We start from the raw sequence: 72,089 nt of genomic DNA on the forward strand, positions 1-72,089 counted from the left end.
CACATCCCTAAGACTTGCAGCTGAGAGGCTGCACTCCAATTCAGTGCCACAGCGACACCTAGAGCCAGAGAGGGTCATTGGGGATGAGAGAGAGGCCACCTTCATACCAAGGGGATGCACTAGCGGCACCACCTAGGACACCAGGACTATTACATTACTTCACGTGAAAAGGCAAGACAATTAATGTAATTCACATCTTCAGTCTGTTTATTTTCACATACCTCATTGCCATAGTCTTACTCCCATACTAAAGCTTTGCATTAAACATGCCATTATCAGATTAGCTTCTGAAGGCCTTTGATTCTGAAACTGGTCCCATGTAAAACTGGCAGCAATGCAAGATTTCTTGCAAGCACTTCCATTTGTATATTGCCATCTACACCATGAGGAAAGTGCTCTGTGGTGGTATGATTTCAAAATGAAGGACCTGATTCTGCCTTAACAGTGGTGTTTACACCAACATAATGTTGTTGCACTACAGTTGCTTCCAACTTACACTGGTGCAAGTGAGAACCAAACCAGGCTCCAAGTCTACCATCAATATCTGGTTCATTCTCTGGAAGACGGAGATGGACTTAATGATCTACTAGTTCTTTATATCTAACTTCTATGACTCACTTAATATATGGTCACAGAGACAGTCAGTGACTCAGACAAGGTGTATCTCTGGCATATCGAGTATCTGAGAAGACTACTACAGCCATGGGAAGGCTGGATCCACCATGACAGCCAAGCCACTGTAACTGTTTCTCAATATCTTACTGACACAACTTTTTTCACATTTTCATAACAAGATTTCCTATAATCTATTAAAAAAAACATGTAATATATATATTGCTCCCCTGGATCAGATTCTGCTTTCAAATACACCAGTATAAATCCAGAGCAATTCCATTGATGTCATCAGAACTATTCCTGATTTAACTCAGGTCAGTTCTTGTCACAGGACATGTAGTAACTCCATTGACATCAGTGGTGTCACTCTGGATTTACATGTGTAAATGGGATCAGACTTTGGCCGTCTGATTCAGGGGCTTCTGATAAAGAATGGAAGATGTAGGATGCTAGAATAACCAGATCTAATTTCAAAAAGCAAGTTTAGGGGGTTTTATTGCATTGTACAAGAGACTCTGTTCCCTCTCCCTGTGTCTCTCTGACCCTCTGTTAATTCAGAACACAACATGTCTCTTGTGTATAGATCAAAAGCTTTGCACTATAAGTAAGATGAGATGTTGTTCCACTCACAGCTCTTGAAAGCCAGAAATCAGAAAATATTTTGTATCAACAGGTCTGCATGGAAACCATTCACAATCAATGTCTTACCTGATGAGTGAGCTCTTCCCCCTTGTCCATCTCCAGCACATTCTGGTTCAAGTCACCATGAGAAATGGTAACTGCCTTGTAATAAAATTGCACCCAATATTTATAGGTGCCGCTACAATAAAGGTTAGTTTGAACAGAGTTTCTATAAGGTTCTTTTCCCAGAAATCCATGGCAGATGATGAACAATAAAAAGCAAACCCTCACGTGTCATGGCATTTTGCTGGAATAGTGTTAAAGTAGTAAACTGACAAGTGCACATTTCTAGCTGACTGCCTGAAAACAAAAGAGAACTGAGCATAAAACTGTTTTGCTCAACTTTTTTTCACCACAAAAGGTTTTTGTTATGCAATGAACCATTTTTATTCTGGAATAGAATCTATTGTTAGACTCCTTAGAGATAAAATCTTTACTGGGCATTCTAACAACAATATGTTGTTGAGGCACATAGACAGAAATTTGAAAGGAAAAGCACATTGTAAGAACAGAGTGTAGCACCAGATTGTAATTCTGAGTGCTTGTGTCAGTCATTAATGTTGAAGCATTTGGTTATTTCTGCTTTCCCCCATAAAAAGACTTCCATGACCTGTCAGAATTCAGTGCTCACTCAGCTACCCATTTTCATGGTCTCTTATTCATAACATACACACAGTTCTTTCTTTTCCCCATGTGTACCTTTAATTGTCGGATTCCAACATTGCAGAAGATAGCACAGGATTGTCAGGAGGTGCCTTCCACTTAACTATCTCCACTAAACCCAGCTCAGGCTCCAAGTGTCCCCCTTACTTCCTGTTCCAACCAATAATATATCTTTCTCTGACTGAGCTAATTAACTCATTAGGTCCAGCCATTGCTCCCAAGTGTCAACAATTCCCACCATGACAAGTTAATTAATTCCAATGAAGCCTGTAATCTTCTCTTTTATGAAATTCCCTAAGTGACCAAGGTGCTACTAGTGCTCTGAGCTTGTCTCTCTCACCAACAGAAGTTGATCCAATGTCCACACTACCCTCCTCCTCCTCCTTCTCCTACTACTACTACTGCCCTCCTACTACTTCGGATCGGCGGGCAGCAATTGATCCAGCAGGGATCGATTTATCGTGTCTAGTCTAGATGCGATAAATCGACCCCCAAGCCCTCTCCTATCGACTCCTATACTCCAGCACCGTGAGAGGCTCAAGCAGAGTCGACGGGGGAGCAGCAGCAGTCAACTCACCATAGTGAAGACACCACAGTAAGTTGATCTATGTCGACTTCACCTACATTATTCACATAGCTGAAGTTGCGTCACTTAGATCGATCCCCACCCCACCCCCAGTATAGACCAGGGCTAAGATATTCCCTCACCCATCTTTATCACACTTTCACATAGATTTTTCTTCATTGTTTATTAGGGTGAAAAGGAATTCAAAGGATAATGTTTAATTGGAACTTATGCAAGATCCTCTAGCCGAAGAGGAGAATAGTGAGTGGACAGTACAATACAAAACTTTGCTGAGTACATGCCTGCTGACAGCCACTCAGTGACCTGGTTTCATAGTGCGTAACCATTATGCTTAATTCAAAGTTAAAATTCAGTGTAATTGATTTAACATATTGTTTTTATAAGTGTATTTGTAAAACTGAACCCAGAGATGACCCAGACCTGTGGAAAATGGGGGGTGGGGAGAGTAAGGGCAGCAGCTTCAGCAGATTTTACTTAGCTTCCTCAGTCCGTGTGAGCATGTACAAGCCAAGCAGCCTCTGACTGAACCCATAAAAATAGTAACTAAAGTCCTGATCCAGCAAAAAACTTAAGCACCTACCTAACTTTGAGCACATTGACTCCAACAGATTATTTATTTGCTTAAAGTTAGCATATGTTTTGATACATCTGTGTCTATCCAACGTCATTTAAACAACTTATTTAAGTAGCACTGCACAGTAAGATTTGCCCCCTCCCCCAATCTCTTATATGTGTCCCCAGTGTAGTGTGCACCCCACTGTGCCACTTCCCCAGTGTGTGTACTAGGGTAAGGGGAAGATGACTGCTGGGGTACAGGCAATGGGTCTGTAAGCCTCTGTTTGTGGGGCTTGGGGGCTTTGCCCTGTGTGCATTCATTTACACCTTAATTTCAAGTGCTACAGTAAAGTGTTTACCTGGCCCTGCTTAGCTTGTGAGATGTGGTGGGATCCACAGCTCAGGGCCTAATTCTTTTCTCAGGTAAACTGGTGAAACCCATATGCAGTCAAATGATAGAGCTGCTCTGGTATAACATAAAGCAAAATTTGCCCCAAATGGTTTGGCAGAAGGCTTAGCCACAGTCTTTATCTGTTCTTTCTGCATATCCCTATTGCTGCATGAATTCTATAGCCAAATAATTATTCATCAAGTCTCTTTTTCCATGCTTCCCTTAGGAGAAACATTCATTTTCTCATAGAATTGTTGTTGCTATGTAGGTATTACTTTCCAGATTGGATTTATGGAAAGTGCCCAGAGTGGAGTGGAAGAAATGCAGAAAACATTCTGATTCTCAGAGGTTGTCTCCTGCAGTGCATCTATTTTATTACCAGCTGATATAAATCTCTAGTTTATAGAATTACAGAATTCTTTCCCTTGACTGGTAAAGTAACATTTTACTGCACGACAGCGTTCCAACAGTCTTCTGAGTGCAGGCAGGAGAGAAGCAGCCTTGCCATACAATAGCATAGGAATTCCTTCCATTCCAGATCCACGCATTTAAACACTTATTTTAGTTCCTGACAGCACTTTTGTAGGTAGTGAGCAATTTTACCATATTTTTGATACACATGGATGACATGGAGTTGATACTTGCCTAACAGGAAAAGGAAATTATTGGTGGGTGGGTGGTTGGTTGGTTGGTCAGTTATTTAGGTGTTTACACTGTGCTAAAAACCGTAAAGGAACAGATGGAGTTGTGTCTGCCCCATTGAGTTTACTAAAGGCCCATTCCTGCAAACATGATCACTGCTTTCCATTGCAAGTAGTGCCACGATTTCAGTGGGATGTGAGGGGTCAACCATTCTCATATGTACATCAGCCTCTCCCACAAATACTATTTGTTTTCGTGTTCAGATGTCTGGGGAGGGGGAAAGAAGAGAAAGGTAAGATTCTTAGCTGATGTAAATTGATTTCAGTGGAACTATGCTGATCACACTAGCTGAGAATCTGGCTCAGAGATTGAAGCAAAGGCCTCTGACGTGTACCATGACAAATATCGCACACAATATTCATTAATTTCCTCACCTATGTTACTCACATCATTATGGATAATGAAAACTGAAAGAATTCCTAATATATTTTCCCTCTTTATGTTTGTTCACCATTTGTTCTTCTCCTCTCTCCCTCCCTCAAACTCCCTTTCCCCCAGCTCTGACAAAAAAAAAAAAAGTAGTCCATTTCTAGATCTGACAGTTGCTAATCAGGGGAATACAGTATTTGGTAAGTTTCTTTATAAATAAATGCTGGAATTTATATACTGACGCATGGAAATACTTCTGTGCATCTTAGGGTTTTGTCAAAACTTGCTTTCACATGAATTTAGGGTTAGTGTCCCTTTACAACTTTTTTAAACATTTGTTGGAATTATTAAAATTTGTCACTGTTTCAACAGAAATGCCAGTGGTTCTTATATGAAATTAACTAATTAGCTCTGTCGTAATGGTCTTTTCCATTTCCTTTCTGGTTCTGGGAAGCAGATGCTTGAATTGCTTCTCTCGAAACAAAATTAAGATATTGAATGCACTGAAGGAATTAAGTCTTATATAGAGAATCACGGCTATAAAGATCAGATACAGCTGTTCATTTGAGACCTGTAGAGAATTAATTTAAACAAAATGAAGGTTGAATAGCTCAAATGATGGATATTGCAAAGCTGTCAGCTGCATTAATTGTGGAATTTGGGTATTAGAGCAATGGACACACTAAATCCAAGTAATCATTACAAAATTGAAACTGATATCTAACAGTACTGGGGAAAAGACCTTAACTGGACTCCATTTCGAAACAAGCTGAAGTCCCCACAGAAAGGGTGAACTGAGAGAATTAATGAAGAAATGGACTTTGACTTATAGTGTTCTGATTTTCCTTCTAATACACTGTCCAATCCTTTAAAATAACACTTTCCATTGAACAGAGTTCTTAAATTTCATTTTGTAATATTGTATAATGCTTTAGTTTGTGTGCTCCAGCTGACAGCTGTCAAGAAAATAATAGCTTTAAATAAAATACAGTGAAATAGCTATTATTCAAGTATAATCATTTTAGGGGAATAGGCACTCTGAAGAGATGCTGCTTTTGCTATTTAACTTTCCCATCTTTAAAGTCATACACGTGCCTTGCAACAAAGCACTTTTACAAGGGCACCCATATAAATCAATGAAATGAAAAGATAGGGAAGAATCAAGCTCACTTGATCTTTCTGTTCTCACATATTACGTTGGGCACTATTAAAAATAAATGACACATTCAAAAAAGAACTAGATAAGTTCCTGGAGGATAGGTACATCAATGGCTACTAGCCAGAATGGACAGAGATGCAACACCATGCTCTGAGTGTCCCTAGCTTCTGTTTGCCAGAAGCTGGGCATGGATGACGCGGGATGGATCACTTGATTATTACCTGTTCTGTCCATTCTCTCTGGCATTGGCCACTGTTGGAAGACAGGAGGATACTGGGCTAGATGAACCCAGTATGACCAGTCTTATGTTCTTGTTTTCCCAGTATTTCCTATATTAAGAATGTATAGAGCAGCAAGATAGTTACATTGTACTGCAATGACAGCCAAATCCTGCCCAAGGCAAATATGCGGAAGTGCCAAGGAAAAGGAATTCACTCCCTTTTGCCATAAAGCAGCTTCACTGAAGCAAATGAAGTATCCCAGCACAATTTCACCATGGGTGGGAGCATGGGCGCCAGGTTTGTATAATTTTTGGTGGTGCCCAGAATGGGTCGCAGAGCCGTCCCGTCCATAGGCTGGACTGGGGCAACTCCACCAGGCCCTGCACTTTGAGGGACCCCGTGCTCAGAGGTGAAAGTAAGCTGGACCGCACCGACTTCTGTGGCGGGGATTAAAAGGGCTCTAGGCTCCCTGCAGTGGTGGGGAGCTCCGAGCCCTTTAAATCCCGCCCACAGCTCCGGCAGCTGGGCTGGGATTTAAAGGGCTCAGAGCACCCCGCAGCCGCGGGAGCCCCAAGCCCTTTAAATCCCAGCTGGAGCTGCGGTGGGGATTTAAAGGGCCCGGAGCTCTGCAGTGGCCAGAGCCCCAGACCCTTTAATTTGCCAGTGAGCCCCGGGGGCTCCCAGCCACCTCTGCAGCTGGGAGCCCTGTTGATTTAAAGGCCCTGGGGCTCCCAGCCACAGCTGGTGCCCCAGGGCCTTTAAATCTTGAGAGGCCCTGCCTCTTCCGGTTGAGGCCACGCCCCCCCAGGACTCCGGCAGTACCGGTAAATCCTGTAAATTACTTTCTCCGCTGCCCACACTTCAGGGGGACTCAGGGTCCAGGCAGAGCCATCCCATCCATAGGATGGACTGCGGCAACCACTCTGGGCCCCGTGCTTTGAGGAGCCCCGTGCTTCAGGGGGACACAGGGTCCAGAGCAACCTAGGGAATTAGTGGAGGGCCTGAAGCCGGCATCAGTGAGCAGCCTGGCCCCAGTCCACCCCTTCCCCCAAGTGCCCACCCTGCCTCTTTTGGCTTCCACCCCCTCCGGTGGAGCGGGGCAGGCTGAGGCCGGGTCGCTCGCTGATGCCAGCATCAGGCCCCCCGCTTACCCCCCAGGCCACTCTGGACCCTGCATTCACCTGAAGCACGGGGTCCCCCAAAGCACGGTAAGCACACCAGACCCATATAACTCGCCGCCTATGGGTGGGAGGATGAGAGGCTCTATTCAGAGGCAGGCTGTTTAGCCCTATGCTCAGCTTTCCCCTGAGTACACTGTCCTGCAGTGAGCCCCATGGAACAAGGTTCTGCACTGGCCCCATCCTGCCCCTGCCCTCAAATCCCTCTCCTTTTGAGCAGAGTTACCATCCCAGCTCTGCTGCCAGGGGAACTTCTGCAGCTGCAAAGGTGAGGGCTGGATTTCCACTTATGTGTTCACCTTTTTAACAATGCCCTATGTACATCCCATCTTCTTTCTTTCTTTGTTGGTAGGGACTGATTTTACTCCTTGGATTGTCAAGCAGTGGAATTGCTGGTGAAATTCAGGCCTGTACAATTATATAAAAGAGAACCTCTTGTTTCAGATATGGCATTTTTCTACAATGTATTTGATAAATCTTACTGTATTAAGTTTATGTATCATTGTGGGCCAGGAATTGTATGTAATTATGTGTGGGAGGATAACCACAGTTCCTCCAGGAATTAAGAACAGTGGGGGATGATTAGACAAATTCACTCAAGTTATAACACCTCCAGAGAGAAAGCACCACCTGGAGCGGCTTGCATATACTGGTCTCTGGAGAATCCAGTTTGAACCAACAAAGAAAGGACTTTGCGGGTAAATAGCCTGAACATAAACTGACTTGGGGCCTTCTTTCTGATCCAGCAAATGGACAGGACCTTCTATCCAAGGGGGGGCCATAATCCTTCCTCTGAAGGGTGGAAAGACTTTAGCCTAGTGGTCCCCATAAAACTGATGGATGATTTCTGGTAATCTTTTAGCATGCCTATAGAAAATTTTATTATTCTTTTTATGTTTTCTCTGTAATGCTTCATGCTTAGAAAGAACAGTGTGGTAACTCAAAACTGCTGGCAATTACATTGTTTATAGCCTTTCAAGAGAGAGGAAAGTGTAGATGCAGACCTGTTTAAGCAGTCTGACTTGCAGTACTCCTGGGGAATTCTGCACCATTGCGCAATGCAGAATTTTGCAGATATTAATGTTGTGCACGAAGAATTTCCTTTCCCCCACAGAAATGGGCTGCAGTGCTGCTGGCCGGCACCAGGGACTGCTGGATCCAGCAGAGCCCAGCTCACACATAGAAGACACTGCTGGGAGGAGGGGAAGAGAGCTAGAGAGTCCCCAGCAGCAGTAGTTCCCAGCATACCCACTCAAGCCTGGCACTGAGCATCAGGCTGTTTCTCCTCTGGATCCCTGGGCTCTGAGGGGTAGGGGAGCAGATGTGTAGTCTGAACGTGGCATGGCTGGACTCTGAGGAGGAGGAAGGAGGAGTGTCTGGGTTGGGGGAGGCTTGTGGCTGGGATCAGGGGGGTGCGGGTATCTGGGCTGGGGGGGGGCATGGCTGGGCTCTGGGGGGAAGGGGGTTCTGGTGTATTGGCTGGAGGGGCCTGCAGCTGGGCTCTGTGGGGGGAAGGGTTGTGGGTGTCTGCCTCACCCCCCGGCTGCGCTCTGGGTGGGGAGGGGACAGAGAGGTTGTCATAACTCTCTTTAATTCTTCGCTCCTGAGGGGATTTTTGTGTCTGTCTGTATTGTTACAGATATAATTGCTGACAGGTGTTTTGAAATAAATTGCCAAAATAATTGAAACTGGTATGATTATGTAGTATTATTTTGTCAAATAGAATTTGCAGAATTTTAAAATATTGTATGCAGAATTTTTAATGATTTGGTGCAGAATTCTCCCAGGAGTATTCCTGGGCATAGCAAAGTCTAGTCAGGGAACTGTGTAACCTGGAAAAATCTTGGACAAGAAGCAGAGAGATATAAGGTTCTCTGCCCAAGAGAGGTGATGCCTTTGAGGAGCCACAGAGGGAGAATGCAGGTGCAGTTGCCCTGAACTTGAGAGCCCGCACAAGCCTGTGAACTATTTAAGCCTTTTTGACAGACTCTGTGGCTTGTGGGCTTACATGGGATCTAAGTGGTGAATGTAGGCCTAATACAGGGCTGTCTGCACAGGGGTGAATATTTCATATGGAGTCCTCCAGATGGCCAAGGAGCAGCTTGGGTAGGATCTGAATGAAATCTTATCCAGTCTGCCTGAGATGGAAGAATGTATATGGAGATATACCTATCTCATAGAACTGGAAGGGATCCTGAAAGGTCATTGAGGCCAGCTCCCTGACTTCACTAGCAGGACCAAGTACTGATTTTGCCCCAGATCCCTAAGTGGCCCCCTCAGGGATTAATCTCACAACCCTGGGTTTAGTAGGCCAATGCTCATAGCCATGGTCTGGGTCCTGAGGGAGTGAGCCCTCTGGACTCCTACTGAGCTGCAGCGATTTCTCTTCACACAGAAGTAAGCATGAAATATTGCTGTGTTTTTAATAGTATCCCTGTTAAGTTTTGGGGAAATGAATGTGCTTTTATTATTAAAGTTTAAAATTGTATTTAAATATTTGTATTACCTGTATTGCAAGAACTGCGTGTTAAAATTAAAAAAATCTTTTCCTCTACAATTTTCTGCTCTACAAAATTCATTAAAATTTTAAAATGCTAAGATTCATGATCTAGCCTTTATTCATTAGCAATTTATAAGGTGGAATTGATATTCATAGAAACTTAATAGTTCTCCAGTAAAACCATAATCCTTTATTCTGTCATACACTGTGCTCGTTTAACTGTTCAATTGCTAGTTGAGTGATTTCTCTGTAAGAAAAGTGATCCTTCCCATGGAATTTGCTGGGGAGCCTTGTCAACGTTTTCTTCATCTCAGCATTTCCAGAGCTTGATTCAGAAGCCAAAAGTTACTGCACTATCCGCACTAGCCCCTGCACTAACTAATCACTACAAATCATAGGATCAAAGTTACCAACTGGCCTAACTCCAAAAGTTACCTACTTTTAATCTCCTGAGGTTACCCCAACTCAGTACCCAGTGACAGAGGGGCATGAAGTCAGAAAACAAGATGTCAGTTCTCTAACAAACTTTTATTAGGGCAAGGAAGCTCCATGTTAATACAGGAGATCATCAATAACAAATGTTTTACTATAATTATATTCCCAGAATCTTTAGTGAAAATCTATTTATAGCCCCACATGCAGCCCTGTTCACTAGTTTAACTGAGTGGTTCCTCTGCTGGATGGTTCCTATTTCTGACATCTGGGTAGCCCTACCCTCTTCTTAGCTTCAGTGATTATCAGGCTTCATGCCAGGCCTTTCATCATCCATGTAACAGCTTTGTTACCTCACTGTCTGCATGGGACTACCTGGAGTTCTTGCCATAAAAGAACCTTAATGGATCTTGATCTGGATAACCATGACCGGCTGACGTGATTTTAAAATTGACTTGCCCTGCTCTGCACTGACTACAAAGTCACATTTGACATTGCATTGGTTAACACAACTTCCCAAGATTGTGTTCTAACATGACCTAATATTTGAGTGAAGACATGCCCTTTGTGAAGTCTCTAGAAGGATAGCCACAACAAACCTGTGCAATGTGTCATTGTGTGATAGGAAAAGAGAGCTGATATAAAATAACTGCTTTCTCTTTGGGAGGTACTGCTTATATTGTAATTTTATATAATTCTTTAATGAGTATATTTAATTTTTTTCAATTTATTCTAGTTCATCAAACACTAATCTAAATCCCTAGACACTTCACAGAATAGATAAAGAAATGACCAGGTAGCATGAAAATGATCAAATATTACTTTCATTATAATATGTATATATACTTTCTATCACAGATAGGTAAAGATTGTGGTGGTGGTAGTGTTGTGACTGTTCATTATCCCATTAGTGCCTCTTCAGCAACTCCAAAAATGATACAGCCTCTCCAGTGGCAGCTGCTGCACAAAAAATGCCCCAGCTAGGAAATTTCCCTAGTGGGTGCCTGTATCTTTTTTCTATAAATTGCACCATCAAGTTGATCTGCAAACGGTATTAGTAGTCAGGCCCTGACTGCTGATTTCAGTTTCAGAGATGGTATTTTCTGGTCCTACACATCTAGTTGCTACAAAAGCAGTGAAAACACTCCATCTCCTCTTAAGTTCTTTGAGCTATATGGACACAAAATACTATACAAGATAGAAGTTTTATTATTATTTATTATTATTACTTGTACTGGTTTTACATGGGGGAAGCTGCATAAACATCAGTGGAGTTACTCCTAATTTAGACCCGTATAAATGAGAAGAATATCAGGTCCACACTTCTATCTGGGAAGTTTTTTCAGAGAAGGACACCACTGGGCAGGTTACTGCCATTTTTTTCTTAACTTAAATGGATCACCAGAGACACCTAAGCTCTGCTAAGAAGAAAAATGAGAGTGCTGACATCATATTTGAGGGAGGCTTCCTGTGATGCCTTTTTTCCCAATTTAGGGGATGAACAAGATCTAGCTCCTGCATTCTGCTTGGGAGTCTAAGTGAAAATGTTTATTCTCTTTTTCTTTTTTTTCCATTATTTTTAGGTTCATGTCAGATGAAGACTTACTTCAGGAAACCTAAGTCTCCACTTTACCATCTTGAATCTACAAAAACGTATGCTAATCCTTAAAGTCTAAGATTTCAAAGCCACCTAAGAGATTTGGTCATCCAATTCCCATAGGAAAATCCCACTCAAAAGATTCATTATTAAGTGCATATATTTTCATCTTTTTTCACATCTCCCTGCCTTGTTGTTTTATATACCATTCCTCTTTTTTCTGGCAGGAAGTGCCTTTTTCTTCTCCATATATTTTATAACTGACATTTATTCTCCACCAGAGATTTCAAAGGACTCCAACCAGGCAAGTCTCAAGACTTCCATGGGTATGTTGCTGCCTATCAAACTATAAAATCAGAAACATGAGCAGGGCATGGTACTTGCAGGTTTCTACATCTAGCTACTGCAGACATCCTTCTGCTAATCTTCCCTCTAGTGCTGTTGCCACTCTACCCCTACTAAAGCTTTTCAACAACAGTTGCTGTGCTTCCTCCACACTCTTCCCCGACTCTTGCTGTTGCTGTTTACACAAGAATCCATTCATTGGTGCTTCTATCCAGCCTCCATGCTTCCACTGCTCAGTGTCTATACCTTGAATTGCACCACAATCAGGTAATTAGGTATGTAAGTACACTCCATTTTTTGCAAGTGAACGAACTGCAGGCACAAATGGCACCCACAAACAAGAAGGCTAAGCCGATGAAAAACTGACCTCAAAGACAGTTAATGATGTAAAGCTATTGTTTTTAAAATGATGCCTTATGTTCCAATACTCATCAACAAATAAGTATAAGCAATTATTTTATGTTCATAAGAACTAAAGCTGTCATATGCATGTTATTGAAATCTCTAACATAATTTATCTTTGAAATGATTGCTCAGTGTGAGTTCCCTATAATTTAAACATTAAAACAAAATGCCAGATACAGTGATAAATTTCACACCCCTTAGTCATTCATCTGTACAGTGTGCAAACAATTTATAAACTCTTTATTAATGTTACTTATTGAATCGTATGTGATTTATTTTCTGTTCTTCAACCTACTAAATACTTTTCAAACTATGAAGAACTACTGATTAGGAGATAGGGAATATTCTGCCATTCCTGTGTTAAAGTTATATCATATATAAATATTCAAAATTTTGTGGGATTTTTATCATTCTTTATAGGAGAAAGTCAAGTAATTTTTTTGTTTGTTTTTGTTTTTATACTTTCCATTATTTCCAATATTCTATCAGGTGATTTTTTTTACCTTTTGTAATCTTTTGCTTTTTTCCCCTTTGCCAAACATTGAAGGGTTTGGTTTTTTTTACAAAGTTTTGAAGTTAGCATAGATATTAAACATATATGATGTAATTCCTTGTGCTCTAGCTTTTATTTACAAGACACACTACTGAATCACCAACTTCATTTCCTGTAGCAGCTTGCATATTCTTCATAGGTCTCTCATTCAAATATTGACTTGTCTTGACCTTGCTTAATTTGCAGGCACTTGCACAATCACAAGTTGAGGTGTTCTTGCTACATTTTTAGAGTAAACAACACATTATTCTGTATGTAAAGTATCTTTTCTGCTCTGGTATTAAATTTCAAAATCACAGTAATTAGAGATGGGCCTGAATCAATACTCCAGATTTTGAAGATGTTTTGAAGGTGATTTTGAAGAGACATTGATCCAGACTGACTCTACCGGCAGTAGATTGAATTCTTGAAGTCAGTGTGGATCCTCACTGGTGCTTCACATTAGTGATTTTTCCCTAGTGCTCTATTTCCTACTGTTGATCACCTCCACCCACCCAACAGCCTCTCAGGGGCCACTTCCTGTGGGAAGCAGCATGGGCTGAGGGATGTGCTGGCCGCCACTTCCTCCAGTCCCCATTGGCTTGAAACGGTGAACCGTGGCCAGGGCTGGTGCAAGGAAGTTTCGCGCCCTAGGCAAAACTTCCACCTTTTGCCACCCCTGGGTGTTGTGCGGGGGGAAAGGGGGACTGGAGCCCCATTCCCCGATCCCCAAGAGTGGCTGAAGCCCTGAGAGTAGCTGGAACCACAAACCACGTGCCCCGAGGGGGCCTGAAACCCCAAGCCCCGCACTCCAAGAGGGGCTGACGCTCTAAAGCCCAGAGCCCCCAGCCCTGACCTAATATTTGAAAATATAGAAAACCTCCAAAAATATCTAAATAAATGATATTATAATATTGTTTTACAGCGCTTTGTTTTAACAGAGATTTTTTTAATCTCATGATTAATAGCGATTAATATTTTTAATCGCCTGACAGCCTAGTGAGAATCTCCGCTTCCATTGTAAAAATAACAATAAAGTGTGGTTTTAGCCCACATAGTTGTGAGAAAAGCTTGAAAACATGAAGCAAGTACACCCTAAAGGCTTTGTAACCCAAAAGTTAAATATAAAGAACCCAACATTAATTATTATTTTTAAAAAATGTGATTTTTAATTCAGCCTCATGGTATTTTGGGACCTGACGTGATTTTTAAATGCATGTGGTTGGTACTACTTAAGTGTGCAACAAAGAATCTGCTTGCACTGCAGATTCTTCTATCTAAAGTAGTTTCTGAAAGCTGTCATGAGAGATGCCAGAATTCCACACTGTTCATTAGTGAGTAAAAATTGTTTACAACTATAACACAGATAAACTGTATGTGAAATTATTTTGCCATTTATTTTTACTGTTTAAAGTGAGCTTTGCTCCTATTGTTATTAATGGTGCTATGTTCTTGACTCTGATAAGACAGGATTGGCTTTGTGGTGGGTTAAAATGGAAGGTGGAGTAGCCATTCTTAAGAGTATGTTCAGCACCTTCACTTTCTATGATATCAAATTGTTGGCTTTAATAAGACAGATATGAGGGCACTCAGCACCTTGCTGGATTGAGGACCTCTTGGATGTTAGGCTGTATGAATAGAAAGATCTCAAGCCAGTAGAGTGTTCTGTCCCAATCTCCCCCTAATTGAGGACTCTGTCAGAAGGTCAACAGTAATAGGGCACATCCCATAACAAAGTGGGTGGTTAAATTCTCCACGGTTCTATAGTCTGATCCCATAATTGTCTCTTTTCCACCAAAGACTGCTGAATTAGGGCGTGATTTGTGTATTTTAAGCAATATATAAATCTCTAGTCAAGCTGGCTGGTTTTTTTTTTCAATAAAAATGCTAATACCTTTATGTGATCTAAAAGTATAGCTTCTGTGTACTCGCCATGCATATTAGCAGGGTCAGTGAATAATAAAATAAAAGGGTCATGGCTGTCTCAAAACCTCTTTTATCTAATATCTTATAGCTATAGCTGCTACTGCACCCCTTTTATCTGCCAGCTGCATAATGACTGGATTTTTTGGCTTCTGTAAATCCTATCCCCTAGTGGTCTGAATAATATTCCTATATATCCCTCTTCACATGTCTATAAAGGGGTTCTTGACCCAAGGAATATAAATCTTTTGGGCTTATACTAATGCAGCACATTAATTAATATAATTACATTCATATAATGTACTTTTTGATCATGTGAGACAATGTTTGTTCCTGGGACTGTTAAAAGTGCTCTTGTTCTTAGATATGGGGATAAACAGAAACCTTTACGTTTTCAAGGCTGGTTCAAGGAATTAGCCTTCAGTCTTTCCAGTGGCTTTATTGGAAGTTGTGTGATTAAAATCACATGCAACTCTATGAAACTCTATGGGGAAGCAAGAGTGAGAGAGATTCTGTGAAAGGATGATGCAGTTCACTGGCCACTTTAAATATTAAACTGTGGTCATTAGTTTTACCCCTTCTTCCTTCATATTTGCCCCCTCCACTCATCTGGGTTCTCAGATGGGATCTGGGATCAAAAGTTAATGAGAACAATTTTTCTCCTTCCTCCTTGTAACAACCTTTTACGTGCTTGAAAACTGTTATCATGTCCCCCTTCAGTCTTCTCCTCTCCAGACTAAACAAACACAATGTTTTCAATCTTTCTTCATAGGTCATGTTTTCTAGACCTTTAATCATTTTTGTTGCTCTTCTCTGGGTTTTCTCCAATGTGTCCACATCTTTCCTGAAACGTGGCACCAAGAACTGAACACAATATTCCAGTTGAGCCCTACTCAGCTCAGAGTAGAGCGGAAGAATTGTTTCTTGTATCTTGCTTACAATACTCCTGATAATACATCCCAGAATGATGGGATTGGTTTTTGTTTGTTTGTTTGTTTGTTTTTTGCAATAGTGTTATACTGTTGACTCATTTAGCTTGTGATCAACTATGACCCCCAGATACCTTTCCACAGTACTCCTTCCTTAGGCAGTCATTTCCCATTTTGTATGTGTCCAACTGATGGTTCCTTCCTAAGTGGAGTACTTTGCATTTGTCTTTAATGAATTTCATCCTATTTACTTCAGACCATTTCTCCAATTTGTCTAGATCATTTTGAATTTTAATCCTATCCTCCCAAGAACTTGCAACCACTCCCAGCTTGGTATTGTCCACAAACTTTGTAAGTGTACTCTCTACGCCATTATCTAAATCACTGATGAAGATATTGAAAAGAACCAGATCCAGGACTGATACTTGTGGGACCCCACTCGATATGCCCTTTTTCCCCATGTTTGTTCATTGTAAGCCTGAATTGACACTGTGCCTATGAAATGCTTCTGCCTCTTCTGCAGCTGTATTAACTGAAGTTCACAGGTGAATCCCATTGACGCCAGTGGGATTGCATATAAGTAATCCAGCAGAAATTTTGGCTCAAAGTGTTCACTATATTTTAAATCCCTTTTTCTACTGGAGTAGCACAGAATTTGAATATGAAAAGAGACTTCTATAGAATAGGTGCATTCAGAAAGGAAGGGACCCTTTCAATCAGCCTGCTGCTTTCCCTCGTGGAAGATGGCCTTTCAGATAATCAGGCAGATGGGAGGTCTGAAAGGACTCCCAAACACAGACGGTTTCCACTTCAAAACTTGATGCCTGGCATCTAAATGACAGCAACTGTATGGAAGATGTTGTCATGTTCCTTACTTACAGTAGGTGGCACCATCTGCACAGACTAATGCTTCAGATCAAGAAGAGGTATATAGGGATCATCCTGTAATGCAGTGTGAAATACAAGCACTCCAAAACCTACTTATTTTGTAATGAACAGTCACAAGTAAAAACTTGTAGACATGCAAAAGGATTTGCTTTCAGTTTAACAGAAATCTACATTAGTATAGGAATACTGCTGGGAATAACTAACAGAGGCCTACAGACTAGTTAAACCTACACTGTACCCCTGGTCCCGGAACATCTTTCTGTTCCCTGAAACTAAAGGCCGAAACTCAGTTAAAATTCAAATTATTTGTTGTACATCCTGATAACAACCTATCAAGCTTCTTGCAGTTTTAAGTTAACAATGGGAGCACTTCAGACTTGTACTGTCCCAGATTAGAACTGACCAGGATGACAATTCTATAGCGTGGCAACTTTCAAGTTTTTGAAATTTAGTTTTGTTCCACAGTGGAACAGATCACTCCCACCTCCCAAGTCAGTGCTCTACCCCCTCTCTCTCTTAACCTTCCCAACAAAAACTTTGTTGAAACTAGCATGTCTCCAAGCAACGTTTCAGCTTTGAAACAGCATATTTTAATGAAAATGGTCTGATCTTCCCTAGTCCTGACTATTCTTATTTCTTCAGCCTGCAAAACTAGGAGGAAAATATCCCTAGAAAGACTTTCTTGCCAGATTTCTGATACCCACTGCTTTTGGTCTCAGCTGGAAATGCCAGAAGAACAGCATTTTAGAACTTCCACATTCAGTTTTGGCCGGAATTCAAAAGTACAAATGCAAGTAAAATATGGGGGGAAGGTTCTCTAAATACTTCAGAATCTCAAAAAAGATGTGGTGAGAATTTAGATCTAACTAAAAGGTGAAGGTTCTTACAGCAGATAGGTGCTTATGTGGTTTGCCCATCCCTAATTTAATGTCCTGCCAGTTCACCAGACCAGAGCAGGTAGCATCCCTTTGATGAACCAGAGACTTGGGGCCATGTTTTTAAAGCTATTTATGTGCCTAAAGAGGCAGAGAGATGCCTAGTGGGATTTTCAAAAGTGTGTAGGTGCCTAATTCCCATTTATTTCACACAACCCCTACAGGCCTCCACACAATCCAGACTGCCCCACCTGTCCCACCTCATCTAGCGAGACAACCAGATGAGCTTTTGCCTCCTACACTTGGACCATGGAGGATGATCAGAACCTCATACCACCATGACCCAGACAAATCGGTAAGGCTCTGGTCAACCAAAAAAGTCCCTGGTGCAGGAAATAGCACAACTGAGAAGGCAATATGCACAAGAGCTCACAAATTTGCTGGGGCACACTGATAATTCACATATGTGAGCTGCACCAAGCTGTGTGGGTGAAAGAGGCCATTTCTATTTTGCATGAGAAACAGGACAGTCAGCCTGTAGCTCTGAATAAAGTAGCAGATGCATTGGCACTACTGATTATCCTACACCTGTCATAGAATCGTAGATTATTAGGATTGGAAGGGACCTCAAGAGATCATCTAGTCCAACCCCCTGCTCAAAGCAGGACCAATCCCCAAATGGCCCCCTCAAGGATTGAACTCACAACCCTGGGTTTAGCAGGCCAATGCTCAAACCACTGAGCTATCCCTCCCCGCAATGTGCAATTTTTCCTAGACATGCACATATATATGCATGGTCTCTGTACCAAGGACATGATCATGCTCGGGGCAGTTACCTCTGCTATTCTTCCTAGAGCTTTTGTTATGAAGAATCCAGACAGTACACTCCTTGCCATAGCAATGTCCATAGCATTATGAAGAGATAGAGTTTGAGAGACATAGAGATGCCAGTACTGTTTCCATTACCCTAATCCTTACCTTCTTCCTATGCATTCGCTCCCTCCTCATGTCCTCCTAATAACCTAGCCCCACAGCCTGAACTTCCTTCATCTCGTGCATACAAATTAGAAGATGAACAACCTGGTATCCCAGCCTGAATAGTGCCCCTCTCATTACATCCAAGTCATGTCCCTACACTACAGGTAGGCTCAGAGCTACCCACTTATACAAGCTGTGTTTTTACCTCCACCTGCAAAATGCACTTCCCCACTAAAACGCAAGGGTACTTTTTTTTAAACCCTGCACTATCATCCATAAATCTCACTTCTTTAGGCAATTCTAACTTACATGTTTCACTACATTGAGGTACCCTCATGTAGAGTGCTTCCTGCAGGAGCCTGAATCCTAGGCAGCTCCAAGTGAGGCTCTTAGACCTACGTGGACCTTGGAAGCTCCAAGTTTTCCTTGGACTACATCCACTTGGTGGAAACTTTGGTGGTTCATCAATTACCACCTTTTTAATGTCTATCCCTTCAGAGGGAGGTATTCCATGTGGCACTGCTATATTAGGAGGTATACTTATGCCAGGAATATCCTAACAACACTTTGAGGGCTATATTGAAGTGTGCCACCTAACAGATGGAGATACCTCCACCACATCTTTAGGATGACAAATGTGAGCCCTCTCACCATTCCAGTGGGTTTCTGAGCATGACACATTGTGAGGACAGAAAATTGGCATCAATAACTATTTGGAGACAGGTACCCTCTGTCTCCTGTGATTGGGAAGTGTCCTGTCAGAACACACATCATTATTTATTAGGTTTATTACAGCCACTTGGAGGGAAAGTGTAGTGGAATGGTCTGAACAGTAAAATGGTAGTAAAATGAGGTGGTGGGATTGATGCAGATTTATATTGAAAGAGGGAGATAAAGGATTTCTTACCTAGCAGCCCGCCCACCAGGAACTGCCCATTGATGAAGCACCTGGAGACGCAAGATGTCAGCCAGATGTAGGCACCCATGGCACGATCCTGTGAACTTGCCCACAACATTCATCCATATGAGTCTAGTATTGCAGATAAGCATCATGTTTAGTAAGTAGGTCCTATGCCTATTGTTGTAGGTTGGACTCCCTACTCTTTCCCCTCCTGTGAGCAGCAAAGTATATCCTCTTCTCCTTCCTCCGCCCCTCTCCCTCCCTGTAGCCCCCAGCCTGGGAAGGGGAGAGGAACCCGGCTTCACCTCCCCTAGTCCTGGGAGTGGGGGTGAAGAAAGAACCCTGGGAGCTGCAGGAGAAGTAGAGGTGAAGCTGGGAGAGCAGAATTGGTGGAGACACTGGAGGTGGCAGAGCTGATGGAGGCAGGAGGTGGAATTGGTGCAAGTGGGGGAGACAACTAATTGGAGAGTTGGGGTCTGTGGATGAGGGGAAAGCAGTGGATGTGTTATTCCTTGACTTTAGCAAAGCTTTTGATACGGTCTCCCACAGTATTCTTGCCAGTAAGTTAAAGAAGTGTGGGCTGGATGATTGGACTATAAGGTGGATAGAAAGCTGGCTAGACAGTCGGGCTCAACGGGTAGTGATCAACAGCTGCATGTCTAGTTGGCAGCCGGTTTCAAGTGGAGTGCCCCAGGGGTCGGTCCTAGGGCCGGTTTTGTTCAATATCTTCATTAATGATCTGGAGGATGGCATGGACTGCACTCTCAGCAAGTTTGCAGATGACGCTAAACTTGGAGGAGTGGTAGATATGCTGGAGGGTAGGGATAGAATACAGAAGGACCTAGACAAATTAGAGGACTGGGCCAAAAGAAACCTGATGAGGTTTGTAGCAGGGTGCTGGTGCACAAGCACCTAATTAGCCCCTGCTCAGCCAGCCTCAATCAGGGGAAATAGATTGGGGCTGGGGAGAAGGCTGGTGCCTGGCCTCAGGAACTGGCTGCACCTGTGGGCCTGCTCAGAGAAGAGCTATAAAGGCTGGCTGGCAGCCAGTGCAAAGGGGGGAATTGGCCAGGGAAGGGGTAGTCTCCAGAGAGAAGGGAGAACCCCTGTAAAGAGGAGACTAAAGCCTTATAAACTTTGTATATAGTGTTGCTGGTGGTGGGTACTAGATATAAATAAAAACCACGGGTGCTGCAAAAGAGAAGCCTGAAGGTGCTTTATTAAAGGAGCCCAGAGCAGCGGGAAGGCAGGCCAGGAAAGGACCCGGTTACAAGGTTCAACAAGGACAAGTGCAGAGTCCTGCACTTAGGACGGAAGAATCCCATTCACTGTTACAGACTAGGGACTGAATGGCTAGGAAGCAGTTCTGCAGAAAAGGACCTAGGGGTTACAGTGGACGAGAAGCTGGATATGAGTCAACAGTGTGCCCTTGTTGCCAAGAAGGCTAACGGCATTTTGGGCTGTATAAGTAGGGGCATTGCCAGCAGATCGAGCACCTCTGTTCGACTTTGGTGAGGCCTCATTTGGAGTACTGTGTCCAGTTTTGGGCCCCACATTACAAGAAGGATGTGGAAAAATTGGAAAGAGTCCAGCAGAGGGCAACAAAAATGATTAGGGGGCTGGAGCACATGACTTATGAGGAGAGGCTGAGGGAAATGGGATTGTTTAGACTGCAGAAGAGAAGAATGAGGGGGGATTTGATAGCTGCTTTCAACTACCTGAAAGGGGGTTCCAAAGAGGATCTAGACTGTTCTCAGTGGTACCTGATGACAGAGCAAGGAGTAATGGTCTCAAGCTGTGGTGGGGAAGGTTTAGGTTGGATATTAGGAAAAACTTTTTCACTCAGAGAGTGGTGAAGCACTGGAATGGGTTACCTAGGGAGGTGGTGGAATCTCCTTCCTTAGAGGTTTTTAAGGCCCGGCTTGACAAAGCCCTGGCTGGGATGATTTAGTTGGGAATTGGTCCTGCTTTGAGCAGGGGATTGGACTAGATGATCTCCTGAGGTCCCTTCCAACCCTGATATTCTATGATTCTATGACAGAATTAACTTCTGGGCTAGGGAATGGGAAGATGTGGGGTGATGATAGACCCTTAGGTTTTTTCAGACCACTTCAAGTACTTCAGTCTCATTAAAATATATTTATTTCAGTAACAATGCCTGGCACTTACCATTTTCAATGCCCTGTATTGTACATTGATCCTGTATAGCTCAAGTACAGAGTGTTATGTGTATTAGGACAATGTAAAACATGATTAGAAGGACAGTGAGTGCAAAGGAACCTTTCCCTGTAATAACAAGAAAGCTGCTGCACGGCTGCCAAGCTACTCCTGCCTAGTAACAGAATTAAAGCCTAAGAGAGCAACAGATATATAAACACCTCATTAGCATGATGAATATTAGCATACTGTCCACTCTTTACCTTGCAGACATGGGAAAGGGAAAAGAAGCATGCAGTGATTCTGCTCGGCGCAGAAGACACCACCCAATGTGTAACCATAAGTGTCCCTACTGAAAGTCTCCACTCCCATTTTCAGTGGAGTGCAACAACTTAGCACACCCTGCTGCACACCATGCAAGTCCTTGTTGGATCAAGGCCGAAGTACAACACAGAAGAGTGGAATACAGAGCCTTGCACTTTGTGCTCACTGGTCCTAAGGGTAGAAGTGTGTTTCGGAGACCATCTTTTTGTTCTGTGTTTGTACATCAGCTAACACCATGGGGTTCTGGACTATGACTAAGATTCATAGGCACTATGGTAATGCAAATAATAACAACAACAATAATGGTATTGAATGTTAAGGATTGGGGCCTATCCTATAGCGCCCCCCCACCCCCCCGCTCGGTAGGGTAAATCTGTCTGAAGCGCTGCTGACAGAATCTGAGGAAGCTGTTTCCAGCAGGGTTAGGGGTGTTTTTATTATTATTATTTTTATTTCAAGCCTTCTTAACAAACCAATCAAAACCTCAAACTTTTCTCTCAAGTCTGTGCAGGCTGAATAGTCCTGCTCCCAAGTCTTCCCCTCACCAGTAAGTTCATCAGCCCAAATTTCCTGGATCTTACCTCAGAGCCTTAGTAATACAGTTGCTCCAGCAGCAGCCCATTGGGTGCACAGACACTGGCCCCTCAACTTTCTGGAGGGTATTGCTGACCCCATCTCCATTTCCCGCTGCCTTCTTCTCTGAGGATCAGCCAATTAAGTTCCAGTTCTCTCTCCCAGGTGCAGTGAGCGGAACTAATCAGCCAGCTAACTAGCCAGTGAGCCAGCTGCATCCCCAGAGGAATGGTATCCTTTTTCACCTTCACCTACCCCCACTCTCCCATCCTTGAGTGTGCCTGCTAGGACACTCACCACAGAGTCCCCAGTCTTTGTTGGTTCTTGAAAGGAAATCTGCATTCCAGTGGTCCTTTCTGGGCTGATGCTCTATTCAAAATCAGAAAGTCTGTAAGGCTAAATAACAATGTATCATATGGGCATTCGAGTCCTTCATGGTTTGGAGCCAGCTTAGTTCTGCATGGTCAGGCATTTTTTTCCTCAGCAGTCAGGAGTAAGGAGAATTTGCCAATAGCCCTGAGTTAGATCTAATGTGATAAAGTGGGCTTTACCAAGGTGATCCAGCTGATCATTGACTCAGGGCATCAGATACACATCAAATTCAGAAATGGCATTTATCTGGAATATACATAAAATTGGATGGTCCCATCCAGCTTTGGTTCCAAAACCACCTGACTACACCAGGGGCTACGGGATTCCTTGATTATTCCCAATCTTAATATTTCCTGTACTTCTTGAACTAACAGCCACATTCAACGGAGCACTTAATATCGTCTTGCCATTTGGCCAGGAGCCTGCTATCTCAGCTGGGAAGGAATAGGAGCATTTGGTTGAAATTCATAGGCTCTAGCATCTTTATTATATTGTTGCTTCTGAGTCTCTTGGAACTGAGGTAGGTTAGTTTGGTCAAAGTGGCCCAAGCGTTCTAACCTTTCCCTTATTTGAATGAGATAGTTTAAGACACGGATGGACACCCTAATCAAGTCTAACATTCCTCGAGGCTGTCTTCCATAAAGAAGCTCAAAAAGGGAGAAGCCCATGGAAGCCTGCAGTACCACCTGCACTACAAAAATAGGGAAGCCACTGGTCCCAATGTTCCCAAAAACTTTTTTAACATACTCTTGAGGGTCTCATTTAGCTGCTCCACCAGACCATCCATCTGGGGATGGTAGACTGAGGCCTGGAGCAGTCATTCTTTCACACATACTGGAGCACCTGGGACATGAAATTCATCCCTTGATCAGTAACTACTTCTGAAGAAAGGTCAACCTGGGAAAACTCTTGGAGTAGCTTTCACATAGGGTGGAGGTAAAGGTGTGTCCTAAGGTAATTGTCTTCAGATATTGGATGGCATTGTCCACAAGTACCAAAATCAATTTGTGACCTTGGGTACTCTTCTCCAGAGGTCCTGTTGTATCAATCCCTACCCATTCAAAGGGGATTGCAATGAAGGGTGGTGGGATGAGAGGGACCCAGTCCAGACCCTTTGGGGCTACTTTTTGGAAATCAAGGCACGATAAGCAAAAATTGGTGGATACTTTATATGTTCTTGGTCAAAAGAATTGGGCCAACAATCTTCCATTGATCTTCACCTTACCTAGTTGTCTACCCATGGGAAGAGTATGGACTAATCATAAGAGCTCCCTCCAGGTGGGCTGGGGGACTAGGAGTTGATAACTGGGTTCTTTAGTTTGGGGATGTACAAAATCTCATTCTGTAATTTAAAGCAGGGAAACTGGTAAGATGAATCTTCAGAGGAAATAACCGCATTGACTGTGGCGAGCTGGTTGGAACATTCCCAGAGTGTCTGATCATCATGTTGAGCTGCAGCAATGTCAAAGGTGCTACTCAGGGGTAGTTACTCAGGATGCTGTAGGATGGAAAGGGGGCAAAGCTGTGCCGGTGAGTGGGAGATAACCAACAGACCATTGGGATGTTCCCTCCCCAAGATCTATCCTTTGGGAAGATTCTTCTCCAGGCTCCATGGAGTTGCCTCTGGCACAGGCACAGGCTCATCTTCATTTCTGAGATGTCATTGGCAGATTCTGTGAGCTCTGGAACATTTGTGAGACTTCAGAAAGATCAGACTGAGTAACGGGTAAGAGGTCCCAGGTATCCTCAAGGGAGTTCTTTCCTTGAATCTGAAGGGGGTCTGGGCTGAAAGGAATTAATTCCACTCCCAGGAAGGTCCAAACATGTTTCCAGCCACATCCAAGGATCACTGGCCAGAGTAGGACGATCTGCCACTCCTACCCAGAAGTACCATATCTGATCTGCTACCTGAAAAACAGCAGAGGTCATTGGTACATACAGATTTCTCAAAGGAGGCAGGAAATTTATGGATCCAGGGCTTTGGGAGAGACTAAGTCCCACTGAAGAGAGTTTGCCCATAACTCGAATCTATCAGTCCCTCCCCTGAATTTAGACCTATTTATATCAGGACCATGAAGGGCCTCTGAGTCAGTTCTCTTGGTAGGTTTGTATTCTCCCCCACTTGGCCAAAGAGGCATCCTAAATAGTTGTATTCCATCATAGGGCATTCCTGTTGGATGTGCCTGGGTTGCCCACAGCGATAACATACCACTGGCCCTTCACAGGAAGGCAGTGGTGGTCCTTTGAAAGTCTGGGATTTGGGGGCCCTTGTTCCTGGTATGCAGGCCCATGATGGGGGTAAAGGTTTGGCTGTTTGAGGTTGACCAATTCTTCACCCCTCACTGAAAAATTTTAGCAGCCTATTAAAATAACTAAATGCACAAATATTCTGAGACCACAGTTGTGCTGCAGCATTATGGGACTAGAGAGCTGGGCTGGTCCTCTCCTTTCCCTTAGGTTTGTCATATGACCAATGCTACCTGGGGACACCACATGAGGCAGGAACCAGGAAAGGCTCTCCCATCCCAATAAATAGCCATCCCCCAGACTGTACCATCCTTGGGGCCACCACATAGGGTGGGTGCTCCCCTCAACTCCCATGTGTGAGACAGACAGCAAAAGGGTCAGGGCAAGAACTTCCCAGAGACCCCTTTGATACAGGATGTGACCCCCCACAGTCCATGCACCATCTGGGGGCACCACATGGGGCAGAAATTCCCCAGCTCCTGAGGTGGGGAGATTGCAAGGAATGGGGAAAGAGAAAGAAACAGGTGTGTAAGGGTGGGCTTCTTCCTCCACGAACTAACCCAGGATACAGAATGTGGACCCAGTGGGCCTTCCCCCCACTCTTGAATAACAGCCTTCCCCAACAGCTGAAGAAAGTAGTTAGTCCTCAAGTGGCAGCAAGCTATATGATGGTGCTGGAGGTTGAGGATTCAAACACTGATGGTGGTGGTGCATAATTTGGGGGTTGTTATAGATGCACATAAGAGAATTTATTTTGACCTTTTTTCCTTTTTTAAAAAAACCTGTCTTAAAAATATTATTTAGGTTTGCAAAATAAAGTATGTAGAAGTTCGGAAATGCCAGATTTATAATTCTCCGTGCAACCTTAATTCTGCTCCTTTGTGTGTTTGCATTCTGATACAGTCTTTAACTACATGATTACAAACTATTTTCCCCTCAGGACTCCTGCCTCATTCAGTGCAGAGGATGGATGCATCAGGAGACAGAAATAGGGTTGTACAGACAACCATAAATCTGGCATTTCCTTACATTCAAGAGTTTGACCTTGCAATTTCAACAATGTTTTTTTCACCTAGTTTTCTGTTTATAATTTCTGCATAGAATGGTAATACCATAACAAGTGGAATTTCGAATGTGCTCTTAGCACAGTTTTGCAAATGGAAAATGTAGCTATGCCTTCTACTTTCCGTGCATCACAGTTTGGATACTGATGAATGTTGCAAGTAGCACTGGGTGAAAATGTCCCGTCAGAACTGGTTTTCCACTGAAAATTGGGGGTTTGACCAAACAATTTTCTTGCAAAAAGTGTTAGCTTTCTGCTGAAGACTTCAACTTTTCATTGAAAAACCAACCATCTGAGAACAAAAATTAGAGAATGGAGGCATGGAGCACTGAACCAGAACTCCCATGAGGCACCATGGCAGTGTTTCCAAATCCACATTTTTGGTTTAAACTGAAAGTTTCTGGTTGAACATTTTCAGCTTTAAATTTTTCACCATATGTGATTGTAAGAGGAAAAATGCCCACTTTCCTACCGGCTCTAATTTCCAGTAGATTACTTCCTAATAGTAGCCAGCACTGCAATTGAACATAGTAGCTGCTTTCTGATATTCCATTGGTTTTGGAATGTTACCAGACACCAGCAGGACAGCAGAGAATGGGATCAAGAAGATACTTTCCTCAATTATGCTTGAACTTGAAACATGGATTTTGAGGGAAGAGACTGTTTCCATCTTTGCTTTCCTTGCCTGGGGTAAGGCTCTGGGGTAAGGCTCTTGTGGTGACACAACGTACCCCTGCAAGTCCACCGAGTATTTTCCCCTGTCAGTCAAATTGCTCCTAGGATTCACAATTTGTAATGTTATTTTTTCTTTCTTGTTTATTTAGTCAACTTTGAAAAATATTTTTGTTTAAAAGCATGCAGCTAGCCAAATATTAAAGCTTGTTTTATTATCCTCATGAGGGTCTATTCTTTTTATATATGTATGCAAGACCCTAGAGACATTAATGAAGTTTCCGTACACCTATGAACAGAGCTTAGATTCTTAATATAGTTGAAGCATGGGCTTCTTTCTTCACTGGACTGGGTGGATAGTGACTCATTTGCAGGGGCGGCTCTAGGAATTTTGCCACCCCAAGCAGGGCAGGCAGGCTGCCTTCCGCGGCTTGCCTGTGGAGGGTCCGCTGGTCCCGCGGCTTCGGCGGACCTTCCGCAGGCGTGCCTGCGGGAAGTCCACCGAAGCCGTGGGACCAGCAGACCCTCTGCAGGCAAGCCGCGGAGGGCAGACTGCCTGCCACCCTCACGGTGCCGGCAGAGCGCCCCCCACGGCTTGCTGCCCCAAGCACGCGCTTGGCGTGCTGGGGCCTGGAACCGCCCCTGGCTGGGGCCTGCAGCCGCCCCTGCTCATTTGTCAGCAATGCTCATTCTGTATTCCCTTCATGTGATTCAATCTATTTTCTCCCATTTTGCATTTCCGGGGGCGGGGGTGTTAGTCTTTTGGCAGAGGCAGCCCTCTTTAGTCTAATAACTAAGCCCAAGTGGGAACATAAAACAAACTGAATTACCCCCCAATATGTGAGTGAGTTTAAGTTGAGGTGGTTATATTCATGGGCAGTCCCTTTGTATGTGTATGTTAATTTGTGGGCTAGACTGCTCAGTGCATTGCATGGGCACCTATAAGTATTTTGTTTTGTAATTGAAAATAAATAAAAATAGTTGGCTTCATGTATTCAGAGTAATAATTCTGAATGCATTATCTATTACTAGACTTCTTTGGAACTGCTGTTAGAAATGGCTCCTTTCCTTTTAGAGAACTACTGCTGTCTCATGGAAAACTTTGAAAAACATTCCATGTAGAAACCATTCTCCTTGTGTGATATAACTCCGAGGGATTTTTGTGAGGTTCTTCTTTATTACAATGGATATTTGCATAAAACTAGTATCTTTTGTCCTTAAGTATTAGTAAAAATTAGTAAAAATAATACTCTTCTAGTGCTTTTCATCTTCAAAAGAGCTGTGAAAACATCAGTTAATTAATCCTCCAATAACACTATAAAATGAAGAACTTTGCCAATCCTCACAACACCGCTACAAACTAGGCAAAGTATTTTTAACCTTGTTCTATGATTTAATACTAATTCACAATTTGTGCAACCCGTGCAATTCCACTGCCTTCAGTGGGTGTAGATCAGCACAGAATTCAAGCCAAAGTGTTTTACACAGTTGGATTATGGTTGCACCTCCAGAAAAGTACATTTTTATTTCCATACAGTTGATGCTGCAGTTCGTTTTTGTCTTTCCACCTGAAGCTAACCAATTCTACTATTGTTCTACAATAGCAGAGTGGCACTAGTGCCACGAGGTTCATCTGGGACAGTGTAACTCACCCAGCTGCTCTCAGTCCTCTGCTGTCTCTGACAAACTATTGATTGAATTGCAGGTGTCCTTCTTGAAGTCTTGCTTTGGCGCCCTCGACTGCCATGTGCACAGTGCAGCCTTGGGTGCAGGAGCCCCACCTAGGTATTTCTTGTGGTAGAGATTGAGATGAAAATAGATTTTATTTGATTTGACTTTTTTCTTATTTTACTAAGTGGGTTGGTGCCCCAACTGGCAAAATAACATTATAAAAATGCCTCCGTCTTTGACATTTTGTGCCAAACAAAGCTTCAGAGACTTAATATTCATTTACACAGACATGATACAAGTTCACTAATCAAAAACTATTGTCATTTTTTTTAGCTTTTCTTCATATTAAAGATATAGAACACTACCTTTTAATTTCAAATTCAAATCTGTTCTCTTTCTGAATGCAGATCTTGTAAGATGCAAGGAAGGGTAGTGGGCAATATCACATGATACAGTCATGATGTTTCATAATCACAGAACCCAGTCATACTTGTTACTATCATTTGGACCTCACCTGAAATTAACTTCAGATAGCTATTAGTGCTGATAGGCACAATGAATTGAGCATTATAATTTTACTCTTATTGCCTTTTCCATACAGTGTTTCACACTGTCTTATAAAATATATCATTTTACATACAATGAGTACATTTTACTAGCCCTTGTCCTTCCTATTCCTTCACCAGGGCTGGATTTTATTTTATGAAGGATTCCTGTTTGGCTCAAATAACCTGTTGGACCTTGTTTGAAATAATCCCTCAAAACCATGTTCATTTCTGTGCCAGTAGTCTAATTCCATTTTCATGAAAGTGGCTCTTCTGTATGGGCTCTCCTTTTCCTAAAATGTTCCTCAGCGATTAATAAATTAAAAACTCTTCTCTATCCTCCTCCATGTATTGAGAATCTGAAGTTCCCCCTGACTAGCAGGCCTGCCCATAGAACCAGAAAATGATAGCAGCATCTTTTTCATAGTAATCTAAAGTAAATTTCCAGACCTCTCCCCTATTGCTTTCTAGAAATCTGTCCAGATGACACTTTAGGTAGGCCACTCAACGGTTCTTTCAGTCACAACATAGTCAGAAAAGCTGGTTGTGAATTTTCCATCAAAATTACTTTTTGATGAAAAATGCAGTTTCTGCAAAATCAAAATTTTCCACATGCAACACAGCTTCCCATCTGTACCTTCTTGTTACAAGAGTGATGATCACCGTCTTTATCTCTATTAAATGGTGGGTCTCATTCAAGGGAATACTTCACTCCATTCCTTCTTAATACCCTCTCATCACAAGACCAGCTGATTCTGAGGAGGTCCCACTCTACAATGATCTCATATGCAATCCTATAGATGATTCCATGTTTCTCTGCTCTTCCAATTTAGGTCTCAAGATGCTGTACGTGGACTTTGCAGTTCATAAACTGTTCTTATTATGTCTATGCTCATGTGATGGGGCAAAAATGAGTCATGCAAGGGTGACTGGAAGCACGGGGGTCAATTTCCCAGTTTGCAATGGGAAATCTCTATCCCATAATGTTATCTGTATCCCATAATTTTTGCACCCTTTTTGCAAAATCCCACAAACCCACACAGCCCTCCTCAGTGTCTGCCGTCTCTAACAGAATCATGGAGCCTGCACAGCTATTCGTTATTCTCATGAGCATTGCAAGCATAGGATGCATGATCCTGCCATATTTGCAGAGCTGCAAGAAGAACCGAATGAGTGGGGAACATGATTCCTTGGAGGACAGATTGTTGTAGGACATAGCGAGAACCAAGTCAAGGTTGTTGGTGGTATTCACAGAGCGGCTGCAGACGTGGAGCACCAGTTCTGGGCCTGAGAAACAAACACTGACTGTAGCAGTAGCTGCAAAACTTTCAGATGCACAAGGCCACATTCCTGGATCTGTGCACTGAGCTTGCCCCAGTCCTCGAATGTGGGGACACCAACACGATAGCTACACTGACAATGGAAAAGCAAGTGGCTGTGTGGAAACTTGCAACATGAAATCATAGAGTTCACAGCCCTAAGGAAGGATAGAAGGGAATACAGCAAAATAGAGACAATAGATTTCAGGAAGGCGGATTTTGGTAAGCTCACAGAGCTGATAGGTAAGGTCCCATGGGAATCAAGACTGAGGGGAAAAACAACTGAGGAGAGTTGGCAGTATTTCAAAGGGATACTATTAAGGGCCCAAAAGCAAGCTATTCCGCTGGGTAGGAAAGATAGAAAATGTGGCAAAAGACCACCTTGGCTTAACCACAAGATCTTGCATGAGATAAAAAAAATAAAAAGGAGTCATATAAAAAATGGAAACTAGGACAAATTACAAAGGCTGAATATAGGCAAACAATACAGGAATGCAGCAGCAAGATTAGAAAGGCAAAGGCACAAAATGAGCTCAAACTAGCTACAGGAATAAAGGGAAACGAAGACTTTTTATCAATACATTAGAAGCAAGGGAAGACCAAGGATAGGGTAGGCCCACTGCTCAGTGAGGAGGGAGAAACAGTAACAGGAAACTTGGAAATGTCAGAGATGCTCAATGACCTCTTTGTTTCGGTCTTCACCGAGAAGTCTGAAGGAATGCCTAACATAGTGAATGCTAATGGGAAGGAGGTCGGTATTTGGAAGATAAAATAAAAAAAGAACAAGTTAAAAATCACTTAGAAAAGTTAGATGCCTGCAAGTCACCAGGGCCTGATGAAATGCATCCTAGAATACTCAAGGAGCTAATAGAGGAGGTATCTGAGCCTCTAGCTATTATCTTTGGAAAATCATGAGAGACAGGAGAGATTCCAGAAGACTGGAAAAGGGCAAATATAGTGCCCATCTATCAAAAGGAAAATAAAAACAACCCAGGAAACTACAGACCAGTTAGTTTAACGTCTGTGCCAGGGAAGATAATGGAGCAAGTAATTAAGGAAATCATCTGCAAACACTTGGAAGGTGGTAAGGTGGTAGGGAATAGCCAGCATGGATTTGTAAAGAACAAATCATGTCAAACCAATCTGATAGCTTTCTTTGGTAGGATAACGAATCTTGTGGTTAAGGGGAAAGTGGTGGATGTGGTATACCTAGACCTTAGTAAGGCATTTGATACGGTCTTGCATGATATTCTTATCAATAAACTAGGCAAATACAACTTAGATGGGGCTACTATAAGGTGGGTGCATAACTGGCTGGATAACCGTATTCAGAGATTCAGAGATACTTTTTGCGGATACAGACTAACATAGCTGCTACTCTGAAACCCGTATTCAGAGAGTAGTTATTAATGGTTCCCAATCCTACTGGAAAGGTATAACAAGTGGGGTTCTGTCGGATTGTTTTGCATGAGAGTGTGAGAAACTGACATGCAAGTTTCAAGGTTGAGGCTACTTCTTATCTGCTGGTAGGCAGTAAACAGGATAATAAATTAGAAAGTGGGACAGAATGACAATTACCCAATGAAGTTACAGTTGTGCCTGTGTGTACCTTATTAACCAATTAGCAATTGCTTGATTGCTTGGCCTTAATTGTATATAAGAGCATGCTGGAGAGTAATAAAGGACTTTGCTTTCAATCATATTGACTGTTGAGCTTTGTCCACGCACGCCTGCGCTGCAACAAATGGTGACCCCGACGTGATTCGTATCGAGTGATGATAGTGTCGGGAGCCTGAGCCCAGAGGCGAACGGCCAGGAGCCTGAGCCCAGAGGCGGGCAGCTGGGAGCCGCGGCGGGGAGTGCTTGAGAAGCCCCCGGATTCCGACGTGATTCGTATCGAATGATGATAGTGTCGGAAGCCTGAGCCCAGAGGCGAACGGCCAGGAGCCTGAGCCCAGAGGCGAGCAGAGGAGCCGCGGCGGGGAGTGCTGGAGAAGCCCCCGGGCGTCCGAAAAGAGAGGCGCACCTGAGCCCTGAGGAGAGCGGCTATAAGCCGCGGTGGAGAAGGGCAGAGCAGCTAACGTGAGTGCCGCTGTATCAGCTGAAGAAAAGATAACACAGAAGCCTTTATTGCACATTATGAAGCGGCAGGGAGAAAGGCTCCCCTTTGATATGTTATCCCGCCTGCTGCGGAGGGGACAGAGAAGGGAACCTTTTGTTAAGCCGAGTACAATTTTTAATAAAACTGTGTGGGAGCGGCTAGGCTCCAAGCTTTGGAAGTCGGTGGCTCAGGGCGATAAGGAAGCCTTTTCCCTGAGTCCAGTATGGAATAAGACAAAGAAGATAGTAAAAACTCTCGTGGCCGAGGCAGGAGTGCAGGCGGCCCTTTTTAAGCTTTTCCGCCCAACGCCCGAAATGCCTTCTGTGTTGTCGGTTGGAGCCAGGGAGTTTTTCGGTGGCAAGGACACGGTGATACCTTTGGCTTCCGACCTGGATAATGTTGCCCCTGTTATGGTTCCACTACCCTCCAATACGCCCGAGCCTATGAAAACAGCTTTGCCGTATGCACCCCCTCCCAAGCCATGCCGTGTCCACGGGACCTGGGGGTGTCACGAATGCGGGGAAATAAAGGAGGCTCGGGTGAGACACGTGCCATCACAGGTCTATCCCAATTTGACTATGCCTATTCAGTTTACCCAGTTTAATGTCTTTTATAAGAAAATGGAGCGCCAGGGTCAACAGCTGCAGGCCATTTATAATAAGTTAAATCAAATGCAAGGTCTTCCAGCTGGATCATTATGGAAAGAGGGGGAGCAGGCAGAGGCTTGTGAGGAGGTGCTCCGCTGGAAGCGAGCCCTGGACGAGAAAGCTTTGGAGTGCATGGCACAGGCAGAGGCTCGTGAGCAGGCAGAGGCACGTGAGGAGGTGCTCCGCTGCAAGCGAGCCCTGGACGGGAAAACTTTGGAGTGCATGGCGCAGGCAGAGGCTCGTGCCGTGGCCCCGGAGGTCGTTCGGACCTACAAGCAAGTAAGTTGTTTTGGCAGGAGTCCGGAGAAGGCGTTCTACGCTGGCTGGTCTAAGCCTGGGACAGTGCCGGGAAAACCGTTGTGCTTCTCCGGTATGAGCAGCAACAGCTGGGTGTTCTGACACAGGATTTACAGATTAAAAGAAGCCAAGCAGGGAAAGAAAAGGAACCAGAATGAGCTGATTGGAGACAGCTCATTCTTTTCTGGCCCCGGTCAAGGACATTGAGAACTGACCCTGGTGAAGAAACGAAGAATTGTACACAGGCAGGAAGAAATTTGGGACTCCTGCTGAAAAATGTGGTGTTAATTGGATTTTGGGATTTATTCTACAGGCTGCGCCCTGTGTTTTGGATAAAATTTTTAGCATGTATTGCCCCCCCCCCCAATTGGATTGTAAATGATATTACCCCCCCCCCATTACTAACCCTAGCATGTGGACCAGTTGGGTTGGGGGGTGAGGGCTCTCACATACCGAACCCCTGCCGGGTTCATGGGGAGGATGATTGTGGAATTAATTACCCCAGCTTTTTAGAGTTTGTTTGTTGTTTTTTAAGTTTGAGGAAACTCAGCCAAAGGGTTTGTTGAGTATTCTCAAGGGGGGAATTGTGGGTTATTTAGGCATAAATTTAGGTAATTTGGGAGAATGGCTTTGAATTTATGTGACCCAAAGTACCTTTATGTAAAGTGCTTTTGTTAGCCTTATTAGATTTTTGTTAATTTTGTGTTATGTGCTGATTATTGGTTGTTGTAGATTGCTTGATACTAGATGTAGCCTATATTTAATATAGATAGGCTGATTGCAGATGTTGTAATTAAAGTTATATGCATGAGAATGTAGCCCCCACGGTGGGAAAGTACAGATAATTGCTTGCAGTAGAGACTAGAAGGGTGGGGGCTAGTTAAGAAGTACACCCTCCTAGCTAAATTGATAGTGGGATAAGTTGGTATTCATGAAAGGAACGGTTTAGCAAGAGGAAAAAAGGATCGGGCCCAGGCAGGCAGGCAATAGACAGAGAACTTGGAGAGGAAAAAAGGATCGGGCCCAAGCAGGCAGGCAATAGATAGAGAACTTGGAGAGGAAAAAAGGATCGGGCCCAGACGGGCAGGCAATGATTAAGAGATTAGAAAGCAGGTTGGAAACCTTTGAGGGTGCAGAGTAAAAAGTTAACTTTTTAGTTGCTAGAGGGAATAGCAGTTGGATTTTGTAAAGATGCTAAGAGAAAAGTTTTTGGTATTTTTGAAATGTTTGTGTATGAATTTAGGCAAAGATATTAGTTTGTAATTGTTTGGCTATGAATAATTTTGTTGTATTAGCTGAAGAATGTATATAGTGCTATGTAATTGTAATTGTATTAGGCTTAAGGGCATATAAGTGGTGATGTTTTTTTTTTTGGTGTTAAAAAGTAGAAGTTAATAGTAAGAACCCTTAAGCTGTGCATAGCTTTGAATTTAGAAGTAAGCCAGGATGCAATTGTATTATTGTAAATGATTTAATTGATGATGTAATTTCCCTTTTTTTTGCCTGATAGTAATAAGGGTATTTGTATATTGTATGTAATGATTGCTTGCCCAGTAGGGGTAGTTTTGTTTTTGTTTTTTTACATATTAAAGAAAATTGGTGTTAGCTGCATAGCATTTAATGTACCATGCATTTATTTATAGAGTTTACATTTATGTTTTATGTTTTATGTTTGTTTGTGATATATGTTTTCTGGCCAGAATTGTTGTGGTGTGGTTGAGATGTTTTTGTGGTTTATGTTGTGTTTTCTGCTGTGAACCCCCCCCCCTCAGTGTCAGTTTGATCACCTGACACATGAGGGATGGATTGGTAATAGAAAATTTGTCACAATTTGGTGTGCAATAGAGTATGGGGGAACCCTGCAGACTTTACATCATTTTTTTTGTTTTACCCTTGTTACTTTATGTTTGTTGTGTTTGATGTTGTTGGTGTTATATGTTGAGAATTGCATGGTTATAGGTGAGTCCTATAGCATAAGATAGATTATTTGTTTTTGGTTTTGTTTTGCATGCCCTTTGCTATAAGTTTGGTGTAGTTTATTGGATGTTTCTAATTTTTTTGTGTTTAAGAATAGGGGGGAGATGTCCGGTTGCATCTTCCCTATGCTGCCTTGATGGAAAATTACAGCAGCGTGGTCACAAGAACAGAGGGATGAGATAAAGTTGTTATGAGAAAGTAGGGAACTGCCAGAGCGAGGCAAATGCCAGGTGGCCTAACTGGGATCAGATAAGTTGCATGGGAAATGGGAATTTAGTAAGCAAGGTGGATTCCGGCGAAGTGGGTCCGGCCTTGGCTGATTTTGGCGCAGAGTGCCGTAAATACTACGGCCTTTTGCTTGCCCCATGTTGCTGCAGTGGAAGCCCTTATTGGAAATTTGCTTTGTGGGTGTTTGCACCTTGGTGGGACCCTCCTGGCCCCTTGGGCCACTTGCGTTACCTGGAGGAGGGATGTATAGGTAAAAGTAGGGCACTGCGGAAGATATTGTTACGGTTTAGTTAGGCAGCTGGTGTTTAGATTTGCTTTTAGTTTTGCTGTGTAATAGATTGTAGTAATGTGATGCTATGAGCTGGGAATGTTTTGCTGTGCCTTCCCTTTTTTATTATGAGAAAAGGGGGGAGGTGTCGGATTGTTTTGCATGAGAGTGTGAGAAACTGACATGCAAGTTTCAAGGTTGAGGCTACTTCTTATCTGCTGGTAGGCAGTAAACAGGATAATAAATTAGAAAGTGGGACAGAATGACAATTACCCAATGAAGTTACAGTTGTGCCTGTGTGTACCTTATTAACCAATTAGCAATTGCTTGATTGCTTGGCCTTAATTGTATATAAGAGCATGCTGGAGAGTAATAAAGGACTTTGCTTTCAATCATATTGACTGTTGAGCTTTGTCCACGCACGCCTGCGCTGCAACAGGGTTCCACGGGGGTCTGTTTTGGGACCAGCTCTGTTCACTAACTTCATCAACGACTTAGATATTGGCATAGAAAGTATGCTTATTAAATTTGCAGATGATACCAAACTGGGAGGGATTGCAACTGCTTTGGAAGATAGGGTCATAATTCAAACTGATCTGGACAAATTGGAGAAATGATCTGAGATAAACAGGATGAAGTTTAATAAAGACAAATGCAAAGTTCTCCACTTAGGAAGGAACAATCAGTTTCACACATACAGAATGGGAAGAGACTGTCTAGGAAGAAGTACGGCAGAAAGGTATCTAGGGGTTATAGTGGACCACAAGCTAAATATGCGTCAACAGTGTGATGCTATTGCAAAAAAAGCAAACGTGATTCTGGGATGCATTAACAGGTGTGTTGTGAACAAGACATGAGAAGTTATTTCCGCTCTACTCTGTGCTGATTAGGCCTCAACTGGAGTATTGTGTCCAGTTTTGGGCACTGTATTTCAAGAAAGATGTGGAGAAATTGGAGAGGGTCCAGAGAAGAGCAACAAAAATGATTAAAGGTCTAGAGAACATGACCTATGAAGGAAGGCTGAAAGAACTGGGTTTGTTTAGTTTAGAAAAGAGAAGACTGAGAGGGGACATGATAGCAGTTTTCAGGTATCTAAAGGGTGTCATAAGGAGGAGGGAGAAAACTTGTTCATCTTAGCCTCTAAGGATAGAACAAGAAGCAATGGGCTTAAACTGCAGCAAGGGACGTTTAGGTTGGACATTAGGAAAAAGTTCCTAACTGTCAGGGTGGTTAAACACTGAAATAAACTGCCTAGGGAGGTTGTGGAATCTCCATCTCTGGAGATATTTAAGAGTAGGTTAGGTAAATGTCTATCAGGGATGGTCTAGACAGTATTTGGTCCTGCCATGAGGGCAGGGGACTGGACTTGATGACCTCTCGAGGTCCCTTCCAGCTCTCGAATCTATGAATCTATGAAAAACACCAGATTGCTACCAATCAGTCAAAAGTCAATCTGGAGTTGGGAAATCCCCTATGGAGGCCACTGTGCTGGATCAGTAATCATCGCCTGCCACACAGGACTGTGACTCTGAGCAATGTGCAGAAACTAATGAGTGGATGGGTTTGCAGCAATGATGTTCCCAAACTGTAGTGGAGTGATAGACTGCATGCATATCCCTATTTTGGCCCCGGAACACCTTGCCACAGAGTACGTCAACAGAAAGGACTACTTTTCTATAGTTATGCAAGCACTGGTGATCACTGGGGTTCACTGACATCAATGTGGGCTGGTCAGGGAAGGTTCATGACACTTGAATCTTTAAAAATACAGGACTTTTCAGAAAACTACAAGAAGGAACTTTCTTTCCTGACCTGCAGATTATCATTTAGAATGTTGAAATGTTGGTACCGATCCTGGGGGACCCAGCCTACCCCTTGCAGGCCTCAACCTACAGGTTCTTGCATTTCAACTTGTCTTACTCATGTCTAACACTTGGTTCCTCTAAATACTGATCAATCTTATACTTTTATAATCCTACAAATTAATGCTAATTAACATACAATTAATATATATAATATAACATATTGATTAATCATAACATCACACGATAAATGGATAATAAAGTAAAATCATTGGCTACACACCACAGCAACCTGAAGAGCTATTACTGCCTGGCCAAGCACACTCCCTGTTCCTGCTCCTCTCGTGGTAGCTCTGGTTCTGGCTCCTCTTTGTTACTGTGCAGAGCTTGCCCACAGCAGGGAGCAAAGCTGGCAGGCAGGATGTGGCTCCTAGCCACTGGGATGTTGGGAGTCATCCCTCACCCAGACATGCTGAGCTGGGAGCTCTGCCGCTCTTCCCTCCCTGCAGGCAAGCCACTTGGTCCCCACTCTGCTCTTGTCCCTTGCTCTGAGGCCTCCTCTGCCTTCCCTGAGGCTACGTGTGCAGAGGTTCCCAGGCAGCATGCACTGTCACAGTGCAGGGTTTACAATGGCGCCTGTGGCGCCATGGCACCAGGCCCAGGCTCAGAAGGGGCCCTCTCTGCTTGGGCCGCACTCTGAGGCCCTGCCAACTCTTCTCTGTCCCCTGTCCCCCACCCACCCACTGCTCGCTCCTGTTGGGTTGCAGGCTGGCCAAGGGCTCCTCTCTGTCACCTACCCCAGTACTCCAGCTCCTCTCCCGCCCTGACCATAGCTGGGCTGAGAGAGCTGGAGCCCCGTGCCGTGTGGCTAGGGCTGCTGACCCACCCCCAGCTCCGTGCTGCTGGGGACTGGCCTCTCCTCCCCTCCCTGAGCTCCACACGCGGCGGCCAGAGGCTGTAGCTGACCCCTCCCCCCCGAGCTCCCCACGCCGCTGCCAGGAGCTGAGGCTGACCCCTTCCCAGCTCCCCACACACCACACTGCTGCCAGGACCTGTGGCCAACACCCCCCTGAGCTCCCTGCACTGCTGCCAAGGGCTGGGGCTGGCCACAACCTCCCCTCACCGAGCTCCATTCTGCCCGGGGCTGGGGCTGACTCCCCAAGCCCGCTGCCTGACTCCTCGCATTGCCACCTCACACACACACACATTCCTCCACGCCCCATTGCGGGGGGCGCACCCGGACTTTTTGGTAAACTGGGCATTTGTTCATTTGCTCCTGCTAACTGATCAGTTGGCAAGAGCAAATGGGACAAATGCCCGTTTTTGTCAAAAAAAAGTTGGGACAGCCAGGACACAGCTTAAAAAGGGAACTGTCCCAGCCAAAATGGGACGTATGGTCACCCTACCTCCAGGCAAGTGAGTCCTGAGGGAGCCCGGCCAGGGCAGGGGCAGACCCTGGCCTGGCTGATTGCACCACTCCCGAGAAGCCGGAGCGATTCCCCGCCCTGGCACTGGACCAGCCCCAGCCGCGCTGCCCACTCAGCCTGTCAAACGAAGTGACCTCCCAGCAGGGCTGGTGAGTGTGGTTGTGGGGCAGGGTGTGAGGGAGTGGGTCTCTGGGGGGTTTGTGGAGTGCTGGGCTGGGAAGCAGTGGGGCTGCTGGGCAGTAGGGGAGGTTTGTGTGTTTTGGGTGCTAAACAGTGGGGGGTCTGTTGGGGAAGGTGGGGGAGGGTTGTGTGCTGAGCAGTGGGGGGGTCTGAGTGGGTTGCTGTGTAGTTGTGGTGGTGGGGCTGTGGGGAAGTGCATTGGTCTGGCTATGAGGAGGGATGCTGCGAAGGGGGGTGCAAGGCACTGTGCATTTGTGGGGGGGGGCTGCTGGAATAGCAGTTCCGGGGGATGCTGGGCATAGGGAGTCAGAGGCTGTGTGACAGAGCATGGGCCCACCACCGAAGGGAAGGGGCTCGCTGGCAGCACAGGACTGGGTGGGCAAGTGTGCGTCTGGCAACTGCCAGTTTGTATACTGTGCCATTACACTGGGCTGGGCAGAGCAGGCCACCCCCACCATGCCATGCCCCAATGCGCCTGGCCGGCCTCTCGTTCCGGGGACTGACCTCCCTGCATCATGCTCCATTGCCTCCGTGGGGGCCCACAGATATGTTTGTCACTGGGCTCACAAAAGGTTAACCTGGCCCTGTACTGTCAAGGTGGCGAGCGGAAGCCAGCCCCAAAACTTCCCCACAGCCTCCTGAGGAGCAGTGGGGGCAGGGATAGGGGATCCCCATGGGAGTGCTGGAGCACACTGCACCCCAAGCCCTAGGGGTGCACTTCACCGCTGTGTAGCCAGCAGCTGACAGGCTGGGGAGTGTGTGTGTTTTTCCTCTGAAATATACATTTTATGTCAAACTTCAAAACAAACAGATAAAAACAAATACAAAATGAATCAAACAAAAATGCCTTAACTGAACATCCCATTTTAAAAATGAAGAATTGCAAAGTTTCATTTTAATAGTTTGACAGCCCTGAAGACTGATGTCCTGATTATCCTCATAACAGGTGCACATGGGGGCTTTCCGGATGATGTTGTACAAGGCGATTTTGACAGACCAGTAAAAGGCCAGGGACCACTACCAATAGGTAATATTGATTATCATACTCATTGCTAACAGCAAGCCAAAACTAATGGGCCTTTTTGCAGGCCTGTGCAGCCTTAGTATGACTAACCTAGGAGGACTAAGCCTTTTGCTCAGCCTTTGCCTGATCCTGTACCCCTCCCTGATAAAATCTCTGTTGGACGTGCTGGGGTCTGATTGTTAAGAGGAAAGCAAGAAGCTTATCTATATTTGCCTTCTGGGATCTGTAAGAGCCTCAAGGCATGCAAACCCTGCAGGAACACATCTGGCTAATTAGTAATCTGAGGAAACCTCTTGCTTAGCTTTTGAAACGGCTAGCCTAACAAGGTTTTTGATTGATGTCTCATTGGCTACTAACATAAATAAGATGGGAAAGGTTTGGAGTCTTCGGGATCATGGACTCAGTTTAGAGCCCCAAACAGCAGCTGAAAGATGGGCCAATCCCTCTGTACCACTCAAAAGTCACACCAAACTTTGGTAATTATTGGGGGTTGAGGATGTTTTACTAACCTGCTGTGAACATGTATAAGTGCTTGAGACTAAATAAAATATAGCTCTAAGCAGTGATGAGCTGCTAAAATCTTAACAACCGGTTCCCTATAAAAAGTTCTGACTTAAGGGATGTGCCGCAGTATGTATTTTTTGTATCAATAGGGTTACCATATGTCCGTATTTTCCTGGGGGGACCGTGATTTAAGAACCAAAAAGCCTGACATGTCCAGGAAAATACGGCTGTATGTTAATCCTACCTAAAGTTCTTTTTTTAAAAAGATGGGCCTGAACTAAAAATGAGCTCCGTTTCATATGTGTGGGTCCTCGCCACTCCCTGGGGGTGTGCTAGGGTGACCAGATGTCCCGATTTTATAGGGACAGTCCCAATTTTGGGGTCTTTTTCTTATATAGGCTCCTATTAACCCTCACCCCCTGTCCCGATTTTTCACACTTGCTGTCCAGTCACCCTAGTGTGTGCACATGTGTGGGTCCCAGCTGCTCCCTGCCCCCCTCACTGAAGCAGGTGTGCAGGGTTACTGCCCTGGGAACTGGAATGCACCAGCGGACATGGGGCCAGCTGCAAATGGGAGCATGGGGCAGGGCTAGCTGGAGGCAGGGGGTGCGGGGCTGGCTGCGGGCAGGGGGTGCGGAGCTGGCTGGAGACAGGAGGGTGTCGGATTGGCTGGAGACGGGGGATGTGGGGCTGGCTAGAGGCAGGCCAGGGGCTGACTGGAGGTAGGGGCTGGCTGCAGGCAGGGCAGAGAGGTGTGGGGCTGGCTGGAAATGGGGGGTGGTGGCTGGCTGGCTTCGGGCAGGGCCACAGGGGGCTGCATCGGGGTTGGCTGGAGACAGAGGAGTGCAGGGCTGGCTGGCTTCGGGCAGGGGGGTGCAGCAGGGGTTGGCTGGAGACAGGGCAGGGGGTGCAGCAGAGGCTGGCTGCGGGCAGGGGGTGTGGGGCTGGCTACAGGCAGGGCAGGGGTGTGGCAGGGGCTGGCTACGGGCATGGTGGCAGGTACTCACGGGGAAAGCGTCTCAGACCAGCCCGAGCAACAGGACGCAGCCCAGGCCCTGTACTGCTTGTGCCAGCCATCTATCGATCAGACAGCTGTGTCTCCACTGATTTATTTCCTGACACCACCTCACACAGAGTGAAGTTACCAAGAGCACTGGGTTGAAAGAACCCTGGGTAACAATGTAAACGTGACTCAGTCTAGAGGTAGAGAGCCCAGTTCTCAGATTAGATCGTAGTTCAGTATAAAGCCTTCTCAAACTAAAGTCATTTTATTGAAACAGCCACCAACAGAGCAAATTATGCAGTTTATGTTCTCATATAGTCCTTATGGGCACCTGAGTCCCATCAGTAGAGCCGTCACAGTTAGGAACCATGGGGGCAGTAGAGTTTTATCACAATGCACAATGTTCATAGGGTTAGAGTGTTAATATTGGGGGGGGCATGACTCAGGTTTGTGCACTACAGTGTGGATGCCAGAGCCCTAGGTTCGAGCATGAGTTAAAAAAATTTTAACCTAGGGTTAAAATGCAATGTGTAGATGCTCAAGACCAGGGTTCCCTGACACAGGTCAGCTGAATCAAGTCCCATTAACCCTAGGCTTACATTGCTGCATAGACACACCTTGAGAAGCCCCATTATGTCCGGGTGCATCTTACTTTCCTTTTTCTGCTGGGACTCCTGAGTCTTTCTCCTCTGTACTCTTTCCTTCTTCAGACTGACTGCCATGTTCATCCTCCAGCCCCAGTGTTTATGGTCTGATGCAGCACTGACTTGCAGGATTTCATTGATCTGTCATCCTCTTCTTTATATTCCTTAACTGGCTCATGAATTCCGCAGGTGTGCAGGGAGAGATCCTGAAGGCCGTAATGGCAGCAGCTGAGGATATAACACACAAAGGCACTATTGTGAGCATATTCACTACAGAAAGTGAAATTTAAGAACTCACTCCCCTTGGTCACCTAAAGTACTAGGCCATGTCTACCCTTACAAGCTTGCAGTGTCACAGCTGTACCGATAAGACTGTGCCGCTGTAAGAGCGCTCATGTAGCCATGTTATGCCAATGTAGAGAGCTCACCTGTCAACATCATAAAACCCACTCAATGAGGCAGTAGCTCTGTCTTCGGGAGAGCATCTCCCTCTGACATAGCACTGTGCACACGAGCGCTTATGCTGTCAAAACTTATGATGCTTGGGGGTGGGGGTTTGTTTCACACCCCTGAGCAACAAAGGTTTGCCAACATAAGTTCTAGTGTAAACATGGCCTTAAGCACTACATCCTCATTTCTGTGTGGGCTTCCTTGTGCACAGCACTAGCTACAGCACCAGCCATGGTGAGTTTGAGTCAGGGGCGGTGGGGGAGGGAAATGAGAAAGGAATTGCTCAGTTTTGATAGTATAAGGCAATGTCACTGAATACTGGAAGCATCTTTTACAGGCAGTGGTGATTTTAGCTGATATCTCACTCCTAAGGGTAACAAAGGCAGAGAGAGAAAGAGAGCACACAGCTGCTGCTGGCATCCTGAAGCCAGCCAGGCTCATATGCTGCTAACGTGTGTACTGCAGTGGTGCCTGCTGAAGTTATCATTGAGTGGCTTGGGAAAGTGTCCTACCATAGAATCATAGAATATCAGGGTTGGAAGGGACCTCAGGAGGTCATCTAGTCCAATCCTCTGCTCAAAGCAGGACCAATCCCAACTAAATCATCGCAGCCAGGGCTTTGTCAAGCCGGGCCTTAAAAACCTCTAAGGAAGGAGATTCCACCACCTCCCTAGGTAACCCATTCCAGTGCTTCACCACTATCTGAGTGAAAAAGTTTTTCCTAATATCCAACCTAAACCTCCCACACTGCAACTTGAGACCATTACTCCTTGTTCTGTCATCTAGTACCACTGAGAGCAGCTGAGCTCCATCCTCTTTGGAATCCCCTTTCAGGTAATTGAAAGCAGCTATCAAATCCCCCCTCACTCTTCTCTTCTTCAGACTAAACAATCCCAGTTCCCTCAGCCTCTCCTCATAAATCATATGCTCCAGCCCCTTAATCATTTTTGTTGCCCTCCGCTGGACTCTTTCCAAATTTTCCACATCCTTGTAGTGTGGGGCCCAAAACTGGACACAGAACTCCAGATGAGGCCTCACCAACGGCAAATAGAGGGGAATGATCACCTCCCTCAATCTGCTGGCAATGCTCCTACTTATACAGCCCAAAATGTTGTTAGCCTTCTTGGCAACAAGGGCACACTGTTGACTCATATCCAGCTTTACTTACTCTGTAACCCCTAGGTCCTTTTCTGCAGAACTGCTGCCTAGCCACTTGGTCCCTAGTATGTAACAGTGCATGGGATTCTTCCATCCTAAGTGCAGGACTCTGCACTTGTCCTTGTTGAACCTCATCAGATTTCTTTTGGCCCAATCCTCTAATTTGCTTAGGTCCCTCTGTATCCTATCCCTACCCTCCAGCGTATCTACTCCTCCTCCCAGTTTAGTGTCATCTGCAAACTTGCTGAGGATGCAGTCCACACCATCCTCCAGATCATTAATGAAGATATTCAACAAAACCAGCCCCAGGACCAACCCTTGGTGCACTCCACTTGATACCAGCTGCCAACTAGACATGGAGCCATTGATCACTACCCACTGAGACCGACGATCTAGCCAGCTTTCTATCCACCTTATAGTCCATTCATCCAGCCCATACTTCTTTAACTTGCTGGCAAGAATATTGTGGGAGACCGTACAAAAAGTTTTGCTAAAGTCAAGGAATAACACATCCACTGCTTTCCCCTCATCCACAGAGACAGTCATCTCATCATAGAAGACAATTAGGTTAGTCAGGCATGACTTGCCCTTGGTGAATCCTTGCTGACTGTTCCTGATCACTTTCCTCTCCTCTGAGTGCTTCAGAATTGATTCCTTGAGGACTTGCTCCATGATTTTTCCAGGGACTGAGGTGAAGCTGACTGGCCTGTAGTTCCGTGGATCCTCCTTCTTCCCTTTTTTAAAGATGGACACTGTCCCTGCCAGCAGGTATATGGGATCTTGGGGAGCAATTACCACACGGGTGGGGTGCAAAATAAACTTTATTAATAAAATGCAAAAACAGGGAAAATTCAATAGTGAGGGGTATGGGGTTTGTTAAGGTAGACAATTGGGGAGGGGTTTCTTTTTGGTGAACAGTAAGGGGGTTTCAATAGTGGGGTACAACACAGCAGGATACAATACAGTGGGTAACCAACTAACACTGAAGTATAAATGTAACAGGTAGCTAGCGATTTCTATGTAAAAAGGTGTGTCACAGCAGCATATAACCAACTAATAGTTATAGAAAAATATGTTAAATAACAAACAATTTTAGGTAAAATTGTCACAGTGGTGTAAATGTAGAATGTGAGGTGTATCAGAGAGGAAAAAGTAACCAATGGGTTTTTTTGCTAGACTTCAGCAATACAATTGAGGTTTGGCAGTAGGAGCACAGAGACACAGACACACAGAGCAAACAGGCTAGGAAGAACAAACAGGCTGCAAGTTTTAAGCAGCAGAGAGAGTGTAACAAGGTAGAAGGACACAGAGAAGCTGGGGGGGGGGTGCAGTGGGAAGACAGACTTAATTACAATTATACAGAACACAGCAAAATCTTATCTATGATCTAGCTTAACCAAGACTACACAAATTAGCAAGTAACAAAACACAATGCAACAATTCCCTAAGCCTAACTTACAAAGTATAATGCTAAACTTAACTTAATGGGTGCACCTTATGCTAAGGATAGTTCCAGAGGGCTGAGTGGTGTGTGTCCAGGACACAGCTCCAAATGGGGGGGGGTGACTGCAGCAGTGGATACAGCTGAAAACAGTCCAAGGCAAAGCCCACAGGAGCAGAACTTAGCAGCAGCACAAACTTATTTTCAGTGGCAGAGTGCCACAGGGTTTAAGAGAGAGGTTTTAAAACACAGACCAAGGTTTAGCTTGAGTCTGTGTGCTGGGGAGACAGAGCCAGCAGCCAGGATGGGGGGGGGTTGTAAGAGAGGTTTTAGGACACAGACCAAGGTTTAGCTTGAGTCTGTGTGCTGGGGAGACAGAGCCAGCAGCTAAAATAATAAAATAAAAGTATAGAAAGTTTCACAGAGGGATTCTTACCATCCCCCAAGGCAGCAGCAAGCACATCAGAAGGCTCGGTACAGTCTTGATAATCAGGAGATCTCTCAGGCAGCAATTCGTTCTTCGTGGGGGGGGGTTCAAAAAACGGGGGTATGCTCAAAAATAAAACGAGAGCGGAGAAAGGACCCCCCAGAACCCCTGGCTGATCAGACCAGGCAGCAATGCAAGAACCTTTCTGAAGTCTGTTCAAAAAATGTCTGTTTATAAAGGCAAACCCTGGCAGCTTCCCGCCAGTAACTCTGATTGGCTCCCCCTCTTACAGGTAGGAGAGAAGGCAGAGAAAAAAAAACTGCAGGCAGCCACCAAGACATGTTTGGACTAGTCCTGAGCCCAGAGGTATGACTCATGCCCAGGATCTTAAAAACAGAATAGGTCTTGCAGCTCTGGATAGAGCCTACCCTACACCAAGCCCAGGTTTTAACAAGGTGATAACAGGACTAACCCTTTGAACAGGGCAGTGGTCCCACTTAGCACAAGTGGCCATCCCTTTGAGAAGGGCAATGGCTTTTGTTAAACAACTTAAGGGGCCCTCCCTTTGAGAAGGGCAGAGGCCCTGGTAAACAACTTAACAGCCAGGGAGGGGCGGCCACAGAGGAGAACAAGAACAAAATGGAGTAAGGGGACAGCTTTAAGAAACAAAATGGAGCTGTAACAGACAGACACTACATTAGCCTTTTTCCAGTCATCCGGGACCTCCCTTGATCATCATGAGTTTTCAAAGATAATGGCCAATTGGCTCTGCAATCACATCCGCCAACTCCTTTAGCACCCTTGGATGAAGAGCATCCAGCCCCATGGACTTGTGCTCGTCCAGCTTTTCTAAATAGTCCTGAACCACTTCTTTCTCCACAGAGGGCTGGTCACCTCCTCCCCATACTATGCTGCCCAGTGCAGTAGTCTAGGAGCTGACCTTGTTCGTGAAGACAGAGGCAAAAAAAGCATTGAGTACATTAGCTTTTTCACATCCTCTGTCACTAGGTTGCCTCCCTAATTAAGTAAGGGGCCCATACTTTCCTTGACTACTTCTTGTTGCTAACATACCTGAAGAAACCCTTCTTGTTACTCTTAACATCCCTTGCTAGATGCAACTCCAAGTGTGATTTGGCCTTCCTGGTTTCACTCCTTTATGCCTGAGCAATATTTTTATACTTCTCTCTCATCATTTGTCCAATCTTCCACTTCTTGTAAGCTTCTTTTTTGTATTTAAGATCAGCAAGGATTTCACTGTTAAGCCAGCTGGTCGCCTGCCATATTTACTATTCTTTCTACACATCGGGATCGTTTGTTCCTGCAACCTCAATAAGGATTCTTTTAAATACAGCCAGCGATTCTGGACTCCTTTCCCCTCCATGTTATTCTCCCAGGGGATCCTGCCCATCAGTTCCCTGAGGGAGTCAAAGTCTGCTTTTCTGAAGTCCAGGATCTGTATTCTGCTGCTCTCCTTTTTTCCTTGTGTCAGGATCCCGAACTCGACCATCTCATGGTCACTGCCTCCCAGGTTCCCATCCACTTTTGCTTCTCCTACTAATTCTTCCCTGTCTGTGAGCAGCAGCTCAAGAAGAGGTCTGCCCCTAGTTGGTTCCTCTAGCACTTGCACCAGGAAATTGTCCCCTACACTCAGATATGGAAGGAGATTTACCATGGAGTAAGAAATAAAGAAGCCCTCTCTAGAAACTTTGGCAGAGGATTGCAGAGTTCCTCCATGAAAGTTTCATCAACATCTCTCAGGAGGATTCAAAGGACATCCCCGTGTACACAAACACACTGCTCCGCATGCACTGCCACCTAACTCTAGAGAGGAATGAAAAGCAGATAGCAATTCAGCCTTTCTTGGTTGTACCACTACCTCTTTTAGCACAGGGAAGTTAATGCAAACAAAAGATTATTTGAATGAATGAATGAATGAATGAATTGAATGAATGAATGAATGAAAACACCCTGCTACTTTGGGAGTGTCATTCCTGTACTTGAAAATTTATCTACAAATTTATCTGAGATTCCTTCCCCTGCATTGGACTCACCCATGATCGACTGGCTGGACTGAAGTGGAGACAAAAACAGGCCCTGGCTCACTGTGCAGCTAGATCCCCAGTCACCTTTCCTCCATACTCCTCCTCCTTCTCTTCCTCCTCCACCATCTCCTCCTCCTCACTGTTCACAGCAATGGCCTGTGACTTGGACTCTTTGGCGGTATCTACAGTGCTGGGGGATCTCCACCAAGTATAGGATGCTGCTTCTTGTAAAAGCAACAAGTCTGCGGCTCTGCACCAGATCGATTGTTGGCCTTCCTGGCCTTCTGGTATGCCTGCTGCAGTTCCTTCATTTTCACGTGGCACTGTGGTTCATCCCTCTTGTAGCCCTTCTCCTGCAACCCTGAGCACTCTACTCAGAGAGTTCAATGTTTCTACAGCTGGTTCAGAGCTGTGTCTGTACAGCCTGTTCTCCCCACAAGCTCAGGAGATCCAGTATCTCCTGTCTATTCCAGGCAGGAGCACATCTGGAGAGCGTAACCGGCATTGTCAACTGGTCAGTTGCATTCAACAGTGGAGAGCTGCTAGGTGTGCTCACCAAGTCAGGAAAACAGGAAAAGATACTTCAAAAATTTGTGGGACTTTAAATGGGAGGAGAGTCTGTCCCTGGGCAGTGGAATTCACAATGATTACTAGAGTTGTCAGTGTGGGGCATTGTGGGACAGCTGCAGGAGGTCAGTTAAAATCAACACAACTAACTCAGTATCTACCCTTGCACTGCTTCGACCAAACTACATTGACCATGGCTTTACGATGCTCAGAGAGGTGGTGTTACTATGTCAACATAACCGGGTGCTTACAGCTTCAGGAGACCAATTTAAGTGTAGACACATGCATAACTAGGTCACTGTAAGCTGTCTTGCATTAATCTAACTGTGAAGTGTAGACCAGGCCCAATTTATTAACATCCTCTTGAACATCACACACCAGAACAGGACACAGTATTCCAGCAGTGGTCGCACCAGTGCCAAATACAGAAGTAAAATGACCTGGCTACTGCTGCTTGAGATTCCCTTGCTTATGAATCCACAAACCACATTAGTCCTTTTGGCCACAGCATTGTACTGGGATCTCAGGATCTTCTGATTATCCATCATGAGCCCCAATTTTTTTTCCAAGAGTCACTGCTTCCCGGTAAGATGTATACATTTACAGTTAGTTGTAGTAAAACTTGGAGTTTGCTTGTGCTCAGCTTACCAACCAACCAAGATCACTCTGTATTGGTAACCTGTCCTCTTCATTATTTGCCATTCCCCCAATTGTTGTACCATCTGCAAACTTCATCAGTGATGATTTTATGTTTTGTTCCAGGTCATTGATAAAAATGTTAAATAGTAAAGTGCCAAGAACCAATTCTTGCAGGATCCCATTAAAAACACACCTATTTTATGATGAAAATCCCCTAAAATCCCCTGACCCAGCAAACCTTATAGCTCAAATAATCATTCAGCACCATTCACCAAGTGTTCCAGGATCTTCTACCAAGTAAACCCCACCAGCTTTCATCCAGCATCCACTATCCCAGAACCCAAAACTAACCCGGGTCTCTTGCAATGACAAGAAACCAGCCCAATTTTTTATTCTTGGATTAAGAAACAATGATCTAGAAAATCACAGATCAAGACATTTTCAATTGCTAATAATCACATTTTTGCCACCTGAGAGAATGAACAGAAGTGCACTAAATCCAATTCCTTTGTTCTTGTTTTGTTAAATTCAGTGTTAATTCACTAATATCCACAGTCATCAGGTGATATGCACTATATATGTTATGTCATAGCATCTGTTTCACAGCTGAACAGTCACTGTTTAAGTTATCCTCCCTCTCTCGCTGCTTTATGGTGTTTTCAGCTTTGCTGTTAGCCTTTGCTCATGCATGTCAACTGCCTTTACCCCTCTGTCTCCCTCCCCAATATCATCTTAGCATCTAGATGAGCAGGTGGAATAATGTCTGCAGTCTCAGATATGGAAGGAGATTTACTGCCTCATATACACAAATGGAATCCTCACACCCGTGAGCCAGTTAATTACAAGTTTATCTTTTTCTGACACTGAATGTATGTAACATTTGATCTAAAAAAACCTTGGGAGATGCTTCAGAATTAGAGTTGCTGGCAATGCAACTAAGTGGCAATCACTCCCACCCCCTCCAAGAATTCACATTCTGCAAAGCAATTTTCCTCTAATTTAATGCTGAAAACATTCCTAAGAGGAACAGTTTGTCCTCAAGCTGGCATAATGTTGTACTAAACATTTGCCACTTATTGCTCTGCAAGCTGTTAAGCTTCCTGTGAAAGCATTAAGATACTGTAGAAGCACTCTTTTGTAAGCAGAGTCCAGTATCATTTTATTAAGGTATATGGCAATACCTATCTGGGAACAAAACAGAGAGGAGTTGCATCATTATATGGGCAGCAAATGGAGCAAGGGGAAGTCTTATCTTAAATATACACACAAAAATTAAATGATATTCAACCATGAAGCCTTTTATCAGGAACAATGTGGGAGACAAAAAATACAGCTGGTCAATGATGAGGACAGACAGACAAACACAGGATAGACAAGCAGCACAAGGGTGGATATTAGGAAGTAGTTGTAAAGTGCAATTATTGAATATGGAAAATAAAAAATAGGAGAGGAAAGAGGGCTGAAAGAGAGAAGGTATGGAAAGAAGGTGATAGATCTCTAAACAGTGTCTAGAAATGAGTGAGAAGATCATTTACTATTGGGGCAACTTCTGGGCAGACCCTCTATGGAAGCACAAAGTAGAAGGGCACAAGTTGATGTTTCTGCCTTCCACTGCATAGGAGCATCAGAATCTCATAGGAGAAAATGGTCCTGCACTTGTTTAATTCTTCTGTGGTTAATACCCATCCTAAAGGAGTTGGGGGAAGGTAGGAGAATGAGGGCCATATCCTTACCAATATCACCATCACCGCATGCAGAGTTGATTGCATGCTGCACCTTTCAAACAGTGAAGAAACAACCACCCCCCTATGCTCCGTAGAAGCCACCAAAAGGACTTCTGGGTGGTGCCAGAATTCCTCCTGGAATTTCTGCCCACAACATGACCTCGGCCCACACCTTCTCTCTCATGTGTGACTGAACGGGCCCACGGCAGAATCCTGGCGTGTATTGTTAATACTGAACAATAAGAGCCAAACTCCAGAAAAAGGAAGAAAGCCTTCGTAAAAGGACTGTTATGATGGAAGTTATGCTTGGTAGCCAAGTCTTTAATCTCTGGGCAATCACAGACCTTATTGAAGCTGAGGGGACTGCTAGCTGCCATTCTTCTGGCTAAATGGAAGAAGCAATTAAGGTCCTTTATGGACTAAGTTAGCTGAAATAATAGAAGCCACGACCTAAAGCACTAGCCTTATGGAAAGCCCAAGTAAGCTCTAACTGAGGGAGAAATAAGGGAAAACAGATTACAACCACAGTGTCAGGCACTGATTGGATTGCACCTGTGTATGTTTCTACATGTCAGGAGCAGAAAGCAGTTGAAATAGCCGTGAGAAAGCCAGAAAAGCAGTGGTGGTGTGGCCATGAGAGGAAACCAAAAAATAGAGTTTCTTTCTAACAGAGTGCTGCCTGGAAAGGCAGGCTTAGAACTGTGAGCAATGAAACTGACTCCATTTGTTTGTTCCTATTGCCTCCTGTTATTTGGCCTAACATGTGCCTGCTACTCCCTACAAAGCAAGACTTGGTCTTGGTGAATTTGTGCTATGTGTGAAGTTGCTGTATTTGGGCCTGAAGCAGAAGCCCTTTCAGGATTGGTCCAATAAAAAATAATTTTAATTAGTTTGCAGCCAAGTTAAGATACTGGGTTTCTTAAAAGACATCTCTAAATACAATGTATCAAGAAAACTGAAGTAACATGTTTTAGTAAATATTTAATGCAAAGATAAAATAGCAAAATTCCAACGTGCCATCTTCCCTGTCTCCTCCCCCTCCCCCCACCCCTGTAAATTGACCTGCTTTCTCCCTTTACATTTTAGGCTTCTTTCTGTGACTTCTGTCAAGAACCAGTTACTGATTTACACCCTAATCTGCTTTAACTTCTGATTTAATACAACTCCACAATTCTCTACCCCTCAGTAGATACCAAAGGATGGGCCTGATCCTACAGCCCATATTCACACGAATGGTCCTTTTGTAGTCAACATCTTCGTTATGCCAACCTGAAAACTGACCTCTCCCCGCCACCCCCGCCAATTTTAAACAACAGATCCTGTACCATATCTCATTGTACAGCAGAATAAATCAGGAGTAGATCTTCTGAAGTCAATGGAGATGTAGAATAAAATTGTAAGTGGACCCAGACTCAGGCCTTCTTTTTCTGCCTCTTTTTCCCTTTGTATTGACTTAAATGATATTTGTGCTTCAAAAAGTACCTTAAGGGCCAAGTTCTATTCTCAATTACCCTAGTGCAATAGACTTACGCCAGACTTACATTGATATGAATCTCAATCTCAGCCTTTATGTAAGTATGTGTTTAAAATATATATGGCTATAGCCTAGAATAGTGTAAATTAGCATCACTCCATTGAATTCAATGAAGCTGAGGAGGATCTGGCCCAGAGTTTGTTAATAGCTCTTCTACATCTCTGCTGAGAAACCTCAGAAATGATGCCCCATATGTGGATTTTTGTGCCTATTCATGGAGAACAAGCTGTGTGGATGTTTTTTCAGCCCTTGTTCCACACTTAGCTAGTAACACAACTGAGCTCAGGTTCTCAATACAGTGAAGCTACCACAGATTTACACCCATGGAATGGAGAGCAGAATATGAACTAACATCTTTTGCAGGACAGCATTCTCGGTGTCTTTCAAACAAAACCACTGAGCCCAACTCTAATCTCATTCACAGTACTGTAAATCCAAAAGACCTCTGTTGAAGACAATGGAGTTATTCTGGCTTTACAGTGGTGTAACTTAAAGCTGAATTTGGCCCCTCATGTAGAAAGTGACACTAGTACAAACACTCACAGTGTTATAAAAGGTGTTGCTAAGCAACAAAAGTAACTATGGTTACCTGTATCTTAGAACTGAACTACAGACTTGTGTGGTTATTCATTCATTTGGAAAACACATTTAAAATGAATGGATCACAGTACAAAACTGTCACTTCACAAAATTGTTGTGATATTAACACATTATAATTAAATGGATTTCACCTCACTAGGTTCTGTTTGATTAGCCTCATACCCAGCAAGCTGTAGCTCATTTACTTTCAACCATTTTGTGTACCAACATGGTTAGTAAAAACAGCCCTACAGTTCAGGGGACACGCATTTATAAAGCTTTCATTAGAAAAATATTCACAGGAAGCTTTGAAAGTACACCAAGGCAGCATTGTTCCTTCAAAGACAAACATGAAATATCTCTGCAAAACTATTTCATTCTCAAAAAGATAGGTAACAAAGTACTGCATCACTCTCACTTGCTACCTATTGTATTAGATTATTTCCTGAATAATACCTAAGTGTGACACCAATCATTAGGCCCACAACAATGCTCTTAATACTTGTGTGATATTTTGGGTTCACACAGGCCACTGAGGGGTTCAATCACCATCTGCCGTGTAACCCTGGGTGTTTTGTGGCTGTGCAGCTTTGGTCCAGAGCTCTGACCGACAACAGCCTGTCAGCAGTCCACAAGCCTCACCCTCGCTACACCCAACCTCGTTCCTCCTTGCAAGCTGACCTTAGTATGCTTCCAGCCCTGAATTCAACCCATAATAGTCCTACTGCAGGAACCTGTCCCTCTTGCTGATCCTCACAGAGAAAGTGTTAGGTTTGCTTCCCTTACATGGGCAGTAAAACTATATTCTGTTAGCTGTCTAGAAGCACTCGCTTTACTGAACTTACACAGCACTTATAATTTATAATGAAGGTAAAATAAATTTTATTAACAAAAGAACATGGATTAAGTGATACTAAGTAAAAGAACTAAAGGAAGAAATAGTTACAAGCAAATAAAAGTGAAAACACTCATCCAAAGGTTAAAAACTTAATCTAGCAAGATACAATCTTTGTTTAAGATGGTTTCTCTCACCCACAGTTTTGTGTCCAGCTTTTACTGGCCACCCTGGCCAGGGCCCATCATGGAAATCAAATTGTTTGTTCCTTTGTCTCTGTGACAATGCGGTTCTGGTGGGACCCAACTGAGAGTGCCAATTCAGGACCAATTGCTTAAACAGGGCAGTTACAGCCCAAGCCTGGGGTTTTTCCACCTCTAAGGCAAACCAAACCAGCCAGACAAAGAGGACTTTGGTCTCATCCCACTGGCTAACCACAAGTCACACAAGCAATTTCCTTAGACACTCCAGTCTCCCAGTATCACCACCAGTGCCACTCGTCCTGGGGATGAATGGTTATGAAAACCAACAACCCAATAAAAGAAAACGGTTCCCTCGATCCCAAAGAATCAAGCCCCAGTCCCAGGTCAATATACACATCAGATCTTACCCACAAATCACGCTGTTGCCAATCCTTTAGAATCTAAAATCTAAAGGTTTATTCATAAAAAGAAAAAGATAGAGATGAGAGCTAGAATTGGTTAAATGGAATTAATTACATACAGTAATGGCAAAGTTCTTAGTTCAGGATTGTAGCAGTGATGGAGTAAACTGCAGGTTCAAATCAAGTCTCTGGAACATCCCCCGCTGGGATGGGTCATTCAGTCCTTTGTGCAGCGCTTCAGTTTGTAGCAAAGTTCCTCCAGAGGTAAGAAGCAGGATTGAAGACAAGATGGAGATGAGGCATCAGCCTTTTATAGGCTTTACAGCAAAATGAAGTCTGGAGTCACATGGGCAAGTCCCTGCATACTTTGCTGAGTTACAAGGCATATTTGCCTTCTCTCAATGGGTCAATTGTGTAGCTGATGGTCCTTAATGGGCCATCAAGCAGGCTAGGCAGAGCTAACACCAACTTGTCTGGGATGTTTCCCAGAAGCACAGCACAAATTTGAAATACAGACAGTATAGAGCCAATACTCATAACTTCAACTACAAAATGATACATACATATAGACAGCATAATCATAACCAGCAACCCATAACCTGGTCTTAGACACCTTATATGACCCCCCTTACATAAGATTTGGTGCCACTACAGGACCTTGGTTGCAACCATGTTCTATATGGTCCCAGATTTTATCAATAACGTCACAGTCTCCTAAGGTGAAGAATAAAGATGTAGTCTCTCTGTGTTCCTTCTATCCCCAGAGGGATGTCTGTGTCTTACAGGTCAAGAAGGCCTGCTGGGGATTCTGTCTTGTGTGCCATGTTAATTCTCTGTCTTTTGAGTTCAGGATCAGGATAACACTGGTTTATCTTGATGGCTTTGTTTACTTCTAATATGCAAATTGAGATAAACCCACATTCCTTTGTCTAGGACAGACCTGTTTATTACCTTTACCTAGGCTAGGCTATCTGGTCTTACACAGCATACCGAGAGTATTCATAACTTCACATATAATGTTAGCAAATGCATTTTGCAATGAAATTAATAACCACTGTTACTATATTTCATATACCTCACAAAGCATATTTAGTACAAATATTATTGCAGCAGTGTGTAGGGTGTGAATACAGGGGTGTCTAGGGTCACAGTTTGATATTTGTGTCCTTAGCTAGAGATTTCCATGAAAGAGAAAAAACAGGCATGCAGTGCTGATTCATAGATTCCAAGAACACTGGCGATAGAATTTCCGTAGTGTAGATCTGGTCTTAGGCCTGGTCTACACTAGTCCGTTATTTCAGAATTAGCCGAGTTAATTCAGAAAAAAAATGATTCCATCCACATGACCAAACTGGCTTTTTCAATTTAAAGGGCTCTTTAATCCGATTTCTGTACTCCACCTGGGCAAGTGGAGTAGCGCTTAAATCAAGATCGCAATCCCGGGTTAAAGGTATTGTGGACACAATTTGATGTTATTGGCCTCCGGGAGCTATCCCAGAATGCTCCCTTGTGACCACTCTGGACAACACTCTCAACTCTGATGCACTAGCCAGGTGGGCAGGAAAAGGCCGGGGAACTTTTGAATTTCATTTCCTGTTTGGTCACCATCAGCACAGGTGACTGTCAGCACAGTCCACCATGCAATTATGTGGGGGTGATGCCACCACTAGCTGACCACTGTCCGTGGACACCTGCAAGGGGAGAGTTGCATGGAGCAAGGAGGGAGAGTCATTGGAGGATGAAGAGGAGGAAGAGGAGGACAGTGCACAGGTGGCAAGTGGGGAATCTGTTTTCCCCCTAGCCAGGAACTATGTGGTTTAGTGATCACAGCTGAAAAGCATGATTTTAATAATAAGGCCCAATAAGTAGATTAAAGTAAGATTCAGGGGCTGAATCATTTCACTAATTTTATTTAAATAAGGCTGATACATGTAATATATATAACCTATATATTATAGGGAGGGGAAGGATAGCTTAGTGGCTTGAGCATGGGCCTGCTAAGTCCAGAATTGTGAGTTCAATCCTTGAGGAGACCACTTAGGGATCTGGGGCAAAAATTGGTCCACCTAGCAAAGGCAGGGGGGTGGACTCAATGACCTTTCAAGGTCCCTTCCAGTTCTAGGAGATTGGTATATCTCCAATTATTTATTTATTTTTTTATTTATCATCATTAATTTGGCTAGCCTTTGTTTGCACCCATACATTTAATTAAACCTGCCAAAATTCCATTGATGCTAAGCCCAGGTCCACACTACAGACCTATATTGGTATAACTATGTCACTCAGGGGTGTGAAAAATCCACACTGCTGAGCAACATACTTTTATTGTCAACTGAGTTTTAATAAATTATTTAAATAATTATACATTACAAATGGGTTTTTGTAGTTTTTTTGCAACCTGAATACATCTTTTCTAAGCTAGAAACTAAGAGGAGCACATGTTTGCGCTCTGAAACATTTGGTTACTCTTACTATCCTTGTCAATATTTGTTGTAATTTATAATATTGCCATTTGCTCAATTCTCTGAATGATCTGGTTTTGGACCTTATAGGGACATTGCATATTCTTTACTGCAGAAGTAATGGAATTTATAACATGGTCTTCAAAGAAGACTCTGGGGTGAAATGATCATGTCCCAAAGAGTGTATTTGAATTTTCATTTTTCAAATCAAAACTTTGGGACCAGTCCTACTCCCAATGATGTCAACAGCTATCATGTGGAGTGACTGGACTCTTATAAATGTTATGTGATGGTGGTATTTCAAACCTTTACAGTTGTTTCTGAGCAAGCAAATGGTTATGCTGATTGGTTTTAGGTCAATTGTAAAGGTTAAGTGTCAGTCAGGATGCAGTCCTCTAATCCAGATGCTGGAAATATTAAGAAGACTAATTTCACATAATGTTTTTTACAATAAGGGTAATGTTTTCAAAACTGCCTAAGTCCCATTTTGGATATTTAGGAGCCTAAATCTCTCCTAAATGCCCAAAGCCACTTTTGAAATGAGATTGAGGTTCTTAAATCAGCTAGGCACTTTTTTGAAAATTTTACCTTAGATGAACAGTTGTACAAGAAAAGAAATATTAAATCTAGGAGTGATCAAATCTGAGTTTTGGTGCTATCATCAATTTGTTTGAGTAAAGATTTGATGATGGGAAAATATTTGTATAGTCTAAAATATTAAGAAAAATATCTCTTTTCCTGAGAACATCTTTCTGAATCTTTGGAACCCCATAACCTGTCTGCATGGCTCAAAAACAACTTTGCTTCACATAAACACAATGCAAAATCCAAACCAGCTGACTTCTCAGTGTCAGATACCGTACTTGTAAAGTGACAGAAAATTGCATAAGGTATTTCAAGGCAGAACGATGTGGTAACAGATTTTAGTGTTTTTCCTATTCAGAGGAAAAATATTCCATGACACGAGTCAGCTCTGAAATAGATCGCTGAAAAACATCTTGCGAAAGATTTGTCTACTCTGTTCTGTATGTTTGGCTTTGATTTGAATGGGTAAACTGGGTCCTGGGTTTAATTTGTCTAAGTTGTTGTCCTTTGCAGGAATTTTTATGGAATTTGAAGATTTTTCAAGTCTGAACTGATCTTTCCTTTCTAAGTGAAGTGCAAAGCAAAAAAAAAAGGGTTCAGTAGAGATTTTTGTGCTTAATGCTTCATTAACTAGGCTTTTTTCTTTGTGAAATCTTCTTGGTGCTTCCAGATTCAATGACAATAATACAGAATGAAGCATCACAAATACCAGACATCTCATTGCAATCCATTCAATCCTTGTCATCTGTGGTATCCCATAATGCATCACTGAGTGATATCTTCAAGAAACAGAAAATATAAAAGGAATATAATAAGGGGAGAAAAGTTTTTTTTTAAAGGTTGCTTAACTCATATTTTTGTGCTGATTGGGATTCCATTGTGTGAGGCACTGTGCAAACATGTATGAAGCCATGATCTCAGTGCCTAGGAGTTTATCTAAACAGAGGAGCGACACACAAATAGGAGAGGGATACAATCAGATGCAAAACAAATGTACACCTGTACATGCAAATTGTGTGTGTATATATGTATAGTGTGGGTATGTATGAATGCGCACAAACATAAGGGGAAAGAGAAATAAAATGTTATCTAGCCTCATTGGACACTCATTTTACTTATCATAAATTGGCTGATATCCTATAGATGTCATTTCAGAGATGGATCTTGATGAGAAATTTGAAGGAGGAGCTATTGGTTGGAATTTATCATCAAATTGCAATATTAAACAGTCCTCAATTTGAACAGACGAGAAGTCTTTGACACGGTTGCTTATTTTTGTGTTTAATTCACCTAGAAAAATGCAAATTTTTATAACTGTGTGTTCTCAGTGAGAATTCCAGAGACATGCCTTTCTCACATCCACCAATTTTTTCTAATGTCCACAAATATATACATATTTGTTTCTCTACATTTTTACCAAGCTTGACCTTACTTTCACCCAGATCATTTTTAGATGTGCACGAGGCATGAAAATGTTGCATTATAGGACCAATACAGTTATCCAAGTGGTGCCATTCAAGGTATACTTTGCCCAAATTTAAAATGAGTCTGAACTTTTGTCATAAACATACAGCTAAGGGTAGCATAAAATCCCTCTTTACCCTGTAAAGGGTTAATTCCTCTTTTACCTGTAAAGGGTTAAGAAGCTCAGATAACCTGGGTGACACCTGACCAAAAGGACCAATAAGGGGAAAAGATACTTTCAAATCTGTGGGGGAAGGTTTTGGTCTGGGTCTCTGGGAGCCAGCAAAAAAACCAGGACAGGAAAATTATATCTCCTTAAGCATATCTAAACTAAGCATCTAGTCTAGCAGAAATAGTAAGTAATAGCAGAAAAGAAATGTGTTAGATTACCTTTTGTTTTAGCTTGTGAATTTTCCCTGTGCTAAGAGGGAGTTTTATCCCTGTTTTAGTAACTTTAAGGTTTTGCCCAGAGGAAAATCCTCTGTGTTCTTGAGTCTTTTGTTATTCTGTAAAGTACTTACCATCCTGATTTTACAGAGGTGATTCTTTTACCTTTCCTTTAATTAAAATTCTTCTTTTAAGAACCTGATTGATTTTTCATTGTTCTTAAGATCCAAGGACTTGGGTCTGTGTTCACCTGTACAAATTGGTGAGGATATTATTATCAATTCTCCCCAGGAAAGGGGGTGTAGGAGCTTGGGGGGATATTTGGAGAAGGTTGGGCTCCAAGTGGCCCTCCCTGAATGTTTGTTTAAATCATTTGGTGGTGACAACGATACTAAGGCTAGAAAAGAATTTGTGCCTTGGGGAAGTTTTTAACCTAAGCTGGTAAAAATAAGCTCAGGGGGTCTTTCATGCAGGTCCCCACATCTGTACCCCAGAGTTCAGAGTGAGGAAGGAACCCTGACAGCTTTCTGTATATAGTAGGGGCCTTGCAGTAGAATGGATTTAGAGTTGCTTTCAAGGGCTAATGAAGAAGATATTTTAAAAACACAATCTATTAGTATGATCACTTTCCTTTTCAGTTAACTTTGGTGTAGTTTTATTAGCACTCTTGAGCGGAGAGCCAGAAAACACTTGTAGAGGACTCAGAAATAGGAGGGAATAAAGTCTTCACATCCTTGGACCAGATCCTGGGCCTAAGCTCTGTCCCTTTGCACTGCTTTGGTAGGACAAAGGGGAAAGAGCTACTCTAACAGGGCAACCAGGAATTCACCTGACACAGAAGAATCCATGGGTAGTATGAAGCCACCATAGCCTTTTCTAGGCCTTCTGCTCAACAACCCCACCCCGGCCTCCAACCGAGGTGTAAGACGCAGAGGGGGGAGATGGTGGCAGACTGAGTGGTGCTACAGCAGAGCGCACTCCAGTGAGCCCAGGCTAGCGAGTGGTTCCTAAAGGAATACTATAGCCAGCAGAATTTACAACAGGGACTGGTTTGCTCTGCCCCATCCCAGTCAAGCCAATGATCAGAGAAGCAGAAAGGTGACTTAAAGCCACTTTTACCTGCCTTTCTCCCATCAAACACATACTGGGTTAGGCACACAGAGCAGTTCAGCCAGAACTAAGGATTGGAAGGCTCCTGGTCTTCCTTTTGACCACATTCTCAGTCACTAACTTACTCAGAATATATTGAATAGTTTAGGTCAAATTCTACCCTCCTCCTGCTCATCCTGCAAAAATTACAACTCCTTGCAGTGGAGACATGACTTTTTAGACATGAGAGTTAAAGCTGGGCAAAAAAAAAAAACCTCAGAATATACACTGTCAGAAAAGCCAACAAAAGCTCCTGGACTCACAGGCATGCAAAAATAAGTGCATTTTTCATTCTCTCCTTGAATTTTCATAGAAACAAAAAGCAGTTTCTGCAGACAGAAGGCATTTCACCCTGGATCAAATTGACAAAGGGTACAACAGCCATTACTCACACAAATGGGCCTTACTCATGAAAGTAATCCCTGCAGTAATGGTTCTGGGGCCCAAAGACTGAAACAAAATATGTGGTTTTGGGTACAAATACTCATATGCAAATCATTTTGTCCAGCTCTGTTTGGCAGAAAGTTCCATAAAACGTTACACATGCTCTGAGTATCATCCAAAAACCATTTCAACTTACAGAGTAGACATTGGATGTGGTCACCATAGGACATGCTCTCTTATCATGCCACTTATTAAATTATTAGCAGTTGTAGTAGTATTTATATTGCAGTAACATCTAGGGCACAAGTCAGGATCAGAACCCATTGTGCCAAGTGGTGTACAAACACAAAGCAGAGAGTTTCTGCCCCCAAGAGCTAACGGTGTGTTTTAACACAAGACACAATAGAGAATACAACATATAGTAGGAGGAAATGGGGGAGGGAAAAAAAGGGAAACAGCAGTTAGAGCATTTAGTAACATGGCCCAGCAATATCCAGAGCTAGATGATTTTATGTGTGACTTGTTTTAAATTCTAAGTTAAAAACAATAGATGACTTGCCATCTGGTAGGTTTTTAACCAGCCTACTGCTTTCCCAGTTAAAGGATTTGATGTGCTTGGGTTGTTTGCCCTCTCCCTCACCCTGAGTGTGAAGGAAATGTTTAGCAGAAACTTCCTAAAGGCCTGTCCCTTTAAAGGCCATTCCTCTCTGGGAGGACTCAGCAGCATTCACCTCCTTCCTGGCATGATCTGGAGTGGGCCAGATTCTGTAGTTACTATCTTGGGGAAGAGACTTCTTTTGCTATGTGTATGTACAGTGCTTAGCACAATGTAGCACTGACCTCTCAGCCTTCAGGTGGTGTCATAGTGCAGATTATAAATAAATAGCTAAATTTAGAACTGATTAAATAATACAATAAGTGATTCATTATTTTTTGTTAATAAACATGAGTTCTTTCTTCTGTTTTACATGGGGTCATACTGTTTTGTATGCATATTTAAATGCTGGTTCATTGAGTCATAGGAATATTTGTGAATCGCGGAAGTTTAAGTAATTTTTTCATTAATTCATGTTAAACTCATACTAGAAGTGTGTGATTTGTTATTTGTTACTGGCTATTCCTCATTCATTATACTCCTATTTAAAAAGTTTGACTTCCAGTCAGGGAGCAGAAACAATATCATATAAATTAGGTAACCAATCAAACACAACAAATAGAAAAATGCCAGAGACATAGTCAAAGGAAGTATTTCAGCTTTGGGTTGCTGGCAAACTGTTTGCTTACACTATTTGGGAAATATTTGTGAAAACTAAATACATTGGTAGAAATTAGGATCAATTTGGTAAAAGAAAAAACACTAATTTTGTCAGTTAACTTCACTAGTTAGCATCCTGCTATTTAAAATTCTTAATTTACTGGACAAATCAAATGTATATGCCTCATGAGAATGGCTTGTCAATTTAAACTTCATTAGATTTCAGTATTTGGTTTTGACTATTGTTAGTGAATAGATTATTCATTATTCTTATAGTGATAATAATAGAATAATATAGTCCAAGATAAGTATCTTACTTAACAACACTTTAAATCATATGTTCAAGTACACATAAGATTAGATGCATAACTAATTCAGCTAATAAAGTCCAAGAAGCAAATATATTTAAAAATATTACTATAATGATGCTCCAGGGGTTCAACAGAGTTAATGAAATTGAAGACTAAAATACCAAGACTTGTTTATGCTTGTTTTATGCTAGATTGTTGATTAAAATGGATTATAGCCTAACAGCATATTTACATTGGTATGTACTTTGTGATATATGTAATAATGAGTTCCTACGTGTCTATAACTCTTCTTTTTTTTTAATTTTAATTGAGAAATAGTGTTAAGAACATACCAGTAACAGATGCTCAAAAGTAATATGTTGATTCCTATAATATACCATCCTCTATGGAGCAACCCTCCCAAGCAATGAGATATGGAGCCTACCACCTTTAAGTCACTGGTTCAACTGCAGTCCAAGTCAGGCAATGTCAAAAAGTCATTACCATTTGACAGCTATTACATCATAGGAATTGGTGGACTCATTCCACCCCTGGAGCTGAGGTAACCACATCATAAAACTCTCCTCACAAGTGTTGCATGCCTGGTAAAAAGGATCCTGGTTCAGCATACAGCAGCCTGCCTCATAGACAGGACAGGCCAAGTAGGACACGTCATAACAGTGCTCTGCACTGACTGCCCATTAAATCCTGGGATCACTTCAAGGTCTTGGGATCCAATTCTGCAAATCCTTACTCTTGTGAGTATTCCTTCTTGATGGAGTAATTCCACTGAAGTCAATGGGGCTACTCATTTGAATAAGAACTACTCCTAGGAGAGAGACTTTTGGGGCCTGGGATTGGGATCTTGGTCCTCAGCTTTTAAACTCTACATGAGTTAGGCCATGAAAATCTCAGCGGCCATGTCTCCTACCACACTCTACCACAGCAACTCCATTCAGCAGGGATGCATCAACTGACAGAGTTCAGGTTTGAACTTTAGGAGCCAGCTGCAGTGGATTTACTGGGGCCTTGCCTTTGGGGAGCAATATGAGATATTAATTTATTTTGAAAAGCATTCTCATAACAGTTAAGTAAACATTTTTACTATTAAGTAATGGGGAAGGGGAAGAGGGCTAGGGATCCCTTCTCTTTAATAAGGGATGCAATGCACTAAATGCATGTAATGACAGCTAAATGTGGTAGGGAACTTAGAAATGTGTGTAATAATTATAATAATAACTAAAAGGGAAAGATGCGATATTATTTCTAAATTGTTTGGACATTTTATTAACAATGAAGTATTACCATTTTTTAAACTATGCAGCTATGTTTTGTTTTTGTTTTGTTTTTTTGTTGTCTGTCCGAGTGTCCCCTTTGTTTTCTTATGGTAATTTAAATACCAGAAGCAATATTTTATCCATGTTTTTCACCAGTTCTGTATCAGGTTTTAAATGTCAGCCAAGGAAAGAAGCAGATAAAATTTAAATGATCATACCTGTCACAAATCAGTTACCACCCAATCCTAAAACAATGAAAACCAAACCTGTTTTCTAGTAGTTCAGCATAGTTGAGTTTCTAATTTATTAGGAATAGATAATTACCTCATGGTGACTGCAGGTAAAATCCAAATCTGGTTGAAACATGATCACATGCATTTACTGACACAGTCATTCTGTAGCCAGATTACATAAAAATTTCAGTATGATTCAGGTACCACGTGGTTATAAATATACCTACACCACTAAATGTTCATTTACTACTGAGAAGGGTCCTATATATTAAGTCTAGGGTTCAGAAAAAGTAGACTTCAATGAGAGGGGGGAAACTGCTTGCCTGGATCCATGATGCTGGGGACTCATTTTACTGTGAGCAGCATAAACAAGTTATCAGCATACCGCTAATTATCAGTAAATTACTGTATTTGCCAGTTTACAAGGACAAATTCTAACCGAACGGTATTTAAATTCAATATGCCAGTTAAACAATCAGACAGAATGGAAATTAAATCTGTTAAATTATAGCTTTCCCATTACAACAGCAAACAAATAAATCAATGAGAAACAATAGAGTTCCTCTGATGTTTTAATTGGCTGCTTCTGCACTAGGTCATGTTAATTCAAGCATTCCATCCTTTAGAGAGACATCCAGAGCTCGATTTACTTGTGCCAACTAAGGACATTGTACACTAGGAGAGGAATAGCCCCTGAGGCAGGAGAGAGGCTGTTTCCACTACCACCTTCCTTGCAGTTTCAGCCAGTGCTTGGCTCCATATAAGCCCTGCCTATGGAGTCTGCAGTGGGAAAGTGCTGAATCAGTTATGTCCTGGATGTCCTGGCCACAACGCCCTGTGGCCAGCACCACTGACTCTTCAGGCCTTGCTGGCCTCCTAGTGGAGGGAAAGTTGCAGCCTTTTTCCACCATAAGCAGCCTCCCGTCTGGGTAGACTGTCTGCTGTTGGAGCTCTGTGCCTGGCACTACACCATCAGATGCTCTTGGTGATCTGAGAATTATTCTGGCTCTGAAGTTTCCAGTCATATTTGTTTAATTCAAATATACTTTTTTTTTCTATTTACTAACAGCAACTTAGAAACTCAATTGAAATCTATTTGTAAACTGAGGTGATCTCTCTCCCTCTGTGCTACTTATTTGTTTGCTAACAGCTATGAAATTGGGTGTCATTTGTTTGCATCCTGTTTCTATTTCCTGGTCCATGAGTGCCAGCGTATTGACATTATCATGCTCAGGCACTGCACATTTTCCTTTGCTCTGCAAAGGAGTCTGTTTAGTCACACTTTGCTGCTGCAGTATTTCTATTTTGTCTTCTACAGCTTCAGAGACATACACGCATCTTTACATGCCATGCTTACTATTTAATGCCTTTAAATAACATATCAATGTTAACACAATACATATTTCCCCTTGTTTCTCTATTAAGCTTAAGTTTTTCCCTACATACAACATGAATTTGTTCATCCTCCTTCTCAGCAATGGCTGAGTGCCTGAACTCTAAGCAAAGGTGTGATCCAACCACCCTTCAAATCACATCTCTTCTTTGGTCTTTTCATGTCCAGATGTTTGCCTGCCACAGACTGAGGGCAAAACACCTCACTGGGAGAGAATAATTCTACCTGTGTCCTTTCTCTGAGGCCAGGTCTATGCTTGGAAGGCATTGCTGGTATAGCTATACCAATTTACTATACCAGACAAGCGTTTTACATGTGGATGCAGATACACCAGCAAAACTGTGCTAGATAATACTTAGTCCTGCCATGAGTGCAGGGGACTGTACTAGATGACCTCTCAAGGTCCCTTCCAGTCCTATGGTTCTATGATTCTATAACTGGGGGCTGGAATAACACATCTTCACACCCTTGACTGACATAGCTGTGCTGAGAAAAGTTTGTAGTGTACACCTGGCCTGAGGCTGAGTGGGTGGTTTAAGTCCCATAAGTTCTTTATCATTTAGTACTTCTTCTTTAAAGTCTCAGGGTTCTTTTCTCCTTGGAGCCAGACTGCTTAAAGCGCATAAACCCCATTATAATTCCTTAAAAGAAGACTTATTAACCACTGACAGGATATTGGACTAGTTAGACCACTAGTTTGATCTGGTGTGGCAATTACTAAGTTCCAGAAAAAGGGAACATTCTTGTTGTAAGTAGGTGCATTTGCCTGACATAATATGGCAAATTCTTTCTCAGTCTCACTCATATGATGTGCTAAGAAAATTGTAAAGCAACAAAAGCTTCTAAATATTTTAATGAGCATACTGAGCTTTCCATTATCTATATTTCTCTATAGATATTTCTAGGGCACACATACAGGTGTTAAATGAAAAAGGTCAAAGCACACACATGTGCATGGTAATATGTTTACTAAAACTCTGATTGTCATGACCTGGGACATTTTAACCCGGACATATCTGTAATTTCCCTCACTGCACCTCAAATTAACCATGACAAAAACTTTATGATTGCAATGAAACTACTCACACACCTAAATTAGGCATGTGTGACAGTCTGTTTCCCAGTATTCACCCTTGCACATTATTATGATAATCTTTGTACAAGTATGCCTTGTGAGGTATCATTTGAAAACTCGTAACTCTCTGGTCAATGTTGTCCTGATAAAATATGTGGCAACACTGTAAAATTATAAGATTCCACTGTATGCTATTATTTAGGGTATGTCTACACTACGAAATTAGGTGGAATTTATAGAAGTCGGTTTTTTAGAAATCGTTTTTATACAGTCGATTCTGTGTGTCCCCACACAAAATGCTCTAAGTGCATTAAGTCGGCAGACTGCGTCCACAGTACCAAGGCTAGCGTCGACTTCCGGAGTGTTGCACTGTGGGTAGCTGTGGATAGCTATCCCACAGTTCCCGCAGTCTTCACTGCCCACTGGGATTCTAGGTTGAGATCACAATGCCTGATGGGGCAAAAACAGTGTTCCAGGTGGTTCTGGGTACATGTCGTCAGGCCCCCCCTTCTCTCCCTCCCTCCATGAAAGCAATGGCAGACCATTGTTTCACGCCTTTTTTCCTGGGTTACCTGAGCAGATGCCATACCATGGCAAGCATGGAGCCCACTCAGCTCACCATCACCGTACGTCTCCTGGGTGCTGGCAGACATGGGACTGCATTGCTACACAGCAGCAGCTCATTGCCTTTTGGCAGCAGATGGTGCATTACAACTGGTATCCGTCATCATCATACTCCTGGGTGCTCTTTAACCAATCTTGGTGAGGTCAGTCAGGAGCACCTGGGCAGACATGGGAATGATTCAGCCAGGTCATTCCCGTCTTCTCCTGAGCACCCAGGAGATGATGATGGCTAGCAGTCGTAATGCAGCATCTTCTGCCAAGCACCGAGGAGATGACAATGGCTAGCAGTCGTACTGAACCATCTGCTGCCAACCTAAGATGTAAAAGATAGATGGAGTGGATCAAAACAAGAAATAGACCTGATTTGGTTTTTATTCATTTGCTCCCCCCCCCCTCCTTCCCTCTGTGAAATCAACAGCCTGCTAAACCCAGGGTTTTGAGTTCAATCCTTGAGGGGGCCATTCTGTGTGACAGTTGTTTGTGTTTCTCCTTGATGTAAAGCCACCCCCTTTGTTGATTTTAATTCCCTGTAAGCCATGTCGTCAGTCGCCCCTCTCTCCCTCAGAGCAACGGCAGACAATCGTCTCGCATCTTTTTTCAGCGTAGACGCCATAGCACTGGGAACATAGAGCAATCAAAGAGCTGCTGATATCAAGGGTAGTGACTCTGGGAAATGTGCAGGTCATAGTGGATGGCTTTGCTGCAATGGGATTCCTTAACTGTGGTGGGGTGATAGACGGAACCCATATCCCTATCTTGGCACCGGAGCACCAAGCCAGCAAGTACATAAACCGGAAGGGGTACTTTTCAATGGTGCTGCAAGCACTGGTGGATCACAAGGGACGTTTCACCAACATCAATGTGGGATGGTCGGGAAAGGTACATGATGCTCATGTCTTCAGGAACTCTGGTCTGTTTCAAAAGCTGCAGGAAGGGACTTTCTTCCCAGACCAGAAAATAACCATTAGGGATGTTGAAATGCCTATATCAGAGGGGTAGCCGTGTTAGTCTGGATCTGTAAAAGCAGCAAAGAATCCTGTGGCACCTTATAGACTAACAGACGTTTTGGAGCATGAGCTTTCGTGGGTGAATACCCACTTCGTCGGATGCATGTCATGCATCCGACGAAGTGGGTATTCACCCACGAAAGCTCATGCTCCAAAATATCTATATGAAATGCCTATAGCTATCCTTGGGGACCCAGCCTACCTCTTAATGCCATGGCTCATAAAGCCATACACAGGCAGCCTGGACAGTAATCAGGAGCTGTTCAACTGTAGGCTGAGCAAGTGCAGAATGGTAGTAGAATGTGCATTTGGATGTTTAAAAGCGCGCTGGTGCAGTTTACTGACTCGGATAGACCTCAGATAGACCTTGGATAGACAATATTCCCATTGTTATTACTGCTTGCTGTGTACTCCACAATATCTGTGAGAGTAAGAGGGAGATGTTTATGGCGGTGTGGGAGGTTAAGACAAATTTCCTGGCTGCTGATTATGCGCAGCCAGACACCAGGGTGGTTAGAAGACTACAGGAGGGCATGGTGCACATGAGAGAAGCTTTGAAAACCAGTTTCATGACCGGCCAGGCTACGGTGTGAAAGTTCTGTTTGTTTCTCCTTGATGAACTCCCTCGCCCCCCTTGGTTCACTCTACTTCCCTGTAAACTAACCACTCTCCCCTCCCCACTTCGATCACCACTTGCAGAGGCAATAAAGTCATTGTTGCTTCACATTCATGCATTCTTTATTAATTCATCACACAAACAGAGGGATAACTGCCAAGGTAGCCCAGGAGGGGTGGGAGAGGAGGGAAGCACCGAGTGGGGTGGAGGAGGAGGAAAAGGACAAGGCCACAAGCTCCTTAATTTTCACGCGGCACTGCCATGAGTCCCTGTTATAGCCTCTGTCCTTCATGCCCTTGGAGACTTTTTCAAATGTTTTGGCATTTCGTTTACTGGAATGGAGTTCAGCTAGCATGGATTCATCTCCCCATACAGCGATCAGATCCCGTACCTCCCGTTCGGTCCATGCTGGAGCTCATTTGTGATTCTGGGACTCCATGGTCACCTCTGCTGATGACCTCTTCATGGTTACCTGTGCTGATCAGCTTGCCACACTGGCCAAACAGGAAATGAAATTCAAAAGTTTGCGGGCCTTTTCCTGTGTACCTGGCCAGTGCATTTGAGTTGAGAGCGTTGTCCAGAAAGGTCACAATGGAGCACTCTGGGATAGCTCCCGGAGGCTAATACCGTTGAATTGCATCACTACCCCAAATTTGACCCTCAGAGACAAAAGACAAGCTGATGCCTAAGCCAGGTGTAAACAGGCCAAATGGGCCATCACCCACTTAAGTGGCTATTCGTTGGCAGGAAAAGGGACATGGGGAAAAGAATCTACACCTTAAAAAGAAGCAGCTTGGGGTTACCATCTTCAGGACTTTTTGTCTCCTGAATCTCAGTTGCAGATGCTTCTCAAAAAAGGGAAAGAACTATAAGAAGGAGAGCAGATGCCACAGATAATTTCTCCCCGTCTCTCTGCTCACAGCATACATGACACCTGAAGAACAAAGGAAGCAACATTGGACTGGGGGAAGGATCCTGACTGATAGAAGTTCAGCCTGTAAGACTGTTGAAACATGTGGTGAGAAAGATCTTGCTTTGAATTTACTCTAGTTTGGAACTTCATTTGGAATAACAAGATTTGTGCATATCATTTCCAATTAATAAAATGATGGACTTTATATGAGCTTGTATTGTACAGGAGAGAGCTGGAATATAAGACATACATTTCTGGGGAAAGTCTGGTTTTGCACTGCAATGTAATTCAAGAGTGGCTGGCTGCTGCAGCATTCATACAATATAACTAGGAGGCTGTGTGTGGGGAGACCAGCAGTGGTAGCTCTCACAGCAAAGCAGTATAAAAGGCACCCCACATCAGAGAGCTGAGGGGACAAAGCTGTTCATCGGTCCAGATCGTACCCTGGGTATGTCACAGCTTGTGCTTAAATACTTTGCTGAATCGTGGCCTATATGCCGAGAAAAACATGATACTGTACTCTGGGTATATATTTTCTGAAGCATTAAAAATACATTGCTATGTGACATAGAATTCAATATATTTAAAGCAAATATTTACTCTTCCTAGCTCACATAAACTTTCCATTATTTATAGATAACAACTAATGGAAAAAATTTCAGATACTTATATTGCAAGAGATTAGATTGCATTTTTTTTTAGATGGGGACATACTTTTGTTCTTGAAAGTCCTGACAACAATGATATCTGAAATCTCCTGTTTATTCACACTGAACCATTCATATCAGAAAATATTAAGTAAATTTCCCCCAGACTAGGCTCCCAGTAGCCTCAACTCTGAAAAACCACATTCTTCAGAAGCTGTGAGTAAATCTGCCCTTGTGCCCCAGCGCTGGTAGCTACTCCTCTCATGGAGGTGGTTTTTTAGAGTGCTGGGAGAGTGGTGGTTTTTTAGAGTGCTCTCTCCGAGCACTCTGCCGCGACTGCACAAGGCATGCTTTAGCACTGCCAGTGTAGACTAGCCCTAATAGGTATAAAAACAAAGTGGGGGGAAAGATAACCTTATCTTGAGTTACACTTCAACGGTTTGCTGGACTATATTTGGGGAACAAAGATGACATCCTGCCATCTTATATAGGAAGTAAATAGGCAGTATATTTACATTAATGAAAACAAGATTACAACCAGCCTTGGTTGAGAATGATGCAAAAGGTTTTGGGTGAGATAAACTTCATTAGACAAGAGGTTAGCCTGTTAAGCTGAGTTTCTATAAAGTGTTATGATTTTGTTTGATATGTAACCCTTTTTTCATTGAGTCATGAATCGTTGAAATGAACTTCTTGTTGTTTTTACTATAAATATATCTCAGTGCTGTGGTATTACGCAAGAAGCTGATCTTGAGTTGACACATACAAGCTAGTGTATACACTGTTACTTTTGGGACAGCATTCCTGGTATTTCTATGACTATTCAGTGATTAAGGAGCTGGACACTACAGGGGAATGCTTCAAAAAGACTTGGGGACTGGGTGCACCTATTGTTAATCTGCAAGGGAAAGTAAGGGCTGGTTAAGGTGGCTAGCAGGCTGGTGGCATCAAGGAGCTGACATCCAGTTAAGCACAAGAAAGTGTCCCTCATGATGGAGGCAGGGGAGTAACAAAAGTGACTCATAGTCCTAGGTACCTTGAGATCCATCACACTAAGCACCTGCAGCTCCTATTGACCTCCATGAGTTATCAGCATCCCTGATACTCAGGCCATTTATTTCAGGACCTAGCTATGGACTTAGGCACTCAACTCTGAGCATGCAAGTTTGAAAATATTGACCTTAGTTCAGATGATTCACAATGGTAAGGAAGTAGAGTGAGTAAGTCAGGTCATGAAATATTCACGGGCAGCTGCTGCACATACAGCCAGACTTTTAGCTACCACAAATAATTCTTCCATTTTTATCATCTAACATCTAACCATCAGCTGTTTGTAACAGAGCTACTATGAGTCATGACTAAGCACTTTGCAGGTTAATGGCTTAAAGAATCAGTACTTTGTGCACATAGTCATCTCAAGAAAAGGTGAGTATAAGTATCTGCATTAAAAAAAGGAAGGTTATGTGTTATTTTTTTCTTAAAACGTATCTATCCCTTTCCTAATGATTTTGTTGGAAATCATTAGGAAAGGGATAGATAATGGGACATAAATATCATATTGCCTTTATATAAATCCATGATGTGCTCACATCTTGAATACTGCATGCAGATCTGGTCACCCCATCTCAAAAAAGATATATTGGAATTGTAAAAGGTACAGAAAAGGACAACAAAAATTATTAGGGGTAGGGAACAGCTTCCATATGAGAAGAGATTAGTAAGACAGACTTTTCAGCTTGGAAAAGAGATAAGTAAGAGGGGATATGATATAGGTCTATAAAATCATGACTGGTGTGGAGAAAGTAAATAAGGAAGTGTTAGGTACTCCTTCTCATAACGCAAGAACTAGGGGCCACCA

General features: G+C 43.3%; 1 long non-coding RNA gene across 1 annotated transcript; it reads right to left on the bottom strand.

The window, feature by feature from the left end:
• Positions 1-24,624: 24,624 nt before the first annotated feature.
• Positions 24,625-38,380, bottom strand: LOC123365950. Its single transcript, XR_006577849.1, has 3 exons — positions 37,972-38,380; positions 28,486-28,624; positions 24,625-24,759 (listed from the first exon to the last, which is right to left on the bottom strand). It is a non-coding gene; the product is annotated as an uncharacterized LOC123365950 (long non-coding RNA).
• Positions 38,381-72,089: the final 33,709 nt, after the last annotated feature.

Source organism: Mauremys mutica, chromosome 3 (assembly GCF_020497125.1).
Source record: "Mauremys mutica isolate MM-2020 ecotype Southern chromosome 3, ASM2049712v1, whole genome shotgun sequence".
Taxonomy (NCBI): domain Eukaryota; kingdom Metazoa; phylum Chordata; order Testudines; family Geoemydidae; genus Mauremys; species Mauremys mutica.